This window comes from Anoplophora glabripennis, unplaced genomic scaffold, assembly GCF_000390285.2.
Source record: "Anoplophora glabripennis isolate ALB-LARVAE unplaced genomic scaffold, Agla_2.0 scaffold635, whole genome shotgun sequence".
NCBI classification, from domain to species: Eukaryota; Metazoa; Arthropoda; class Insecta; order Coleoptera; family Cerambycidae; genus Anoplophora; species Anoplophora glabripennis.
Genome location: NW_019416720.1, coordinates 56419 through 117366, shown reverse-complemented (window position 1 = coordinate 117366; position 60948 = coordinate 56419). Strand labels below are relative to the sequence as shown.

Sequence of the window (60948 nt, the reverse complement as noted above, 5' to 3'; positions counted from 1 at the left end):
CAACAAATCGCCAAATAACGGTACTACGGTTACCACCTTATCACTGTGAACTTAACCCAATCGAATTAGTCTGGGCGCAGGTAAAAGGAGATGTAGCGCGAAATAATACGACGTTTAAATTAAGTGACGTGAAAATTTTGTTAAAAAATTCCTTGGAACGAGTAACTGCAGATAACTGGCAAAGATGTATACATCATGTACAAAAAGAAGAGGAGAAAATGTGGGAACTCGATAATTTAATTGACGTTACTGTGGAACCTATCGTTATCAATCTAGGAGACGAAGATAATTCATCAGAATATTCAGAGGATGAATTTTAATATACCTACTTTTTTATTTTCTTTATTGTACATTTATACAACACTACATTTACTCACCATAATTTGAATTTTCAAAATACATATATTTTTGTGTGGAATAAAAGTCTATTCATTAAATTTAAATAAATATTTTGATAATAATATTGAATAATTTTATTTGAATTACTAAAAACTCTCTTAACCCGGTTATGATGCTTAAAGTAGCCTCATGTTTTGAAATGTTGTTTTTATATTGTTTACTTATAAGATAAATGGACCGAGAAAAAAATTTCCCGATGTAAAACGGCGTTTTTCGCACTTTTAATCATAATGTATAATAATAATAGGATATTTTGGAAACGTGACGTGATGTCTCTTACCATGGACACAAGTTTAAACTTTCAAAAATAGTTAAAAACGAAAAATAATTATAAGTACAGAAAACGAAAACATACATTTTCGAAACGTTAACAACTTTTTAAAGTGCGCAATATAAATTGATGTGTTTTTGTATTTTGTATTGTTTTTGTAATTGTGTGCAACTGTCGGTTAGGCAAAACTATTTTCATAAAAATTCTTTTGGTAGGTACCTATATCTAAGGTATAAATAAAGAAAGATTACTGCCACAAACAAATAACTTGGGACAATATAAGTTTTTGTGATATCCTATTTCAAATTTCCGAATATTAACCTTCTGTGAAAAGTCAGCGTGATACTTTTTTATCGACTGGAAAAATAAGGCCAAAATCTGTTGAATAATTGAAGATACAACAGTTATAAAATTAATAACAGGCTGTCCGCTTGTAATTTCATTGGAAAAAGTTTACGATGTACATAGCCAGCAATTACAGAGAGAAATCTATCTATAAATAAATGAAAAGCTATTAATCATAGTGTATAGTACACGAAAGAAAATTAAATTGTTACTTCGAAAACTATCGTGCATATATTTAAGAGTAAAATGGTAATAATTTCTTTTAAGGCAGTATTTCGTTTAAATTATTAATTAATCAGCCAAAAGTAAAACGTATCAACATATGCGGATATTTTTTCCGACTATTATGGACTGGAGCATCTGTGCGTAAAGTAATAGCGTCGAAAGACGTTCGGTAAGGAAGGCGACTGCAGAAAACACTACCATTTATTCTAATGCAAAAGAAATATATATCCTCTAATATTTTTTGTTGTTAATAATATAGTTATATTATAAGTACAATTGGAGGCGTTCTGTAAGTTAATTGCAGATGCTAATTAATAATTAATATTTTTCGGGAGGCTGGAGGAGGACGAGGATGCAGTTAAGCCAGACTAACCGGAAGAGGGAATATATTTGAAAAAAACACGCGCTGTTATCACCCAGGTAACTCTCGGTAACCTATATTGATTTCCATCCACCAAATCACACTATCCTTTCTCTATTGCCAAGAAAAGGGTGTAAAAAGTATTAAAAAATAAGTCTTTTTAGACTATTTTTTGAATATATTAAATAATATTATAAAAATCATACTAGGAGTTATTTATTTTCCTCGCGCTCGTTGAAATTGAAACCTGTTTTGCCTTTATCAATTTTTGGCCCAATGAATTCTTCAAAAAATTACTGAAATTTTTTTAAACAAATTCCGGAGTCCCTCAGGGCTCCACACTGGGACCTCATTTATTTATAATTTGTATTAATGACTTTGTAATTGACCTGGACGTTCACTGTTTGGCGGCATACTTTATTGGCAAATAGAGTCTATAATCTAAAGAATCTCGACACAAAGGTCGTTGAATATTGATGAGTGTCATATTGTTTTCTATTATCGAAGGAATCATGCCCTTGAATTTGACCGTAAATTAAATGAATCAATTAACATTTGCTGAACATGTTAAGAAAGTAGTATCGTCGGCTTCCAAAATCTAGCTTTGTCTTACTAAGCTTTACAGAGCAGCATGTTTTATTTATCCTTGTTAACTCTTTTATAAAGTCGAATATGTTAGTTTAATTTTAAGATCCAGTTACATTGAGAGAACGATGTACTAACTTATTAAAATCGTTTCCAACTCTTATACCAACTACATCACCTTCAGAATGACATTAACATGGTTTTTGCACTGAAAAAGATATTAATTTTTTTTATTTATGCAATTCACATTTCTTTAGTGTTCTATTCAATATTTTTAATTTAATGGATGCTTTCAATGAGTGAATAAATAAATATACTAAACTTTATCAAAATTTAATTAAAAACAAGTTTTGCATTATCACACAAACCAAAATGTTTTCGTCATGTCACATTTCCACACCTACATTTGGGATGTAGGAATTCTCTAACTATTGCCTAAACGACCTTTAATTTATTAAGTCAGTAGCATCCGCTGACCGAATACACGTTGGGCAATCAAGCAGTGTAAATAGTCCAGTTAAAGGGCAGCAATAAAACGAACGCTTTGAGAAGTGTCTTTATCAATTTAGCTATCATTGTGGCTAAATTTATATAATAAAATGCACCTCTGCCGCCATGAGGAGGATTAACTTTAAGAGGTGTTTCCGAGCGTTTATCAGGAAGTTTTCCACAGACAGGTTTACCGAATATATTTTCAACATTACCTATAGGAACCTGTAGGGATTTTATTCCGGACCAGAGTCTATCCAGATTTGAAGGTGAGTTTAATCTTACTACCTAAATCTAAGTCTAATTGCAGATTAAAAAGTTCTGTATAAAAATGTTTGAAACATCGTTTGAAAAACTGTGTAATAACTTTTAACAGATATTTAGGTTTTGATTGTAATGAGTACACTAAGGTGTAAGTCCTAAACCGAAACATTAGTTCCTATTTAATTTTTCTTTTAGTGTTTCTTATTAATATTAAACATTTTTGAAGATAATTCCATTAAATTTCGTGCATTTTAGATAACCAATGGTACCATTACTATTCGAAATAATATATGATATGATAGTTTTTTCGGATTATAGTCCCTTTGAACTTCTTTTTACGACGACATTGACTCTTATTTTGAAAGAAAAATGGTCGATGGAGATTATTTGCAAAATGTATCTTTATTTTCCAAAGTTATATTCGGTATTTCATTGCTACGGCGCCATGTAAAATTTCTAAAAGTAAATACCGCCATTTAGAAACATGGCGGTATAAACATCAGCGAATATATTAAAAATATCAGCTTTTTTACTCGTACGTTGTCAACTCGTACAAGCTTTGCCGCCTAATGTTTATTTCCCTAGAAGAAATTTTAGTAGTAGGTGTCTGACACATATATTCTATTTTTTTCGTGGGCTAATAGATCGAGGTATAGTTTAAATACCATGATGCTTCCTGTCGCTTTTCGATGGCTTAAGATAGTTTTGAAGCAACAACTGTGACCAAAAGTGGATTTGCAGTAGTGAACTAAGCCCGTGATCAATCAGCAGATCTAAATCCCCTAAATTTTGTGTTCTCCTGTCACTTACAAATATTTGTTTCATACCACATTCAAATATTAGAACAACACTTATTTAAACAATTTCATAACAAATGTATTTGGTAATAGAAAACTTTTTTCTTACTTGACCTAAGGTATAATCTTAATTTCCTCAGTCTGTTTATAACTCTCTGAATTAAATGAGATGAAATTTCAACTAGTGAATACTCTACACAGACATATCAGCCAGTTGCCAAGCTGCTAGAAAGTAGTACTATTAAGAACCTCATAATTGTTATATATTGAGTAATTAGCACTAACGAGATCATTACAGAAAAATTTTAAATGACTATAACTTTCTTGTCTTGAAGACATGGAAAAGTAAAAGATGATTTATTTTACTAGTTTTTATGACGCATTCATTCCATTAATATAAAAAAAAACTTTAGGCATCGAATTCCAGAGAAATACAGGGTGTCATTAGCATAGCCTTTGTAAGTTTCATATGGATTTTCTAATTTATGTCAAATTTGACATCCGGAGGTAAAAGAGCATAGTCGATGAGAGTAGCTACATTGTTGTCAAACTGGCACGTTTTCAGGTATATAAACGTTTTTAATACTTTTATTTAATATTTGATTTTGTACGCGGAGTGCAAATGGCTCCATCTATCGTGCTGACTTCCTAACTGCGTCATTCAAATGGCTACTAACAGTAGGAAGCGACCTGCTAAAATTTGCCGGGTACTTTGTTGCACGACTGTCGCCAACAGGGCGAAAACAAAATGTTTTTAAATTGCCAGTGTTGCGAGAAACAACTACTCCGCGGGCAGTAGTAACTCCGCTATGCCCCGACTATTTGCGCTCAGCGTACAATGCACCTCTTTGTCCTGAGTATACGATACTATTATAACAGCTGGATCGTTCGTCGGTTGACTCACCTATGACACAATGATAATAACTAATAAGGACTAATAAGTCCGAAACCGGTCTGTGCCTGGTGGGTTAAACTGACGAACGATCCTAGCTGTTGCATTAGGTGTTGCGGAGTAGTTGTTTCTCGCAACACTGGCAATATAAAAACATTTTGATATAGTCTGTAATAGTAAGGAAAATATATCCAAGACTGTGCCGTAAGCCCAATGTATCATTCAAATTTTCCGGTAAATAGTACGTCCCTTTGGCCATATATCCCTTAGTATTAGAGATCCATTAAATCTTGCCATATGCCCTATGTGTTATACAAAGACTTGATTTCCTGGCAAATAGTAATAGACTGTTTCTGACGTATTAAGATCATAGAACATTCCTTTAGCTACTTGTCCCTTACTATTAAAGATCTATTAAATCTTATATCATTGTAATAGTAAGAAACAGCTCTATTCAAATAATATGGTGTTCCATTAAAAAAATAAAGTTTCGCAGAAATGACAATCAGGCATCAATGCAAATTTAATATCAGTCAGATAATCCGTTTTAAAGTTACAGAGGGTCGTGTCATAAAAAAATACCATGTAAATACTCTTGCTCTTTTTTCGTGGAACACTCATTATATACAGGGTGTCCCGGTACTTGATAACATTTAATATATGCAGTGTTTGTGTGCGTTCCTTGAAAAGAGAGCACAAAAGTGAGCAACGTTTATTAAGCAACTGATGGTCTAAATGCTTCTCAATTCCAGAAAATTAATTAAGAAAATTAACCATAATATAATCCAACCCTATGCATCTTGTGCACGTGCATGGCCAGAATGCTTCGGACTTGCTACATGAGAGAAGCGCTTCTCTAATTGGTGGACGTTTCACGTGACGTCCACAATCCAGCAAATCTGATCGTAGGTCAGTACATCTTGTGTTATTTAGTTGTGTCTTGCAGTATTACTTAGCCGGCGTATAAACTATTTTCTGATAAAGAACTAGCAGATATGGTATTAATTTAAATAAGACTTGTCGTTTGTATGCGGTCCGTTACCGTAACAGACGACAACTTAACAGTAGAACAGTGCAAAAGGCAGATCAAAAGTTACGGGATATTGGGAATGTCCACCTGACATATGAAAGTCGTGAACGGGAAAGGCCGCAACATGTTTTTGACAACGAAGAAAACATAATAAACCTCGTTGAGGAAGATCCGAGGCGCAGTACTCGCAACATTGACCGAGAAGTGGATGACGAGAACAAATATTACACCTCTATCATGTACAAAAGGTTCAGACATTAAATAACAATGATTTTCAGCCCTGTGTGGAATTTTGCCAGAGGTTTCGACATCAAATAGCACAAGATCCGGATTTTACAAGCAAGGTGCTTTTTACGGATGAATATTTCTTTACTTAATAAAAGTTGCTCATTTTCGTGCCCCCTATCACGCTTTTCAAGACATGTACTCAATAACACTCTGTAAGGCACTAAGTACTGTTTAAAGATGTTTGTAAAATTTAAATTATTTGTTTAAACACATTTGACTTTGTAGTTGACATATAGCTTTGTGTGGGCAGAAATCCTACACAGACAAACTTCTTTAGATATGATATAACACACGTTCTTAAAGTAAATATTCGGATTAAAAAAAATAGCTAGACACAGTACATCTTCAGTAATTATGTTCCCACAATAGATCCTAAATAATATAACTAGTACGACCATTCTTCATTGTAATTGCGGAAACAAAATTAGACGTGGAATTACAAAATCCATAAAATTGTAACTTTATATTTTATCTGGTTTTATTCAACAATCATAATTTTAAAAATCGTTACTCACAATATATCCTCGTTCTTTTACATTTTTCTTCTCCATTAAATATACGTAATTCACAGAAATTTAAACATCTATTACTTGTTTAATTTATAATGCATAAGGTAATTGCCCCTATAGGAATTTTACGTACAGAAGAAATATTGGGCCTAAATACCTTATTATTACAGTTTTTCCAAGCTCACGTCATCAAATGTACTTATCCATTATAAATGGAGTTACTGAAACTATTACGATAAATGTTCCATTCGATTCCACATGCCTACATTGGAAAATGTATTTTCTTACAATACAATTTAAACATACATAAAAAATAATTTTATGCGGTCCACTTCGGTGTTTTTGTTAATTTTAATAAATTAGAAGCTAATTTTAATGTTTTGTCAATTATTACATTGAAATTAAACTTAATGACCGATTTTAACATTTCTCATTTATTTATCATAATGGTGCTAATAGACTATAAGAAATTAGGGTGAATAAATCACATATAGTTTACAGAAGTAATTATGATAATGTTTTATAAAAAAAATGAGAAATGTACAAGTTGTACGTTGTGATTAATTTTCCTAGTGTTGCCTCCTTAAGAAAATAATCAATATAAAATGATGTTATCCATAGGCGGACGACAGTAAAAAGAATCAAGTTGATATAAAATTTAGTTATATGTATTTGTTGTTTCAAATCAAATGAATTCCCTACAAAAGAATGTCTTAATAAACGTAATGAAGTTTAGTTCCTCAGATGTAACCTTATGTACAGATTTTTAATGAAGGTATAAAAATACATTTATTACTAAGAAGAAATATCTCTCAAAACGATGGATGATACTGTTTAAAAAAATTTGAAGTACCTATTTGCTGTTAGATTTTCTTTATAAATGGTCATTTTCATTGACAAATGTCAACAGTAAAAGCATTTGTGTAGGTATAGTTCTGTAATATGAACATTCGTATATGCATTTTTTACATCTTTTAATGTACCTTTAATAAGGAAACATTTTCAGTAGGTAGGTACATCTAGAGTCTAGAGCCACAATCAAACGGAAATTGTTTAACCAAATAAGTCTTTTTTCAATCAGTTAACAGCCAAATCAATTAGGTTTTTTTATTCACATTTTAGACGTATTTTACAATTTCCAGTTTTTGAATTAATAAACCGATCAAAAAATTAGCCCAGTTATATTGTTAGGTGCATTTTAAATACATAAAAAGTTTCTGTAATTTTATTTCTAATGATTTGAATGCTGTTATTAAAAATGTTATTAACTTTGTCCTTTAAAAATGCCCACAAAAATGTATTCGAGGGTGTTAAATCATGACTGTTTGGTGACCATGGAATGGGTTCATTTTTACCGATCCTGCTTGCAGCTTTTATATTTTTATTATTTTTTACATAAAGAAAAAATATTTCAAACTTTTCAGATTCTGTGTAACCCATTTTAATTAAATAATAATACGGACTCACCAAATCCCATATGATTATGCTCGACAGGAAACGTTCTATCCAAGTATGTAAAAATATACAGGGTGTTCCATTTAAACTAACAAGGTTAACATCCGCGGCCATTTTGTTTGGACATAATTTGTTTTTCTACTATTATTTTCGAAAACATCATAAAAAATCGTGCAACGTTTGTATGTCACATTTTTTATAACTCAAAAAACAAAAAGAGGTATTGGGGAGGGGTCAAAATATAGTGAATCACCCTGTACATAGGCCACGGCATGCTTATTTATTATTATTATAATTACTATTATTATTATTGTATAGTATGGTAATAAGTTAGATATAAGGTTATTATGGTTTGTGATTTGCTGTTGTCATGTTCGATTTTTATTCTAATAGTTGGTTGAACTAAATTTTGCTAACAAATTTACTTATTCATTTAAAATTTAAAAGGTTGCCTCAAATATAGCAAATCGTGATAATTTCTTGAACAATTCGAAGTAATAAATTGATAAATATAAAACTCGTTTTATAGGGTACAATGGGGGACAATAACATACCAATGATGTCCACGTTGGATGTTGGTGATAAAGTAGTTACTGGAATTGGCGTCGAAGATGTTGGAGCAGCAATGCAACGATTCGGCTGGCCAGACTATATCATGTTTGTGGGAATGTTACTGATTTGTATTAGCATAGGACTATACTATGCTTTTTCTTACAAGTCACATAATGCTCAGGAATACTTGGTGGGTGGTCGGAATATGAAAGTAGTACCAGTTGCCCTTTCCCTTGTAGCTAGGTCAGTAATTTATATACCACGTTTTAGTTTCAAAAAAAGAGGTCAAACTAGGGGTCATTTGGAGGTCAACTCCAGAATTTCAAATATAAACCCCACTTGTTTTATCCAGAAATGGAAAGAGTTCAGATTTCCGACTGAAATGTTTATATTTTATGGCAAAAGTTGATTAATTTTTTTGACAAATTCTATACAAATTACCATGGCCATGATTTATGGTCTAATTGTGATTTTGACTTTGAACCCTGGGGTCAAATTTAGGGGTCATTTAAGCTGATTCGAACTTCAGAAGACCCCTAGGGGTTAATCTGATCCAAAATCACATATACATCTCTGAACGTAGAATTTCTTGCTTTTCACATTTCTTGATAAAACAAATGGGGTTTCCATTTGAAATTCTGAAGTTGACCTCCAAATTTCATATTTATCAATTCCATTTCAATTACGTTTTAAAATATTGGCACCTGTTTCTTTTCTAATATCGATAGTCTTCTTTCCAATTTAGTAGCATTTAATTTGATCAATAATTGTAATGTTTTTTTAAATAATTTGTTATATTATTTATATTTATAATTCCTTCGCAAACTTTTTAAATATAAGGGCACATTATTTAATTTTAAAGTCTGGGTAGTATTTTACATGAGAAGATAAAGTAGTTCAATAATTTTAATTTAAAATTTAAAAGAAATAGTGACGAGAGATATAGTTTCCGAATGTAAAAGGACAATCATAATGTTACTGAACTTACGCGAACTATTTTCATTGTATTTCTATCCAAGACATTATATCTATAAAAACTAGAAATACATACAACCCGTTCGATATTTGTTGAGATATAATTCCAAGAAAACCATTATCTCAATTTCTTGGAATTAATAGCATTCGACAATCGACATCCGTGGTAGAAAGATATTGGTGGCGTGGGGTTCACCGTAGCAGCTTGCAGTGCATACTGTGTTTTGCAGTTACGAAGGCGTGTTTCTTTGTTTATTCCTTTCTTTGCACCAGCTTGTTTATAATTGTAAACACATTTTAATCCAAAAAATCTATTTTATATATATTCACCTTACACATATTTTAATATTCTGAACATAATGCGGAAAATTTCAAGGCACGCCCCTGCTGTAAATTGTTACAGTAGTTCGGATAACAGAACTTTATTGGCGTATTCTTTTCTTGGAATTCTATCTCAGCAAATATTGTACGGACTGTATCTAAACCTACAAGCTTATTTTACAGTCGATGGAATAAAAGAAATGTATTATTTACGCTAGATACAAAAGGAAACATTTTATGTTTATAGTTTAATTGATAAAAACTAAATTTTTCTAAATTTTATTTTTTTTCAGTTTTATAAGCGGAATATCCCTGCTAGGAATTCCAACAGAAATTTACGTTTATGGAATACAATATATGTATATAATGGGGGGATTTTTGCTAATGACTTTTGCCATGGGATCGATCTATCTGCCCGTTTTTCAAGGGCTTAAATTAACATCAACATATGAGGTTAGTAGAAACATATGAGTGATGTACGTATATTTCAATATTTCCCTTTATCTGAAAACTATGCTATTCTTGAAAATAACATTTTAACCTGAGACATTAGTTTGTCTCAAATTTGAGTTACGTATATGACATCCCTTTTATTGTAGGAGTTAGACATATGCAAAAAAGTGTCAATTTTAAATTTGTTCTCAAATCGTCTTTAATCGTATTTATTCTATATATTTCGAAAAAATGAATCTAGTAATGTCGTGTTCCCAATAAAAAATTTCTGATACAGTTTTTAAAAAAATGGCATTTCAAATAATTGTAAAAGGCTTAGGGTTTGCAATTCTCAATAAACCAGTTTCCGAATGCGTGTATACATAGATTTATTAAAAAAAATAAAAATTGAACTTCATTTCTTTTCGAATCTTGTAAGTTAACAGTACGTATAAATCGGGACTCCCTGTATAATTGCATCTCTATATGCTCTATTTGGGATAGAAATCTGAAACAAAAAAGTTCTCGTCATACTAATAAATAAAGCAATTAAATTGATTTTAGTATCACGAAAGAAGATTTGATCGAAAAGTTAGATTGTTTGGATCATTGCTGTTTACATTTGGAATAATCTCTTGGTTGCCACTAGTGATATATGTCCCAGCTTTGGCTTTTAATCAAGGTAAATCTTCGGCATTATGTATTTTCGTAAACATTTGAGGGAATAAGCTAATATAAATTTGTACATAATTTTCAGTCACTGGAGTGAATGTTCACCTTATCACACCAATAGTTTGTGTGATATGTATGTTCTACACTTCAATGGTAAGACAGAGATCCTTTTTAGTAATAATTAAATACAGTAAAAATAATCGTTAATGTGTACAATAGGAGAATAACAGAGGCATACAGAAACAAAAAAATGGTTTATTTCATGGACGCATAAGATGGACTTATTATATATTTTGTATGTAAAGGTATATAAAGAATTAATCAACCTTTCGGTGAACACCTGAAAACCACCTCCTAAAAAATAAAAATCAAGTCACAAACTCAAATCATGAATTTACAGAGAGGAAGATCCACGAACTCCCTCTATCTCTTTTTTAGTTTAAGACTTGAATCAGCCAATTATAAAATTTTAGCCGATTTTTTTAATTTGACAGTTGATTAGAACTTTGAGTACACAAAATGTGCAATGAGTGTCACGAATGTGATACAGGATACGTTTTTAGGGTTTTGCCCAAGCAGACACCTACCAAATGTGGATCAGTTGATTTTTTCATTTTATTTTGTAGTTCTGAGGGGCGGCAAAGGTTGATTTAGTGTGTGCCCAAAAAGAAACCTTTTGTATGCAAAATTTTGGCTGCATTTAAGATTTAGAGGTAGTTTTTCATGAATTAAAAAAAGGTTAGGTTGTTGAGGCAAAAATACATAGAATGGCTAGAATGAAAGAGCCTCATCCGTAGAACAGCCCACTTTTTCGTTATTGTGTGTGTATAATACTGTACTGTGTGTACTGTGTAATAATCACCAAACAAATTTTTAATTTATTGGATATCGTTCACGTTTTAATATTTTCTTTTAAGTTTAAATTTTAATTATTGTCGTTACTGCAGAATAATACTTTTATATCGAAAGTAGAAGTATTCAGGACTAACAACTATGGAAGATAACGATTTCGTTAAAAATATTTTAGGGTGGATTAAAAGGAGTTGTGTGGACAGATGTAATTCAAATAGTGATTATGTTCGGGGCAATGATTTTGGTGGCCGTAAAGGGCACACTTGATATTGGTGGCTTTAAAACTGTATTTCAAAGGAATTGGGAAAGTGGACGTATAGAAGGTCCTAAGTAAGTGACTATAAGGAATCATATATACAGGGCGTAAATAAGTAAGTGTGAAAACATTAAGATGATTTCTTGTTGAACAAGAAAAGTTATCCTTCTTGTAAAAAAGTCTCGCCATTCCCCTTCCTACGGAATTATGGCCCTTCAAACGCAGAGAGAAAAATTTAGTTGTATTTTTTCCGTAAAAATACTTAAGAGAAAGTTACAAAAATGAAATTAAGTTTGCTTTTCTTATTATTGGAAAGGATTTAGTGGATAATTTCTTGATTCCCGTTTTTCCGCCAATTTTTTAGAAAAACCGATAAATATTGCATTAGAAGGACAGGACACATGCGCACTCCTTCCCAAAGAGGTATTTTCCGTACTTCTTGGAGATGTATGCAGTGGCGGCCCGTGGGTTTGAATACAGGGGGGCGCATTTTGAAAACAGGACGTACATCATAAAAGCTGCGGGGGTGCTCAGCGCCGCATGCGAAAAATTTTAAGGAATTTGAAGGTCATTGTGTTTTGCAAGTACCCCAAAATGAATACTGTCAGTGTGTACAGTAGCTACTTACAATTAGATACAATGCGGGAAATAAAATTCCAACGTGTGGGGGCTGAAGTGGATAATCGATCAACCAACCCAGTTAGGATATAATTATGTAGATTACTGTAATAGTTCATTCTGTATAGTTTTTGAAGTTCCTTTAAAAACATGGGCATCGCTAAGATGTTTATCTAAAACGGGATCAATTTTTGCACTATAGTCTATCAGTTCTAAAAATACCCCTTTGTTTACCGAGTCACTTTTTTTATTATGTCCACGAAGAGGAAGGTTACATGTACCACATAGTTTTAAGATATTTATAATTTTTGAAAAAAGCAATCGATTTTTCTTAACTGTTTCGTTACGACTATTTACTATTTAAACTACACTATTTAAACAAGAGGTAATATTTACTCTTCCTAAAAGTAAAAAACTCACCAACTTATTTTTGTGTTTAGGAGAATTTTCATGTTTCTTAATTTTAATTTCTAAATGTTTCAAGTCAGAAACTCCAGTTTTCGTCCAGTTTTCTTCGCCTCCTCCAAACAATAATCATACGAAACAAAAAAATCTATTTGTTTGGGCACAACCACACAACCACAAGGTCTTATCATAAATGTTTTTATCAAATTTGCGAAAGTCGGCCCACTTTTGCACTGTTTCTGCACCTGAACTAAATTCAACACTGGCGTTGGACGTCCGTTATTTTTCAGTTCGACTTTTTCCTCTAAACTTAAATTACTAATAACAAGTGTTTTAATTTCACAAACCCTCATTTTAAACTTAAACTTATAAAATATAATGTCTTAAAAAGCGCCAAAGCAAAAACAAAACACGTATATCCACACTTCGGTGATACGGGTTACTGCCTCATGGAGTCCCAAAACAACGCCCGCGAGCCTATCGTCGCCTATCCCTTTCACGTGCCAATTAGTCCAATCATATGTAAAACTATGCTTGCACGATGGACTCAGATTTCACGGTCCGCGATGGAGTGGGGATTGCGCGCGCGGTCAAACATAACTCTTTGATACGATCATAGATGGCAGATCGCATTAATCTGAGCTACGTTCACGGAGTACATGCACTTTATGCAACCAACCTAACATCCAAGAGATATTGAATGCATGCTATTTAGATTTCTTATTGATTTAAATAAATACATTATTTTAAGTTCATAGTTTGAAAATATCTTGGGGGGAGGGGGGGGGCGGAGTCCCAGAGTCCTCCTTCACGAGCCGCCACCTGGATGTCTACGTGATAAAATTTTACTTTTATTTACGTAAGATGGGTTCCCTGCCTATTTTAGTGTAAGAGCATGATAATATCTAATATTTAAATCTGGTGAGCCTAATGAAGAAGACACCTACGTTAAGACATGAAATGATTCATGTGCGGTAATTCAGAATTCTCCAGAAATCCGGTTGATGAAGGCTTTATTCAATTTATTTTCATTCAGGTCTTCCACGGAGCAAAATTCTCTGCTTATTTTATTATTTTGCTGAGAAACTATTGTATTTACGAAATCAACTTTGAAATCAAGCTATCTAAAACAGATTTTTAAATGGTCATAATGGCGATAGGAAATTTTCTAGTAGATGCTGTTTCGACAGTAAGAAAGGTATAACTAATTTCGTTTTTTCTCCATGTTTAAGGAAAAAAATATTAAAAAATTAAATTTTTCTGTCTCTGAAGGGCCATACATCCACGGGGAGATATTTTTTTAGCACATAAAAGTCCCCTATCTTAATTTTCAAAGAAGAATCATCTTGATATTTTCAAGCCTCTTTATTTGCACTCCATATAATTAAAACGCCTTTTTAATTAAATTTTTAAAAATGTTTAGCATTAGAACAAGAGAAAGTTAAAAACATTCTCAGTGCACAATAAATTATATTGCGTGTTTCTTTACCCTTATAAGAGATATCTAATTTATTGTTCGCTGAGCTGAAGTTACTCGACAAACTATTTTTGTTTCTCTTTTATCTAAAGCCAGAATATGCTTTTTGAATAATTATATAAACTGAGGTAAATGATGATTAAAAATAAAAGCTTTTAGTTTTGATTTAGATCCGCTTTCAAGGCATACGATTTGGTCTTTGGTTCTTGGGGGTAGCGTGTATTGTTTGCAAACAGCATCTGTAAATCAAAATATGATTCAGCGGTATTTAGCTCTACCTTCGCTACAATCAGCAAAAAGGTATGGTACGATATTTTAATTTAGCGAAATGATCTATTTCTTTAGAAATCTATATTAAAAGGAATTAAATAGTTCACATTTTAAAATAATTTAGATTTTTACGGACAGCATGCGGTAGTCTTAAAATATCTAAAGTATGGAAAATATAATTATAGTGTTACTCACAGTAACTGTAAATACATTCAAAGATAGAACGTGAAAAATGTTGCAAATATGAAAACATTATTATGAAGATTTCATTCAAACGGAATCCGTAGATTGACGTACTTTTAAGCAGAAGATTCCAAAATATTTCTAAAATTGGTTAACTATTTTAACAATGGAACTGGAATTCTATATATATTCTATATTTTTTCCCTGGGCTCCTGTAACTTATAAACTGATAATAATAATTGGACGCGCGTTTATAAGGCAAATTTGTAACATTTGAGATCTTTCTCTAATCTTTTTGGGCCTTCTGTGAATCACCCTGTTTTCTAGAGGTATAGATTTCTCATTCATTTTACGTAAAATTAATAGAATGCCAGCACATTTATAGATTTCAGTTTTGATTATTTAATTTTTATGCAGTTATCGAATTACTCCTTGACACGAATACATTTTTTATCTTTTGCAGCCTTGGCGACTTAGTAAATTGCATTTTAAAGTAATTTTCTAGTATCTTATTAGCGAAACAATAAAAAACGTCTGTTTAACTTCCCTTGAAGCTGTTCAATAATTGCTACCAGAAAAGTTATTTAAATTTACAGCTATTTTGACGTGTTACAGGGCTCTTTGGGTGTTTTTCATCGGCGTGTTGTTGATACTTTGCCTGTGTTCTTATTGTGGAATGCTCATTTACGCTACTTTCTACAAATGTGATCCACTTACAACAATGGTAAGGCAACATAAAAATCAAAAAATATTTTTTATGAAGAATTTTAGCTTGCTAGGGAAAAGCACCAGCTTCTACCGCTACTAGTTATGGATATCCTTGGAGATGTGCCTGGACTTCCGGGGGTAATCGTAGCCGGAATATTCAGTGCCGCTTTGAGGTGATTATTTCTATTTTATTGGTATCGATACAACTTTATAAAGCGTTAGTGTACAAAAATAATTAGCTAATAAAAATCTATTTGCGTGCAAGAATTTCAAAAAATTTAACCCGTGATCTCAAATAAGCTAAAATGAAGTATCTATTAAAGTTGCTTAATTTAACTGCTAATGGTGTCATATTAAAATTTTTCTTGTTTTTTTTTTAATAACAGATTTGGTACAACTTTTTGACATAGTGATCTAAGGAAATAATATGTTAATATTTTTTACGAGTGACCTTATACCTACAATTTTTATTTAATTATAGAGGTATAGACTTTTTTCGAGTGTTGTACATTTGTTTGTATTTCTAACAGTTTTCGCGTAATAATTTATTTTATTAGTGATCACCTACGCATTTTCGACAAAAAGTGTGATTTATTTGGTAATAAGAAGAAAATAAGTTCGGAATTTTACAATCGAATGATTTGTCGTATTCCAAGTCTCGTCTGAATTTTGAATTTCATCCAACTTTCGAATTTGACCTATAGGCCAATAAATAGAGCAAAAAATGTCATGTCTTGACAAAAATACTTACAGTATACCACCTGTGACATCTTTTAAAAGACAGTCCATAGATATACTCTGATGTGTTTTCTACTCGCAACTCTCATTGATTAACTTGTTATTAACATTTTAGTACGAAAAACGCGTTTTTTTTTTAGTTTTTTCTTATAAAACCAAAACAATTAGGGCAATCTCAATTTCGTAAATGGAAAAGTTGTAGGAAATTAAATTTCGAAGAGAATGAGAGGTCGAGTGATTCAATCGGTTGATAAGAACCGGAGAAAATCCAGAGGAACCGAAAAATTCATTACCTTGTCATTTATGAAGATTAAGAGCTGTTTGGCTCAGAGTAGATATCAACTTTAAGTGTGTAAAAGGCAGGAGCTGTCGGACCGTTAGTTTTTGCGTAATTACAATTTCAAAAATTTTTATGCATTTTCTTGCCGGGAGTCTGCTTGCGTTAAAAATGGTCCGATTGTAATTCTAATACAGGTTTTCAAAGTAAAATACTATAAAACGTATATTTCAAGTTTTCGTTAAAATGCAGCGAAAAGGATGAACCATGTACTTGAACATCGGTGTAAATAGCAGTTATGAATTTTTGAAAAAAATGCCGAATTTTCCGGTTTTTCCGGATTTTCTCCGGTTCTAATCAACCGATCGAATCGTTCGACCTCTTATTTTCTTTGAAATTTAATTTTCTACAACTTATCCAATTACGGAATTGAGATTGCTCTAGCAGTTTTGGTTTTATAAGCAAAAAATTAAAAAAACGCGTTTTTTTGCACTAAAATGTTAATAACATATTAATTAATGAGAGTTGCGAGTCGAAAATACATCAGAGTATATCTACGGACTGTCTTTTAAATGATGACACAGGTGGTATGCTGTTAGTATTTTAGTCACACAAAAAACCTATAGTGACTGGCCTACTACAAAACCCTTACGTAGTTGTCGATACTTGAGGGTACCTAATCAACCATCCTAAATTGAAATTTACATCCACGTTTCGAATTAAATCGTTGCCGTCGGAACGGTTTACAGAGTAGCCAATACCCCCAGTAAACGACATCAGGAGAACTGTTAGCAAAGCGAGCGCTGACAACATTCGAGGAACGCCTAAAATTTCACTGTAGTTTTGAATTTTTCGGTGAAAAAGCTAATCATGCTACGAAATTTGAGTTGAGACACGACACCGAGTTGCCTTGCATAAATTTAGACTGACAACTATATTCCACGATGGGAAAGTCAACAGCCATGAATCGCCCGAATCGGGAGAGGACAGATGTCAGAATCCAAATCGAACAGCAATTCCCGAGAATCGGCGAACCGTCCGGAAATGTGGTCGAACGTCCACTCAGGAACTTTGTAGTTCAATAACCAAAGCAGAAGTTTCTGCCCAGTGTTGCCTTTCGATACCGTGAAACCGTTTCCGCTTATTTAGAAGGAAGTAAGTCCAAAGGCTGTACAGTTTTTCCGAAGTCAGTTGAACATGTATAAAAACGCCAAGCAATAAAATTTAATGAGTGCGTCCCTAAAAAAGTTTTCCGCTAAAGGTAAAAAATTATAATAATTTGTATATTATAATGTGTAGAAAATTTCTATTATATGTTCATTTGGTATAATCTTATTAGGTATATGGATGGTAAATTTCGTTTAGTCCGTTTCAAAACGTTCTTAAAATACCATGTTGTAATAGTATTAGTAAACAAAATATCCCTCTTATTTCTCCCCTTCGCAATTGTAATATTAATCATTAATGGAAGGTTCCTATAATAAATTAAAATTACTTGAATCATACCAAATTCCGCATTGATGCACTGCACTGCTAGGCCATTTGTTCACAACTGAATCTATGACCAGGTCGCCCAGTGCGGCTGTGTTTGTGCCGCGTTTGCCCGCGTACTCATTCTTCAACTGTGCGACCAGATTTGTATGGCTAAATGAATATGGTAAAACTTCTTCAAATATTTTAATACCAAGTTGTTGCGTCAGCGACCGAATCTGGTACATCTTGCCAACCTCTTGGTTCTTCAATTGACATCGGAAAGACGATACTGAGGATTCCACCCCATAGGTCCAAAAACCTGAAAATACAAAAATAGGTTTTTCTGATTCGTTGATCAAATTTCAACTTTAACTACATAGTTCCACTATATATAGTGAGAGCGATATGTCTCCCGAAATGTCAACCTAAACCGACGATGTGGCAAGCAACCCGGAAATTGTTCTTCCCAGCTATGTTTATATAATATTAAATTTAAAATAATGGTTTATTTATTTCTTAACAATTCCTGTTTGCTTTAAGTGTGGTAGTTAAAAATTGTGTTTTCTTATTTGCAAAATGTGATTATTTTTCCTTTTTGACTAAACCCCGTATTTAAGCATTTGTTGAGTTCAGAACAATTTTGTTAAATACAGTTTTTAACGAAAACAAAAATTAAAGGCACTTTGCTTAGGGAACTCATTTTGAACTTTTTTGGATGCCTTCTATGTTTTATTACATATCATGGCTTCCCAAGATAAACAAAACTTATTCAAGAATAACATTTTCTCGAAAAATCAACAATAAAAAAGTTTACAAAAGAGCAGTACCCCATCCGGGGACACACTGTATAATGCGTTACTTTAATATAAAAATATATTTCAAACATTTACAATAATGAATAAACTTTATCAATTCAGAACTTTGTTAAAACTTTGTTGCTCGCGAGACCTAGATCAGCGATCTAGCGTACAATCGACTCAGGTATGTGGCAAAGATCCTAAGGGATAAAGCTGAGCTTAAAAATCAGTGCCAAAAGGGCTTAAAGGCAGTGATATCGACAAAAACTAGCCAAAGTGCAAAGGGTGCTCATAAATTCTAAGTATATAGTACACACTTTATAGAACGAGAAATATTTGAGATGAGTGCAATATTTTTCACTGAATTATGTCGTTAAAAAAAATCATTTATGTTTCTGAATTCCGGAATTATTTTATTATTATTATCAAATAAATCAACTTCAAATTTTCTGTGACAACTTTATTTTAAAAATAATACAAATCTTTATCAAGAATTACTTTTTTCCATAAAATGAGAAATAAATATTTCGACTCTGATATACTTATACAAGGAAATTTAGCCACGGTAAATCATATTTGTGACTTAATTCTACGTTTTAATAGTTGCTTTTTCATTAGTACTATTATTTGAATAGGATTTAATCTGAAAGTAGATTTAAATAAACTTGTTTAATCATAATTTAGAGAAAAAGTTAGAAACAATTTTCATTATCTTAACACTTTTATCGTAAAGTAAGAGAAAATTATCATCATAACAGTGATAAGAATCTCTAGTAATATATTCTGTTACTTATAATACAAAAAAAAAAAATATTAAAATATTTTTTCGGGTTAATAATTCAGGTGCTTAATAAATAGCCCGGAAAACCATGTTATTAACGATAAGGGCCGTAAAAACTATAAAACCACTATGTTCTATTATTTGTTAGTTTGTTAAGCTCTGATCCTAAAGCAATATGGTTAGTAAAATGACTCAGCACAATAATAGATTTGAAGTTGATGTGTAATATTTTCATATAAAATAGTTATAGGTTCAAAATTGGAATCTACTAACCGATCTAATTAAATTATTTAAATTGCTACAATAAATAAATAATTTTTAACATTAAATATTATTCTAAGTGCCGATTAATAAGAATTCATTAGATTATAGGCCTTTGTAAGTGAAGATTATACAAAGGTCCTTCTATGCCAATGTTTTATTAACATTCTTGTTTCAACGTTAACTTAATAACTTAATATCGAACGTTGCCATTTATAGGAATCGAAGAAAACAGGTATGGCTATATTAAAGTTTAATATTTTACATATTAAATCGACACCATCTTTAAAGAGATATTTAATAATTTAAATGAGAAAAACATGGCGTGTTTCATTTAGTCCCCAATTCTGTTTTGACCTCCCGAAAGAACGGGAACGTCATTAATAAATTAGTATTAGAGAATGCGACTTAATAATATAAATCCGTGAATATAATACATCACACCGATAGTTCTTAATTATTCATGTGCTAAGACAACGAGTAGCTGTTCTTACTTTATTTATTATTTAGGCATGAGTTTCGTTTAATTGATATTTTGTTCTCAGCTCGTTATCAACAGGCCTTAATGCAATGTCTGCGGTAGTCCTGGAGGATTTCTACAAACCTTTCTTTCACAAACAATTAACTGAAAAACAGACTTATATAATGATGAAGTTAACTGTTATTATCATGGGAATCTTCGGCGTAGGAATGGTGTTTGTAGTCGAAAAATTAGGAGTTGTTTTACAGGTAGTACAGGATATTAGTGACTATTAATCATGTTATATGACAAAATATTTTATTTAGGTAAACATGACATACTTTTCTTTCTAAGTTACACATGCGATATCAGAATTTTCATTAATATGGTACCAACCAATAGCTCTATGTCTCAAAAATTGGAACGGGAGTACATTTTTTGGTCAATAATTTAAAATACTACCAAAGGTGTAGATTTTAATCTTGGCGTAGTGTAAATCCCAGACAGTTACCTACTTGTCGAAATTAACTGGAGCTTATAAATGTTAAAAATGTTTTGACTTTAAAGGGAAACTAAAGTTCAGTCAATTCCAATCAAAACTTTTGTAACCAGCGGGGTTTTCTCTTTATCCATCGTTACAGTATCGTAACGACATCAACTGCGAAAGGAAGCTCATCCATCGATTATCATTTACACTTTCAGACACGTTCAGGCAATGAATTTCAGGCACTGACCGTTCTTTTGCTCACATAGCGTTTAATCCATGGGTTGGTCGTACAGGGTGTTATACTCTCACTCAACGGGTCGCTTAATACAAGACACACCAGCACTACTTTAAGAAGGTGTTTAATAAAAATGTATAAAATTGAACAAACAACACAACTATAGCACAACGAATTCAAATAAACAATATCAATTACTATTTTGCAACCGGCAACGTGATGCAATTCAATCAAGATATTAACTATTAATGAATTAACCCCGAGACTCTAAAGTTAATAGACGGGACTGTGTGGAAACCCAAGGAGAACTGCCTTTACGGGGATCTCACTGTATTTCGACACTTTTACTTCAACTCCGCTCATTTTGGGTTTGGGAGTCTTGTTATCTTATTTGCCAATTCAAACCTTTAAGGGCAAAAATGCCGCCTCCTTCCTTATGCCTAGGTACTTGCTATCTTGTCGGTTCGACTCCTCTCATATTAAGAATTATGCAACGAAAGTGAATTTACATATAACTCTATTTTTACCTCGCCGTACGCCTCTGAAGGAGGGAAGCCTTCGTTGACCTAAATCTCTTTTTTTTTGAGATAGAAATGACTTCGGAAAAGTTCTCATAATTTCGGCGTTAATTGCCTTAAATCATTATGAAAAAGTATGGCGATGTTTTGGACTTTCTTCGTAAATTCCGTTCTACTTTCACGGGTCTGCCTGAGAGGCCCGTGATGAACAAATATCGATTTTTGCCTTCTTTTTGTCCCGAAAAGATGCTTACCAGAACGCGATAACGTTTTTTGAGTTAACTTGTTCAAAATCCTTTCGAATTTTATGGTTTACTTGTTCTGATTACCAAGTTTTATAAAATTATTACTTTTGATGACAAAAGTTTTGCAGGAACAACCTTCTTAATGATTTTATCTAGCGACTCTAAAATCCACTTGAAACACCTTATCTGTCAGTACTTGTTACTTAGATGAGGCTAATATTTGTTAAATTATTATTGGGTTCCAAATCGTTCCGAAAACTGACCAATAAATTATAACGTGTTTTGGCTTTTGTTACACTGTTATGAATGAGTTTTTTTTTGTAGAATACACCGATATGGTTAAAAGTACAAAAGTCATGACAATGTTAAGTACATGTTTAATAAATTAGTATAACTTGATTTCGTATTTAAGATGGACAAAAGGAAGACTCAACTATATCATTGAGAAATTAGATTAAAATAATTGGTTTCTACGTATGGTCCACTGCTACTGATGGACTTCCATTGTCTCAGTTTTTGGACATTTACTTGTGAACAATCTTCGAAAAAAGTTTTAAATATCTAAAAGTTTAGAGTGGAAATAGTCTATGGATATAGAAAAATATTCTCTTTGTTGTCAAATATCTTTTCTTCTGAAAGTCATTGAACCGTTTCTAATTTAGACGCCAATATAAATTTTTTATACAAATTTTATATGAAAGTAGTTACTACGTGCCAAATTTGAAGTTCGTATCTTTTACGTTTCTTAAATTATTATTATTGGCCAAAAACTGTGCTTTACGTCCAATAATCGTAGAGACCTTAGGAAATAAAAAAAAATGTGCAAACAGACATATATTCATTAAGGAGTCTCTAGAAGCAAATAATAATAGGAAAGAGGTCAATTTTGAAATGCCACTATAATTACTGCAAAACCGGCATTCCTGTTTACATGTTAAAAGAACAAATAGTATAGTTGGAAATATTAATTTTCAAATGTAGTTACCAGTTCGAACAGTTCATATTTAGGGATTTTGCAATCTAATTAAACTTTTTTTTAATATTTTTTTAGGATAGGATTTTTTAGGATTTATTCTTATTAAAAAGCCAACACCTCCTAAAATATAGCTTTATGAATTTAGTTTTGTGGTACTACTTTCACAGGGCTACTTTTTAATAGTGGCAAGTTGATATATATTAGAAAACATATTCAATTTGGTTATAAATTTGGCAAAAAGAAATTTATTTACTTGAAATCCATTTATCTCAGTAACCATGCATTTTAAAGACATGTGACAAGTATATTTTTTTACAATAAATGAAGTGGTATTTTAGAAAACAACTGCATTTTCTTAAATTCTCTACCAATAAAAAAAAATATGAAAATATAGACCTATTTTTTGAATTAATTACTTTGTTTTGGTTTAAGAAGCTTTGCATAAAATTTTTACACCAAATTATGAATGCAGAACATTATACAAATATTCAATTATCTAGCAACTCTTTTTACCATATCTTAGTCATTTATAGAGATAGAATCAAACATTATATCATTGTAATTCTAAGGAAGCGCACTGTATCTGAATATATAGCGCATTTAATGTAAGAGAAAGCCATGTCTTATTACTGCAGATACTTAGATAACGCTCTATTCAAATACATAAAAATTTATAGTGTATTAAAAAATTTAAACAGTAGAGGAAAAGCCCAAACGCTTTTGTATACATTTTTTCTAATTTTTATAATAAACCCTCTATTTAACTATCACAGTATAAATATAATCTGTATAATTATAACACGAATCATTCATTTTTACAGATTTAATGAAGTTCAATTAAATCGAAGTAGAATGGTACAGCTTGACTAAACTTATCTTACCGTAAAACCGGCCGTAAAATAATTATTGCTAAAAAATGTATCAAAAGCAAATAACATTTCTAATTACAGAAAACAATAGTCCAAAGGGTTCGTTTCTATACAAAGCTTTTGTTGAATATACTATAAATAACTTTTGTTGATCCAATAGATTTTATATGTTCTACCAATTCGTGCAGAAAATAACAGTTATTACTTCTTTTAAATATTGTTTCCTAGTTTTCTCATTTCTATCTGAAATTATTGTTATTAAACAATTATCTATGAGGTATATTGATTATGAATATTATGTTAATTTTTTAATTTCTATGTTATTATTGTTTTGCTTTATATTTCAGCTTTCTATGAGTATTGATGCCATTGCTAGTGGGCCCGCTTTGGGAATGTTTACAATGGGGATTCTTCTTCCTTGGGTCAATTCAAAGGTCAGTAGATACATATTTGTTCCTTTGTTTTTGTAAACATGGAGATAATTGTTATGTGAACAGTCTATTAAAGATACAGAGTTAAATTTGAACATTCTTTATTATGCTTTCATAGTATTATTATATAGGGTGTAACATATTAAAATGAAAAAAAGTTTTCCTGGTCAAAATTAATTTTATATAAACACTTATGGTTGAAGCCTTTGCTTTTGAGGTACAAAATATTGGAGTTTAAAAGAAGCTAAATACCTTCTGAATATATGAAGATAAAGAAACGAAATTTTGGGTTCACAATGCATGAATAAAATTACATACAATATAAAGAAATTAAGTCTCACAATCAGCTCAAATCAGCGGTGTAGATTTATTAATTTGTACTAAAATAGCAAAAACGCCAAGAGATCATTTTCGATCATAATAATTTGCATTTTAAAAGTGGTAAAAAGAAAATATTGTGTTTTTAAGTGGCGTACCATAATTTGTAAAAAAAATGTAAACATCGTACCTAATGTTGGCGCTACTTGTTTGATTACAAATTTAGTTTTCTTCAGGTTGGAAATTGTTCCACGGATGTATTATAATTGTGTCCATAAAATTTCGTTTCAGTATCTTAATTTATTAGGAGGACGCCTTCTGAAAACCAATATCCTGCATCTAAGAAAAAGAGCATCGAAGCAGATATTGATATAAGAAAATATTTTTAAATTGGTACAGGGGTCTCCTTCATTTTTGACATGTTGTAGTGTTACATTGTGTACAGTAAAACATTCGGTCAAAGCTGAAGAAAAGTATTACACGATTTCAACTTTTTCAGTAAAGGAGAACACCAAGTTAATAATTTAAACTGTAATTTGGGGTTTCCCTTAAAACGTACAAATGAGAAATACGGAAATATGGTTTGAAACCTTCATCATGAATAATAACTAGACATGTTCTAGAATTGTTTTACCCTGTGTAAGAGTTCCACGAACTTTCTAACAGAAAACTTCAATTTAACAATAACGAAATGGTCTACAAGTGAAAATTTATTATATTCCGCTTTCCTCATTTTGTATAAAGAAAATAATGAAAGTGTTGAAGTCTTTCTTAATTTTATACATGAGATACAGTTTGTTCGAATTGAAAATTTGTCGAATATTGTTAAATTTCGAATACTAATATTAATCTCATGTATTCAATACTTACGCATACCTACTAACATGAACAACACAAAATTTTTTACAAACTTTTATTTAACTTCACATGTACCTATGTTTAGATCAAATGTTGCAAGCTAAATTTGAACCACTTTTCGTTAACTTACCCCTTAAAATAAAAAATCCAATTAGGAATAAACCTCGCGAAAAGCTTTCAAATCGTATAGGAACATGAACATATTGATTATTATAGATGGTACGTTTCTACAGGGTGTTAGTAAATAAGTGCGACAAATTTCAGGGGGTGATTCTACATGAGAAAATAATGGCAGTTTGCTTATAAACGTATGTCCGCAAATGATTCGTTTTCCGAGATACAGGGTGTCAAAGTTTTTCTTAAAAACTCTTATTTTTTGCTTTGAAACCGGTCGAGATGTGCAAATGAAATTTGGTGGGTTTTAAGAGGTAGTTATTGCGCATTTTTTGACACGCAATTAAGAATTTTATGTTCACCATTGGCGCGCGTACGGGTAATAATATCAATTTTTTTAAAGAAAAAAATGGTACGCCACTGAGATATTACAAATTAAATCATCATCATCATCATCATTTTTGAATTCCTCGTTCAATTTGTGACAAAAAATCTCTCTTGCCTTTTCTTCGTATGGGGCGCCGTTTTGATGCAAAAAAATAAAACCTCTTAACGCGTATTTTTTATTCCTTTAATACATTATCAAGAACTATCTAATACAATAACATTAAACCAGAACAATGACAGAAAATAACACTAATAAAATTTTGAAAAGGCGCAAAGCTACAACAAATGTTCAAAATGACCTCCCTCAGCCGACTATAATTCGATTCCTCATGTCATCAACATTTTCAACGGAAGTGGAATAAACTAATGACTTAAGAAAACCCCAAATGAAAAAATCAAGAGGATTTAAATCTGGCGATCGAGCAGGCCAATGTTCCGCACCTCCCCTACCTATCCAACGATTTGGATATACTGTGTCTAAGTGATTACGTACATTAATGCTAAAATGGGTTGGTGCACCATCATGCATGTACCATAGGTGTTGTCTCAGCTGTAGAGGAATTTCTTCAAGAAGAACAGGTAACTCTTCCTGTAGGAATTAATATAAGATTCGCCTGTTAGTCGTTGCGGGAGGAAATATGGACCTGATCATCAATTACCCCAAGCCATACATTTACGAAAAACTGATGCTGAAAATGAGCTTCAAAAATTCCATGGGGGTTTTCCTCAGCCCATAAGTGATTGTTATGGAAATTTCGTATACACTGTCGTCCAAAAGTAGCCTCGTTAGTAAACAAAACTCCATTTAAAAAATTAGGAATTTGAGCGATTTGATGATTAATCCATTGGCAAAAAAATAGGCGCGGAAAAAAGTCTCTAGGTAGTAAAGCTTGCACACGTTCAATATGAAATGGATACAATTGCTGTTCTTTAAGAATTTTAAATACAGTGAAGTTGCTTACATTCAATTCAATCAAAATTTTTCGAGTACTTGTTTCAGGTGACTCCGCAATTAACTCGAGAACTGCTTCTTCTAGTTGCACAGTTCGTAATTCTCGAGGGCGCCCACAGTCAACCGTTTGTTTCTTAAATGAACAATTTTCGCACAAACGTTGATGAAGACGAGCAAATATTGCGTGATGAGGTACCCTAAGTCCTGGATACAACTCAGCATACAATCGTCGAGCTTGCCGACCATTTCCATTACTTCGACTATAGACAAAATGCATGTCTGACAATTCCGCATTTGTAAAATTTTCCATTCTTTTCGATAAAAGAAAAATTAATTACTTATTAACACTAATGTTATAGCATACTAAAAGCTTAATAAATTAATAATGACGAAACGCTAATTTGACATTTCTTAAAAATATTCGTATTTAACAGACAAATGTTGACAGTAGCCTACTAGGTAATGTATTAAAGAAATAAAAAATTCGCGTTAAGATGTTTTATTTTTTTGCATCAAAACGGCGCCCTATACGAAGAAAAGGCAAGAGAGATTTTTGGTCACAAATTGAACGAGGAATTCAAAAATGATTTTTAATTTGTAATATCTCATTGGCGAACCATTTTTTTCGTTAAAAAAATTGAGATTATTACCCGTACGTGTGCCAATGTTGAACATAAAATTCTTAATTGCGTGTCAAAAAATGCGCAATAACTACCTCTTAAACCCACCAAATTTCATTTGCACATCTCGACCGGTTTCAGAGCAATAAATTAGATCGTCAATTTTTAAGAAAAACTTTGACACCCCGTATCTCGGAAAACGAATAATTTGCGGACATACGTTTATTAGCAAACTGCCATTATTTTCTCATGTAGAATCAACCCCTGAAATTTGTCGCACTTATTTACTAACACCCTGTATTTATCATACTTTTGCTGATGACACTTTTATAAAGCAGCCATATTCAACTCTTTTGTGGATCTGAGGTTTACACAACATTATGGGTTTTATGAACCCCTTATTTATTTTTTTCTTTTTAGTACGTTTTAAAAAAAGCTTGTTTTCAAAATATTTTTTACTTTTCATTTCTTTCTACAAAACACATTAAAAGTAAAAATGTAAATTTCGATGATAAAACCTTATATAAAACGATAAAATTTCAGTATACAATAAACAGTGTTTTGTTGGTATTAATAGTGACGTGATTAGTCAAAAGTTAATCGAAACAACATTAGATTAGTTACAAGGCAATGAATTAAATAATCGATACAAAATGTTCATTCAGGGAAAGTACACGGTGAAATATCATTGAAACATAACAGTAATTTAAAATTTTCACTCAAATGATGATACTCATTTTATGTTTGCCTATTTTCCCACTAATCATGTATATATTTTCGGAGTATATCGTTCGATATTCAATTCAAAGTAATATCTAGATAGTTCAATGTAGATATTAATTTTGTTTTACAAAATAATTTCATATAGACACTATTGATTTAATAGAAACAGTTTTTCTAAATAAAAGAGGTTTCTAGCTTCAATACAATATAAAATATATTTGAAAATTAAATTATAAAGGATTTAAGATATGCAAATATTACTCAAAATTATGAAAAGTGTTTTTTGTTTAGTATATTTCTCATAACAATGCAATTTATTGATTTATAGGTCATATTTTGTCTCTTCCAGAAGTTTTAAAAAATAATAATTCCAAGGATTTCTCATGACCTATTTTTACACAAGGTTGCTTTAATTAGATTAACAACTGGGTCAAGATTAATTGAAAAGTATCAACTCTGACTCCTTTCGAAGATATAAGCACATTTTAAAAGTCCTGATGGTGTGTTTTTAAATTAATATCTTCTAATCTACGTTGTTGAGTACCTACTTGTGTTTTGGTACTTTGGTGTTTTTGGCTAAATATGACCCATATTTACATGATCAGAAAAAACAGGACAAATCAAGAAAAGTGAGGAAAAATTTACGTATTAAATTCCTAAAAGTTTGACCTTTTTTTTTGTCACTCGGAATAGTTTTGATCATGGTGATCATGGAAGGGAGAAAGTAATTAAAAAAAATTTCTTTATTATTATTTACTTATTCCTCATATTATTCATATTGATAAATTTTCAAGGTTTGTTGTGAGCCTATATAACAATGTAATCAAATGCCAGATACATGTACCAAACTTGGCACTGATACCTCAAATGATTTGCAGTATTAACAAAAAAATTATCAAAAGAACATCTTCAATTTGGTAAGGGATCAAAACTGTTATGATTCTAACTCTCATCTAATTTACCTGATACACATCCTAACATGAACATTAAATCGCTTCCAAATATTTTTTTAAATTAAATTTTTCATTTTCAAGATTTGTATAAACATGTCAGCAAATGCCAGAAACATGTACCAAACTTGGCACTGTTACCTCAAATGGTTTGGAGTATTAAAAAAATATGTTATCAAAAGAACATCTTCAATTTGGTACGATGATTCGTAAGGGATCAGAATTGTTATGATTCTGACCCTCATCAAATTTACCTGATACACATCCTAACATGAACATTAAATCGCTTCCAAATATTTTTTTAAATTAATTTTTTCACATTATAGGGAGCCTTAACTGGTGGCATAACATCTTTAATATTCATGTCCTGGCTTTGTCTTCGAGCACAAACTCTTATTGCTTCAGGAGACCTGACTTTTCCCGAGAAGCCAGTTTCCACTGAAGGGTGTCATTACCATTTTACGCCAAAGCAATCCCCCAGCAGTAACATTCATTTCGACCCATCTGTAAACATCACGAATGTGACTCATACGGAGTAAGTATTTTTATTTCTCTGAAGCAAAACAGTAATATTTATTTATTTGTGTATTGCGAAAAAAATGATGATGGGATGTTTCATGTCAAGCGGATCACCGACCTGGACAAAAATTGCGTGGAACGATCGAGACGTGTAAAGGCTTAAAATGTTCGTCTAGTAAAAAGCTTTCACACGCAGAGCGGTACTTTTCAAAAATCCAAAATGGGGGACCCAATATGGCGGCCGGAAGCTGGAGAAAGCCTGAGTGTACGGCAAAAAAGGGTTGTGAAAAAAGAAATTCGCAACCATTCGGGTCCTTTTTTAGTTCAAATTGTAGCTGAGATACACCTATTTAAAGTTGGTATGGTTAGATGAAAAAATCCAAAATGGCGGATCCAACAGGGCGGTCAAAAAACCCATTTGGTAACTGAATTTTAAAAAATTTATCGATTTACACCAAACTTGGTATACGGGGGTCTTTGAGGTCGCTGATTACGAATTCGAGTTCAGATTTCCAAAACTCAAGATGGCGGATTCATGATGGCGGACGAAATTTCGGAAAATCAACCGATTTCCACCAAATCTGGTATATGGGGGTTTTCGGAGGTCTTTAAAAAATGACAAATCCAGTATGGCGGATAAAATCTTTCGCCATATTGAATCCGTCATCTTAAATTTTACAAATCCAACCTAAGATACATGATGAGCGACCCCAAAAATCCGCATATACCAAATTTGGTGGTAATCGTTCGATTTTCTGAAATTTTTTCCGCAATCATGGATCCGCCATCTTGAATTTTGCAAATCTGACCTCAGATTCGTAATCAGAGACCTCAAAAACTCCTGTATACCAAGTTTGGTGTAAATCGGTTGATTTTTAAAAATTCAGTTACCAAATCGGTTTTTTGACCGCCATGTTGGATCCGCCATTTTGAATTTTTTCATGCAACCACAACATCTTTTAAGAGGTGTCCCTCCGCTACAATTTGAGCTAAAAAATGACCTGATTAGTTGCGAATTTTTTTCACAACCCTTTTTTGCGTACACTCGGGTTTTCTCCAGTTTCCGGCCGCCATATTGGGTCCGCCATTTTGGATTTTTGAAAAGTACCACTCTGCGTTTGAAAGTCTCCTACTAGACGAACATTTTGAGCCCATACGCGTCTCGTTCTTTCCACGCAATTTTTGTCCAGGTCGGTGATCCGCTTGACGTGAAACATCCCTGATATAAACTTTGAAAGAGAAGGATCAATAGTTATTTTTATGGAAATAGTTTAGCCTAACCAAAAAATTTCACACTGAAAACGACAGACAAATAAAAAATACACAAGCTGACGTTTCGAAAGTCGAAACCTATTTTAATTTTCAGAGCCGATAATGAGGTTTCATTTTAAAATTAGTTTTAGTTAATAAAATTGATGCTTTTGGCGCAAGGTGGCTTCAAACAATACCTTAATAGTTTCGTAAGAAAATAAAAATTAATACGAACCTGGCACATATTTTTGCACTCCATGGACAAAAAATACTTTTTTAGTCCATAATTTCGTTTAAGTGAAGCTAATCCACAACTTTTCATTCACAGGTGCCGACGTAGAGGCAGTTTAATAAGCATAGATATTTCGTACACTCCACTATCGCCTTGACGCTGTTATTTTCCATCCACAACTCGTACGTGGACTTCATGTGTTGTATATGTAATTTAATTTATTTTTTACAACCCATTAGAAATATAAAATTTTAACAGAATGTTAGCCCAACTAAGTAAAACACCCCCATATTGTAGTCATCCAATGCCTGCCCTCGGAACACCCTTAAAAATTAATATTATTGCGGAAATAGAAAAATTTAAAAAATTTACCACTGCGACCCCAATTAGTGTGTTGATAAAATTTTGACAGCATATCAGTAAAACCATGTAAATCATCCCCATATAGTAGTCATCCATTGCCTATCCTCGGAACATCCTTCAAAACTGACATAATTGCAGAAACATAGAACAAAATTTAAAAAAATTACCACTGCGAACTTGGTTAGAGTGTGTTGATAAAATTTTAACAGAACATTAGTGAAACCATGTAAATCATTCAAATATAGCAGTCATCCATTGCCTGCCCTCGGAACACCCTTAAAAATTGATATAATTGCAGACACATAGAGAAAACTTTGCGACCCTAGTTAGAGTTGTTGAAAAATTTTTTACAGACTATTAGTAAAGCCAAGGTGATAGTGGAGTGTACTAAATATCTATTCTTATTAAACTGCCTCTACGTCGGCACCTGTGGATGAAAAGTTGTGGATAACTTCACTTAAACCCCATATTTTTATAGGAGATAATTTCTTGGCCCACATAATCAATTCTCATGATGAAAAACTTTTGAACATAATTTGCGAAGTAAATTAGTGGTAGTCTCAGATCTCGAAAAGCGTTGAACGGGTAGATATGTACAAACTATTCTTTTTTTTTCTCATAACCAACTGATAAACACAAATAGGTATTCTGTTATATCTCAAAAAATGTTTATATATTTCGCAAATTTCGTTCGAATTTGTTTTGTTAAAAAATTGTTAAAACATAGTATGGATTTCATGTTTCTTTATTAAAAGATGGCAATTTTAATTTTCACTAGCACTGTACTAATACAATTAGATTAAACGTAGTTTTAACCCCATTATTAAATAACAAAAATAATGGTACATGTACTAGGGAAATTCAAATAATTACCATGGTAATCTAATAGCTTTTTAACCAGTGATACGAGGTTTGGTCAAATAGTAACGAAAATTGCGCGTGTTGTATCTTGTCTATCGAGTCGATTCTTTTTTCGTGTATTGGTAGCACTGTCAGTGACGTACCTGTCATTTTTAGGTAGATACCACGTTAAGTTTGTGTTTAGTGACCGAATGAGTAAGACTTACCTTAGTGCCTTTGGCGATTTTTTGTGTGTCAAATCAGAGAGTTTAACTGATATTTTGTGTTTATTTTGGGTCTTAGGGAGAATATGCACTTTAATATCTTGGTATTAACGACTCCTTGACTAGTCCTTTTGGAACAAGGGTTTATTTAATTACTTTTAAATTTTTTGTTAATGTAAAATTTGCAAATAATTACATTTTACAATAGATTATAAAAATAAATAAATAAACCTCAAAATTATTACAAAATTGAATTGAATTGCTATTTAATAAAACAACAAATAACATTAATAAATTTCCAGTCATTACCGGATAAATAAATTTTTAACTTTTCTTACATTTAAATTTACCGAATTTTTATGTAGTTCACTTATTATTTCTTAGAATTACACATGACAAATACCCAATTACTAAACTGTGAGAAATGAAAAAAGTACTGTATTGTTCAACAAACCATAACAAAAGAATTTGCTGTGCGTGATTCATAATATGTATTTACTACTCTGATTCACGCGGTTTATAGTATATAGGGGAGAGTTGGGTTATACATATAGGCCACATTTGAGAAAGTGTGAATAATTAAGAAAATAAACTTTTTACTTTTTTTCGTATTTATAATAAATAATATGCTTTATGGAATTTAAAACAATGAGAACTTTCCTATATCTTTACCGTCAAAAAGTACATTTATTTTCTCATCTTCTATAAAATGTAGGATGATACCGGACATACATTGGTTCATCTGGTAACTACCGCATTCGTAATAAAGATCTATTTCCGTTCCCGGGCAACCTTCACGTGCTCAGTTGTGACAATATTGACAGCACTACATTCAAATCTTATCTACAAATTATGGCTTTCAAAGTTTTTTCCTATTTTCCATGTTTCTTCCATTTTCTGTCTACACTCCTTAGAAAAAATTAAATTCATCCTATCCAAACATAATATTTTTGTCCCTCATAAATCTTTTAACCAATAAAGAAAAATTTGATTCCTGTTTTAAAAAATTCACATGTGTATACATACTCTATTCCGTGTAATAATTGCAATATTCAATATATAAAACATATTGCTCTACAGCTCTTAATAACGTATGAAAGATAAAAGAACATTCTTTCAATTTTGATCAAATTGATATTCTAGTTAAAAAAACAAATTACAACAAAAGACTAATTGAAAAAATAAGAAATGATTCATATTACAAAAAACAAAAATAGTGTCAAGGACAAAACTGATATTAAAAATGTAGGTGAAATACAGGTATATCATAATTTAATCAAATAAATGCATATATGTCTAGAATTTTTAATAAATTAATCCGTATACAGTTTTCTTGTTTGACACATCATTTTTAAATTTGTAATTTGTTTATCCCCGATTGTTTTCCGAGAAATATCCGAGATGGCTCTTGTATTTTAATTCTGCAAAATTCTTACAATCTAATTTAATATCGTTTTATTCTCACCCCGACATCAGTATGCCTACACCTGCTAGTGAGTTTATCAAAATTTAAATAAAAACAAAATTTAAAATGAAAAAAAAATTTCCAACTATGATTTTTAGATAATCAGTTATTTTGTGTTTATTTACTTATTATGCTATATAGTTATTATTTTGGGTGTATACACAAAAATATTTGCTGAAAATTGTTTTTTGTTTTATAATATTAATGTAATGTATGATAATATTTAAAATATTAAGTAGTGTTTAATGTTTCAGATTTTTTTTTTAATTTAACAAACTGCCTCTACAAAAAAAATAATTCTTGTTTCTATTATGTAAAAAATTTATATAACTTTTTTATTTGCAATTCTTTATGTTAATTAAAAAGTTATTATAAAAAATGAATTTAAGAAAATAAGTTAAAAATTATGTGATTTCGTTAATCTTGAATTATCGAAAAGGTGCCATAGATGCTTGGGCCAAAATTGTAATAAGTAGAATTTTTCTGACATTATTTGTATATCAATATCCTGTTTACCTTACAAAAAAAAAACTTCTTTTCATGTATTATTAATAAAATTATTATTTTATTCTCAAAAATTATATGAGGCATGTTTTGGCCAATACTAAAGAAACTATGCAAAAAATACATACTGTTGAAAAAACCAGTGATGGAGTATTACTGAAAAATATGTGAAAATCACTTCCCACATGCATGTCCCTGGTTACTGGATGCACTTTGTGCAGACAATGATACATTTAAGATAGAAAAATAATCTCGTTCATGAAATATAATGGGTTGGGGAATAAGTGACGCCCGTTTTTTTCCAAATTTAAAAATTCACATGAAAATTAACCGCATTGTCACACATGTCATTTGAAAGAGGAATTATTGTTTTATCAGACTGTGCTATTTGGTTGCTTGGTTAGATTTAATTTTTGTGAATTTTCGTTCATATGGAATGAAATATCAAGTTGATAAAATTGATCATTTTCGGCACCTGCTTCTTTTTGTTTCTAGTAGAGACGATGAAAACGCTAAAGCCGCTCAAGCTGCTCGAAAGATGGAATGTGATCACAAAACAGTACTAAATCACCTTTACTCGATGGGAAAAGTTAAAAATTCTGCGCTTGGGTTCCACACGTTTTGAACGAAAAGAATAAGCATCAACTCTCCACAATTGCCACTGGTTTCCTCTGTCGTCATCTATCAACACGTGGTCATAAGGAACGTTTTCTTCATTGTATTGTCACTGGTGATGAAAATTATGTCTGTACGTGAACTTGAAATAGCGGAAAACCCAAAAAAACAAGCAACTCCGCGAATAAGACCAGAACTTCATCCTCGAAAGACAATGTTATGTCCTGTTGGGATTAGAAAGGAATTCTTGATTACAAACTCTTACCAAACAATCACACTGTCAATGCAGAACTCTATGTTCAACATCTACGGCATCTCCACGCGACTATTTAACGAAAAAATCTGATCGGCGATACGACATTCTTTTGTGACATGACAATGCACGACCACATATCGCCAATATTACTAAAACATCCATTCGGGAGTTGAATTGGGAAGTTCTGCCCCACCCGCTTCCTTTTCCCGATCTCCTGATTTTCACCTCTACCGCTTTTTGTCATTATTTGTTATTTTAGAATTACCTAATTAATCTCTTCCTTTAATATTTTAGATTATTTTTGAAATTCTTTCTAAAAAATATATAATTTTACTGATGAATTTTAAAATTTATTAATAATTTAATTTAATCTTTTTTATTTCAGTGAGAGGTATATGATATACAGGCTGTCCTATTTATGGTATACACTGATAGGAACTTTCGTTACTATGTTTGTTGGACTACTGGTTACCTTCATTACTAGGCCACTAGATCCCCGTGATGTCGACCCCCAACTGTTGGCACCCTTTATTAGAAAGTTGATAAAACCACGACTACCAAAGGACGACTTTTACACATATGGACAGCTGCAAACTAACGTAAGACATTTTATGCAATGCACACATACCTAAATGCAATATTTTCTCTTATTTATTTTCATATATTCTTATGTGATAAACTGAAAAACTTGAGATTTAAGTCAAAAGTTTCCAGTAAAATATAGTTTTAAAATATTTTTGAATTATTATTTTTATTTTTTTTACTTAATTTTTCATATTTTTAGGGAATATCAGCAAAAGACTCTGAGACGGAAATATCAATGGAGAAATATAATGGGTCAGAGATTGATACGGATCCACTTGATAAGGCGATTAGTAATTAATTAAGATACTACTGATATTACCTACTATTAATTATACAAATATGTAATGTAAATGTTTACAATTAATACAAATATAGTTTTAACTTTAATGATAATTTTATTAGTCTTCACCAATGAATTATTACTCGAAAAGTACATATTTTTTAAAATTACATCTCGTAATCCGATCAAAATGTAGTAGATGATAAAATGATAACTGCAAAAGTATAAAACCAGAAACTTTATTATTAAAATATTTAAACTTTAATATAAATTAATACTGCTTATGCGGTTCATTTTTGTTGTTTAACTGAAATTTTTAATAAACATGCTCTTTTCTTCTTCATTTATTTGAGTATTTTGCCACCTGTGGAAAAGAAATATTAATAATAATGCAGAAATAAATAATTGCAGACAATATATTTGTCATACATTCTACATTAAGAATATCCATCTTAAATGTTATTTTTCTTTGTTTAGACTATAAAGAAATTTAAATTATTATACTTTTGAGAATTGCAATTAAGTTAGAAACTCATAAAAATTACAAGTAGTTGACAAATACATTAACAACGTAATAAGGAAATATCCAGTACTATATTTAGAACTTTGTTTGAAAATAACTTTGATTCGGCACGCTATGTATGATAAAGAAATCCCCGTTCTTTATCTCGCGGTTTATGCTTTGTATAGAACCCAACGACTCTTACAATCTTATCCAGTCTTTTGATTATAAACGTAAAATGTAAAATACCAAACAGGGACACAGTAAAGTACTGTGTTTAATAGTATAAAAGACATTACTTGTAAGGGAATAATCAGTCTCAATTTGACGCTTAGAAGTGTAACTCACTAATACATTACTAGTGTTAGAAAGGTACGTGAAAAATATATTTATTCTCATATGTACGCACTTATAAATAGATAGGATATTTTGTACAATACATTTTTCTTTTTTTTCAGATGATTACTAAGATATCATTAATATTATTTGCCGCTCTTTTGGTGTCTGGACTAGAAGGAGAGGAGAGATGGAGAAGATCCCTCCAACCTGGTGCACCCAATGTTAACAATAAGGATCAACCCTGGCAACTCGACCCTCATATCTCTCGTGACAAGCAAGGAAATACAAAAACTGACGTCAACATCCAACATCACGGTGACAATCACGATTTTGAGGGAGGTTGGTCTAAAGTTGTTAGAGGCCCCAATAAAGCGAAACCTACCTGGCACGTAGGAGGTACGTACAGATGGAGAAGATCCTTACAACCTGGCGCACCCAATGTCAACAATAAGGATCAACCTTGGCAACTCGATCCTCATATCTCCCGTGACAAGCAAGGAAATACCAGAACTGACATCAACATCCAACGTCACGGTGACAATCATGACTTTGAGGGAGGTTGGTCTAAAGTTGTTAGAGGTCCCAATAAAGCGAAACCTACCTGGCACGTAGGAGGTACGTACAGGTGGAGAAGATCCCTTCAACCTGGTGCACCCAATGTCAACAATAATAATCAACCTTGGCAACTCGACCCTCACATCTCTCGTGATAAGCAAGGAAATACAAAAACTGACGTCAACATCCAACATCACGGAGATAATCACGATTTTGAGGGAGGTTGGTCTAAAGTTGTTAGAGGCCCCAATAAAGCGAAACCCACATGGCACGTAGGAGGTACGTACAGGTGGAGAAGATCCCTTCAACCTGGTGCACCCAATGTCAACAATAAGGATCAACCTTGGCAACTCGATCCTCATATCTCCCGTGACAAGCAAGGAAATACCAGAACTGACATCAACATCCAACGTCACGGTGACAATCATGACTTTGAGGGAGGTTGGTCTAAAGTTGTTAGAGGTCCCAATAAAGCGAAACCTACCTGGCACGTAGGAGGTACATACAGATGGAGAAGATCGGTTGAAGATGATACTCCAAATGCAAATAGAGACGACGTTGATGAGACCTTTTGGGAATTGGATCCTTATACTGAATATGACGACAGTAAAACCGCCTTAAGAATCAGAAGATCTGCCGAGGAAGACGAATCTAGTGAAGAAGAAGATAAACCATGGCAGTTGGAGCCTAATTTGGGACGTGGCGATGATGGTAATACTCGAGCTGATATAAATCTTAAACGTCACGGAGAGGACCATGATTTTGAAGCAAATTGGTCGAAAGTTGTTGAAGGACCTAATAGAGCTAAGCCTACTTGGCATGTAGGAGGAACTTTCAGATGGTAATGAAAGAGACTGGAAATTAAAATTATTTAATTTATTTATTTATTGTTATGCTGATGCTGAATATATTAATCATTAATACAATTTTATGATCGGCAATATGTTTTTTTTAAATTTGTTTAATAGACATGATTTAAACATCGAAGTTGAATGGAAATATAAACACTGTTTAAGGGTAAAATATATCTAACTGAAAGTTATAGAAAATTCTAGTCATTTAATTTTGTGCTATTATTCTAAATTAACTAAATGAATGAAACTATAACTATAGAACTATAAAAAATTGTTGTTGCACACCATACTAAACACTGAACACTACCATAATTAATACTTGATTTGCCGAAATGCAGATTTTAAAAATAATTTGACTTATACAGGGTGAATCGTTTTCAGAGGGCTGACCAGTTTTATTTTTTTAAATAGAACACCCTGTATTTGAGTGGATATTTATATTTTACATGGAATTATGCAACTTTTTCGAAATTGGTACTATGTCTTAAAAATCAGCCGTTTCCGAGATATTAATATTTTAATATAAAAACTGACATTTTCGGCGATACACTTGACCGTTGCTGATATACTGTTTTTTTTTTTGAGATACATTCTAAGAAATCGTCACACATATTGTACTAGGTTCACCGTAAATTCTGAAATGCTCACTGTTTATAAATGTCATATAGGGTGTTCATAGAATCGTAAAAAATGTTATCTTTTTCAAAGGCAAAAATTTTGTTTTTTTTTCAAATGGAAGACCCTGTATTTTGTAACGGGATGTGAAAGACCTTCCCAAAATCTACAACTTTCATAATAGATCTTATATATCAGTTTCGCATATTTTACGATATTTTTCGCAATCTTTTGCAAGCTATAGCGTTGCATTTAAAATTTTTGAGAAACATCCATAAAACAGCATTCTTTTGAAATAACGCCATCTATATACACTTCCATATTAAGTTAGATGACATTAAGCATTCATCACGAGATAAATCATGATGAACGAATCATTAAAAAACGCATTTTTCTGATCAGACATTAGGGGCTTCCCCCACCCTTTCTGTCGAGAAAACAAAAGTTATGCGCAATGAATCCGGCTATCCATATTTGTACTATTTAATTATACTTGAATAGGAAACATTCCTGAGAAAAATTCAACTCTATGTTTTGGTATGTAGATTGCGCCCCCTAGCAGTCTAGCTACGAAATTGAAAACTATTTCCAGCGATTTCTCTCGATTGATTTATTAATCAAATTTTTTTTCCCCGAAGTTCTAGGGCCTATGCTTTCCCTAATATTGTACCTCGCTGACCTTAGTGGGACACCCTCTATATAAAAATTCGTATTTAACAAAATTGTACCTCATTAATAGTTTTATTTTTTAGACATAAAGTAACTGAAGTTTATCCGTTTATTAATTAAATATTAATTAAATCTATTTCTGTGCCAAAGGGATTCGTCAAGAATTGTTTTTAAGAAATGATTTTTACCGAAACTAAAATGTTTCACTGAAAAAGCAAAGTTATTTCGATTTTTTTTTAAGTAAATATGAAAATTTGTATTTATTTTACGGAATCATTCGATAGTCATATTTTTAATATAATATAATTCATATCTTTATTTTTTAAAAGAATTACGGTTTCTTTTAATTTTCTTATGAATGAATATTATAATTATTGATTTTTCAAAACTTTTTATCGAAACATCGAATTTTAATATGGATCTTCCAAACTTTTCCTCAAATTTATAATTCTTCAAATTCCCGCTTTTTTGTGTAATTTGTGGGCGCATGTAGATGATGTGACCCTTTTGACACAAGGGTTTACTTTATTACTTTTGATATATTTATACAGGTAGAAAAATATTCTAATATACAGTGTTTCTAGAATATTTGAGGAAAATAAAACAGTGAGTATAACTTTGACATTGGATCGAGACTGACGTGCTTTCTTGGGGCGTGAATAGCCTTTGCCAGTCCATTGAGATAATGGAACTTTTGTCTCAATGTCGTAGCCATAAATCCAGCTTTCATCTCGCGTTATAATCTTTTGAATTAATGTTTAATCGTCATTGGATTGTTCAAGGAGTTGCCGACAAATGTACACACGATTTTCTTTATGTTGTTCGATCATCAAACGAGGATCAAATTTTGTTGCAAATCGATGCATGTTCAATTTTTCAAACAAAATTTCATGGTATGACCCAATTGAGATGTTAACCTCTTCTGCAACTTCTCTGACAGCCAATCGGCGATTTGCGTGCACCAGATCTTTGATTTTCTGATCGTGGGCATCATTAGTTGAAGTCGAAAGCTTTCCAAGTCGAGGATCATCTTCAATAGACTGGCAAACACTTTTAAATCGTGAAAACCATTCGTAACATTGCGTACGACCCAGAGCATCATCTCCGTAAGCTTGTTTCAAAAGTTGACATGTTTCCGTTGCCTAGTTTCACGCAAAATTTTACGTTATATCGTTGTTCCAGAAAGTAACACATTTCAAAAATCGTCACAATATGGCAAAAACTAAATGAGATTTCAACTATGCAAGAGCATGTGGTTACAAAGGAGGTTATGCGCAATGCAATGCTACCAACCGTATATCAATCTCCATTAGCGCATAATTTAAAAAGGTCGATTATTTTCTGAACACACCTCGTATGCATCTCTTTACTATATACTTATAATGTGTACCTAAAAATATTATATAAGTTGCAACTTCACTATTTTGAATAATAACTTGGATAACTTGATTTTATTTTAAATGAATTTTATCTGTTGACTGTCAGGTGCAATATCCTTTACATTTTGTGAAGAGCCACCATAGTCGGTTTTGGGTTTTTAGGGCGTATGACTTCATTTAATCAATTCGCTTAATATATAAGAAGGGCGTATATATTCATAAACATCAACACTCTATTCTAACGCATTTTACTCAGGCGTATGAACCAATTTTCCAAAGCGTATCCTCATACGCCCTTCTAATACTTCTCTTTTTCTTTTACGCCTGCTAGACAGTATTGGCTTATACGCCCTCAGCTGATTTGCTAAATTTCACATAACATAACCTTAAATTTGGTTAAACTTGTGAATGTTCATAGATAAATTTTGTATTGTTTTTGGTGTTTTGTAAGTGCCCTAAAAACCCGATCAATGTTACAACATCGCTAACTTCCTACAAATAAATTAAAGTATAACAATTTATTATCTATGTGTTAAGGCAAAGATGCAGTCATTCCTCCAGAATATAAATATTTTTATGTTTCCTAGCCAGTAATAAATAGTTCCTAAAATTTTGATGATGAAGAAATCGATGACGAGACGTGTCTACAAGTACGAGAACGACTTATAAAGAGGAAAAGGCACCGAAATTAATTGTAACAAATTTTACAATTGCTGTATTAATAAAGCATATTTTTGTATACTATACGACTATTATTTAAATAAATTTAATACACATTCCTCGAATATCCTAATATCAGAAGGGCGCATGAGCCGGAAATCAGTATTGGCATTTTGCTAGATGTAAAATCTCCCCCATGAACTATGGTCATATTATATTGGCAAAATCAACAAATTCATTCTAAATCTTGATTTTCAAAACGTTTTTTTCATTTCCTTTCAATTTCAGATTTGGTTCGTACGCTACGCGATTCTGATATGACGCCCTCGATATGTTAGTGTTTAACGCCAACAACGGTTTAATAGTAGTAATTCGCAATTTTCTATACTTATTATTTCCATATTAAGAAATGGGTGCTGCATGAAATTGATGTATAATAAATAATGCTCGAACATTATTTAACAAAAAAACTATCATATTAAAACCATTACTAAACTTGCAGATAAATTTCTTATCGAGTCAATTAAATATTATATTTACTTATAATTACGATACGGCCGTAGTATATAGACCTTGACAATTATTTATTTCATTGTTGTTTGAAACAAACTGGCAGTTTGTATACCTATTATTAAGTAACGTCGTAATAATGAACTAGTTAGTTTACTTTTTGTTTAATTTATTTTTTGTTATAAAAGAGAAAACTCTGTTATTTATTTCTTTATTTTAAACGGTGAAGGGTGATCATTTATGAACAAAATAACGTTGCCTATTGCTTATTGCCAGTTGCTAGTTGTTGCTGGTTGCTTATTGTCTCAGTGTGAGAGTTAGTTTAGTTGTGTACGCTGTTGCATCACTCATTAGCAAACGTTATTGCTAAAATGCTTGGATGTGATAATAGTTTTGAAGTCTGTCGTATCAACTGACAATTTTATCAGATTACATGCGTCAGGTTGGCGTGTTTATTAAAGAGACTGGCTTAGTTACGAAAAGTTGCAAACGGGATTTCTTTTAATCCAGACAGAAATCAATATATTTTAAGCATGCAAATAATCATTGTCATGATCTTAATATGCAACTCATATAATATCATTCCGAAAATTATTTTTTCTGAAATCGTTCGGAAATGTGAACATTTGCGCCCCAATTTAAGTCTCCAAAATACCTTATTTTAGTATTTTAGTTCGTTGCTAAGCAACCTTCATCAAACAGTATTGGAAAGTTACTTTTTCGGCCTACCCCGTACTGTTTTTTTATTTATATTTTATATAGTAAATGCATTATTTAGTAAATATTCATAATTCATTGGACGTATTCCACATATTAAACTTTTATTATAACTATTTATTTATATTTATAGTTATGTTGCTCTTCGTACAACTATTAAACATTAGCTGAACTATACTTGAAAAGTCGACGACATTATTGCTGTTATTATTTCCTCCTGCATTTGGCGAATTTAATAATTTTGCGACAATTTGGGGCATTTTATCAAACTGATGTATTTTTACTACTTGTCTGCAACCTTTCCCATTTGAATATTTAAAGAAAAAGCAGCAACTTTCAAAATTTTGTGGACGGTACATAACATATTTTTTTACAATGGCATATAAGTTTAGTTTATCATAAATGATCTCGTTTTTTTTCGTTTTATTATCCTCTATTTTAATCTAAACCTTCAGTTCATCACGGTGACATGCACCGGCAACACTAAATATTAAAGCAACCTAAAAAGAAAAAAAACATATAGACATTTTAAAATTGTCACATCTAAACGTACAGTGCCGGCCCTTTGAGAATGGACTACTCTTATCAGCAAATTGTCTATAATTGGTCTTTGTGAATCTGACTTGAAAACGTCAGGTTGTAGCGGGCAAATTTTTGTAACGTCCTTTCTAATTTATTTTGGTTTTGATTTTGGTGGTGACGGTTCGGTTCAGACGTTACTTGTGGCCGCCCCCGGTATACTACCAACTCTAAACGGAATCTTAATTCGTAATTTCAAATTCTAATTTACCATATTTATTGACGTCACTGACGTCCCTGTTTGGTCGCCTAATTTTGTGACGACCCTCGACTACTAGTTTATCGGCAGCGGTGGTTGGCAGCCGGCGGTGGTGAGTGACATCACAGGAACGTACTCCGGATTAAAATCTTTTTGTTCGGTTTGTCTCGTGCGCCAGTTTCCCTATCTTTTACGTGGGGGAATCTCCACGTAAACCCTACCCTCGGTTTAGAGTAAGTACTCGGGATAGCTGCAGTGAAGAAATGGATGGCTTGTGTCGGTGTCATACTGGATGGATGTCTTCCCCCATGGACAATGCAGGCCCTCGAAGTTTATGCAGCATAGCTGTTCCTTCCAGGGGTCCCCCCACTCGGTATGACGGTGTTCTCATATCAGTCGGTTAATCGGTTGTCGGTACAGGTTTCAAATCCTTGATATGAATCCTTCTCAGTTTCTTCCCCGTCTCCGACTTCAGGTTATAGGTCACGGGTGAAATTACTTTAATAACGGTAAACGGTCCGGAGTATTTCGGAGCTAGTTTTGCCGCAAAACCTCTAACAGCGGACGACAACGGATTCTCTCGCTTCATTACCCGGTCTCCTACGCGACATCGCCAGTCACGCCGGCGGAGATTATAGTAATGACTTTGCGCGTTAAAGACATGGGACAAATTGACTTTTACTAGATCGAAAACTTCTTGCAGTTTCGATATACGGTTTACATGGTTCTCACGGTCGATTTCGGACGGCCATTCTTCTGGGATAGATTCCTTGTTGCGGTACAATGCCTTCCAACTCTAGGCCAAAGTTCAGGGAGGAGGGTGTGAATCCAGTGGATTCGTGACGGGCACTGTTGATTGCAAATTTGAAATCGGCTAGATGTTGGTCCCAGTGACAGTGATCCTGTTCACAGAATTGCGCTATCATTGTCTTGATAGTACGGTTTGTCCTCTCAACAGAATTTGCTTGCGGAGTATAGGGCGGAGTACGGCTATCATATTGTGATACATTATCACTAATGATCTCTTTCGGGCATCCATAACGGCAAATGATATCCTCGTAGAGGGCTTGCGTAACGTTACGGGCGGTGGCACTTCGGAGTGGTCGGAATTCAACCCACTTGGTAAAACGGTCCTGGAATACAATTAAAAATCGGTTACCCTTACGGTCCAATTAAGTCGGTGCTGACGGTTTCCCAGGGTTGTCGGACTACGGACGGTTGCATCTTCCCTGGTGTCTGTTGCTGCGATGTCTTATAGCGCTGGCATTGAAGACAACTTCTCACATAACTAGTGACTTCCCGGAACATGCCAGGCCAATAATATCGCAGGGAAATTCGGGCAATAGTCTTAGAAATTCCCATGTGTCCGGCGGTGGGAACATCATGGTTTTCCTTTCATGACATTCGGTCTCATTGGCTTCGGTACACATAGCTTCCACGGGTCGCTGAGCTCGGGTTCGGTCAGATCTCTAGAATCCCAAATGTGTCGGTATAGCCGGTCATTACGAATACAGTAATCCGGAAATGCCTCGGGACTCTTTTCTACTTCTTCCTTTTTCTGCCGGTACCAAGAACACTCTGGTGCCCCCTCTAGAGCACATAGTTCGGCGGCATCCTCGGTGGAAGAATCGGGTAGGGGTTGCCGAGATAGTGCATCAGCAACACGGTTTAAAGCTCCTCGGCGGTACTGGATGTCGAAGTCATATTGTTGTAAAAATATGCTCCATCTTGCTAGACGTCCAGTCGGATTTTAACGGAGTGAAGCCAACGGAGTGACTGGTGGTCGGTAATAACGGTAAAACGGTATCCTTCCAGATATGGCCTCATTTTCTCAATTCCCCACACGATGGCTAAACATTCCTTTTCGGTGGTGGAATAATTTTTCTCGGCAGAGTTGAGGGTGCGGCTAGCATATGCCACGACATGTTCGGTTCCCTCAACATTTTGGGTCAGGGCCACCCCTAGGCCAATATCGGAAGCATCGGTCTGTAAAATAAACGGTTTCTCAAAATCGGGGCAAGTCAAAATCGGGGCTTCGGTAAGACATTTCTTTAAAGCTGTGAAAGCTTTTTCCTGTTCGGCAGTCCATTTCCAACGATAACTTTTCTTGAGCAGTCTGGTTAACGGTGCAACTACTTTTGAAAATGACGGGACAAATCTACGGTACCAGGAAGCTGTACCTAGAAAGCCTCGGACATCTCGGACATTTTTCGGAGTTGGAAACTTCTGGATTGCTTCCACTTTTTCTGGATCGGTGCCGATTCCCTCAGCGGTTACCATATGGCCTAAATATTTTAAAATATTATATTATATATTTAAAATATTTCCTGCAAAACTGGCATTTGTCAGGATTTAATTTCAGGTTGGCCATACGAAGTCGGCGGAAAACTTCCTTAAGATTTTCCAGATGATCCTCAAATGTTTTCCCTAAGACAATTATATCATCTAAATACGCGAATGCATGCGGTTCTAATTCAGGACTAATGATACAGTCTAACAGGCATTGAAAAGTGGCAGGTGCGGAATGTAGTCCAAACGGCATTACTCTAAACTGAAAAAGTCCTCTTCCGGGGATGGTAAAAGCGGTGACAGGTTTACTTTCGGATAACAGGGGAATTTGCCAGTACCCCTATTTCAGGTCGATGCTAGAGATATACCGGGCTCGGCGTAGTTTGTCCAGGATGGCATTTATGTACGGTAGGGGGTAGGCATCTTTCTCTGTGCCTTCGTTCACTTTCCTGAAGTCGATGCAAAATCTTTTACTTCCATCCTTCTTCCGGACTATCACTACTGGTGAACTACTTGACGGTTCTATTATCCCTTGTTCTAGCATGTCGTCCACTTCCTGGTTAATAATTGCCTGCATGCAGGGGTTCTGAGGTCGGTATCTTTGTTTAATCGGTTCCGCTTGGGAAAGGCGGATCTGATGCTGGATTAGCTTAGTAGCACCTTTTATATCTGAAAAATTTGGTAATTCCTGATCCAGGAATAGTTCTAGTCGGGTTTTTTCGTCTTCGGTTAAGTGCAGGGAGAGTTCTCCCACAGGAGTATATGGCGTTGTCGGCGGTGACCTATGGACTTTCTTATCGGTTAAGTAAATGGTGTTGCTTAATAAGTCCATCCTAAAATTATTTCGGCTTAGTATGTCCATCCCAATTATCATGTCGGATGTTAAATCGGGTAGATGGTATATTAATTGGGAAAACTTGGTTTTATTTATTAAAAACTCTAGGTTATATCCACCACGAACGGTTACTTGTTGCCCATTGGCCAATACGGTAGTCGGTGTTTCTACCTCTTGGAATGGCATGTTCAGTTATTTGCAGTAGTCGGCTTCCTTGTTGCTTATGTAAGAGAGCAATGCTCCGGTATTTACAAGTGCGGAAAAATATTTGTTCTTTATTTTCACTTGTATATGTGGACGGTTATCTCCTCCGGTGATGTCGAAGGGCGGTTACATCTGCAGTCGCGGGTCATTACTCCATTTTGCCCGCATCTGGAGCAAAATAATCTTGGCGGAGCTCGGCATTCATATCGGTTGTGGCCAGGTTGACCACATCTCCAGCAAATGGTTCTCCGGTTGTAACTGCCAGGTGACGGTGTCGATTGTGTAGGTCGGGTCTCAGGTGACGGTGGGGCTGGTCCAGCAGGCCTTTCTGGGGTAGGTTCTGGCCTGGTCCTATTTTCTGCGAAAGTTCGGGGCCTAAACGGTGGTCGCGAGTTTACTGGTTCCCGGTTTCTTGGAGGTGGCAACTCTTTTCGATCTGAGCTATAGCCCGGTAATGTGTTTCGGTATTTGAGCTCTTTACTCAACGTCTCAAATTCCTCTATACGGGCTAGCAGATCACTAGTACTCGTGATGTCGCTTTGACGTATATACTGACGGTATTCTGGCAGTAAATTCGCATATAAGCGACGCAATATCCTTTCTGGTGAAAATCCTCCATGGCGGCGGATTAATGTTTGTAACGCCACAACATAATCTCTCCCGGTTTCGCGAGTATTCTGCTTTCGGTTTTGAATTTGCTCTTCCAGAAAGTCCTGGTAGTTTACCGGTAAATAAAATAATTTAAAGTCGGCCAAAAATTCTCCCCATGTAGTCCAGGAATCTCGGCTATTGCGGTACCATCCCAGGGCATTGCCTTGAAAAACTTCAAACAGGGCTGGTAATAATTCGGTAGTGGAGATTTCACTTTTCTCCTGCAGTTCATACAATTTTTCCAGGAATTCAGTAGCGTCGGTTTTTCCATTGAACTGCAATTTCCAAGTTCGGACTTTATCACATATATCCCCAATGCTGGTGGTTCTTTTTGACGGCTCTCCGCGTTGATTCCATGTTTGGCTGGAAACGAGGCGGTTCGGTATCAGGTCCAGAGGATGAAGACGGTTGTCGTTGATGTTTCCTGGATTTGGGATAACTCTCTCGGAAAAATGTTACTAATCTCTTTCTTAGTATCGGTAATGTTCCCTTGGTGGTCAAAGAGAATTTTTCTAGCTCTCTGACAAGCTCATCTTTCTTGAGCGTATAAATCCAGCTCACTTTTGCTGGCGGTTGTTCATCCTCACTAGAATCTCCGGATTGTTCAGGTTTCTCTGGATGTGGTATGTTATTGCGGCCGGTTTCGGACAGCATTCTGATAGTTTATTACGATTTAGCCAAACGTCCCAAACAGAAAAAGTTGGTATCAGCAGATAGGGACAACCTATCTCGGAAACGGTAGCTCGGATTGCAATAAAAGTAGTATAGCAGTAGGGCTACCAACGCACTTCAAGGTCAGTCCAGGCTACCACCAGGCTGCCGCCATCCGGAGCTGGCACCAGGTCTCCAGCAGCAGCTCCAAGGTCACGCTGAAGAAGTGTCAGTGAGGTGCGGGGGTGGGGGATCTGGATTGCAGAAGAAGAAGCCAGGGTCCGTCATCAGCAATGACCAGGAGGTCGGCATCGAGAAGCGTGACGTCAGAGGCGGCACCAGGTGCGTGCATGAGCAGCGGCGGGGGGCAGCGGGGTGCAGGTGTGGAATGCAGAAGAAGAAGCCGGAGTCCGTCATCGGCAATGACCACCAGGAGGTCGGCATCGAGGAGCGTGACGTCAGAGACGGTACCAGGTGCATGCATGAGCATGCGGTAGCGGGGTGCAGGCGCGTGGGGCGGCAGCGGGGTGCCGGCGTGTGGGGGTAGCAGCGCGATGCCGGCGTATGGGGAGGCAGCGGGATGCCTGCGTCATGGGGGGGAGCAGGCGGCCGGATACGGCCTACGATGCTGGAAGCCGGCAGCTGGCTGCGGGGGGCGACGGCGGCAGCGGTGACGGCCTCTTGGTATCAATCTTTTTGTTATAAGGTAGAAAATATAAGAAACGAGCGCGCGCGCGTGGGTTTAAGATAACAACAACATGATGATGTAACTTTCCTGGAATGTGGCCACAGCTGTGTATGACTAATATCAGATAAGATGTTAATATAAACAAAAGCGGAGGCTTCAGATAAAAATCGACTAAAAGCACTCATGGAAAAAAAAATTATATTAAAAAAAAATAAATCCCGTGTCGAATCAACACATGAGTTGTTCTGTTTTAGCGTTTGCTTTAATACTCTCTTGGATGCATAAAAGTTTTATTTTTTTAATACACTAAACATATTTCTCCGGCTTCATACGGGAACGTGTAGTTATTATCACATAAAATAATATTACGCCGACAATCGAATATTTACGTATAAATATCAGTTGGGAAAGGTTAGTTTATTAGAGTATGCATATACAGGGTGTTCACCGAAAGGCAGTTTAAATGGATTTTACATTTGAATTATTTGAAAAAATAAAAGCAGCTATCTTTTATTGTAGAGGTTGGCATGACTCACGTTCTTGGAAAACAATGATGACGTCATCACCATTTCCGGCACAGGTGTTGTTTTTATTACAGTTATGTAAACAAATGTATGATTTATTACCTTTTTCTTGGAATTTTGTCGGGCTTTTAAGCAGTTATGTAAACAAACTTCAAAGGCGGTATGCGCCATAATTTTTTCTCGGAAATTGATATATAGATGTATTTCTTGGAAAATACGTGACCAAAGCGTTGTTTATATTACCGTTATGTAAACAAATACATGATTTATTACCCTTTTCTTGGAATTTTGTCTGGCTTTTAAACAAGTTTCAACATGTAGCTGTGGTCCTAGCGTGGGAACTTGTAGATTAGCGGGTGATGAAATATTTCATAATGTTGCATAATGTTGTGCAATGGCTTTATCTGTCCAGCGTTTCAGAGGCTTTTGATGTAAAACTGGATATAACCGGAAATAACCGGTTATAACCGGAAATAGCCGAACGCGTCGACTATAAAAGCCTGTGGACTCGTGAAAAGGTCTCATTTGCTTTCGAAATTTGTTCGAGTGCACGTGATTGTTTTCTTTGCTTTTCAAAGTCGTGTTAAACTTTTTTTATTGAAATACAAAATGTCAGTTGCCGAGACCGTGTGTGATGTCAGCTGTAAAATTATTAAACTGACCAAAAAATCGTTGACTCTGTTGAAGACCGATGACGAGATTAACAGACATATCAAAATTATAAATAAAAATATCGGCGTAATAAACGAGGCCATCAAAATTAAAATTCACAAGATTGATAAGAATGAGAATATATTCCGTTTGGAAAACAATTTGGCGGTGCTGAAATATTATCGTGAACAGCTAAAACAACTGAAAATTAAAAATAAAGTGTCCGGAGGTTCGGTAGTGCGTCCCAACAAGAAGAATTTGGTGTGGCAAGATGTGAAATCGTGCTTCAAGAGTCGTGTGCGGTCGGGAATCATCGTGAACGTTAGTCTCAAGGAACCTAAACAGTTTCTAAAAAAATCATTTCGTAGTTTTTCTATAAAAGCGAAGAATGCTTTAAAAGACTCGTTAATTAAAGTAAATTTAGTTTTTGAAGGAAATTTCGTAAAATTAAATGACGGGGAAGTAGATTTAAAATCATTCGGGACAAAAAACGAAATTATTGACCACAGTACAAATATAAAACAGTGGTGGGAAGACAATGTTGTTCAGCCTATACTACACAAACTAGAAAACTTTGAACATCGTAATAGCGGCTGGACTTTGTTGGAAATTATCGGGTTACGTGTAAATATAAATAATTATTCACCGATTACCGTGGGCTCGTCAACGTACGTTGAGATGCCCGAGTTTATTAAAAACAAAACGTGTGTTGTTAACGTAAAGAATGATGATGAATATTGTGTTTTATGGAGCATAGTCTCTGCTCTACATCCAGCTAAAAGAGATACAGCTAGAATTTCATCATATCCCGATTTTCGTGACATATTAAAATTTGACGGCATAGAATTTCCTATAACTTTGAAACAAATTCCAAAATTAGAGCGTCTAAATAACTTGGCAATTAATGTGTACGGCATTGATAAGAAGGAAGTCCTACCGGTATGCTTGAGTAAAAACGATAGCAAACGAGTTATAAATTTACTAATGGTCTCGGCAAATTCGGTTCAAGATAACGACGGCGACGAGACACCTGTTTATCACTTTGCGTGGATAAAAAACATGTCGCGCTTATTATTCAAACAATTATCGAAACATAAGACTAAAAAATACATTTGCAATCGTTGTCTTAATCATTTCACAGAGCAGCGTCTTTTAGATGATCACTTAATATATTGCAATTATAGAACAAATACTTGCAAAGTAGAACTACCGGGTGAGCAAGAAAAATTTTTACAATTTAAAAATTATCGTTTTAAAGAGAGGGTACCGTTCGCCGTTTATGCCGATTTTGATTGCATTTTGGCACCGTGTGACGAGAACACTGATCTAAATTTAAATACTCAAAATGTACAAAAACATACTGCTTTTAGTGTCGCCTATTATCTTAAATGTTCATATGATGATAGTCTCTCGCGTTTTAAATTGTATCGGGGTAGTGATTGCCAGGAGTGGTTCGTCCGGGAACTTGAACATATTGCCGACGAGGTGAATAACATCTTATCTCACCCGAAGCCCATGGAGCCTTTGACTGCCGCGCAAAAATTCGAACATGATAACGCGAAATTTTGTCACATTTGCGAAAAACCGTTTACCAGTTTCGATATCAAAATTATGGATCATTCACATCTAAATTCGGTCTACCGGGGACCTTGTCATAAGACTCAAAATTAAGTTCAACAAGCCGATTTATGTTGGATTTAGTATTTTGGACCTTTCCAAAATTATACTTTACGATTTCCATTACGATTATATTAAACAAAATTTCGGCAATCAGGCTAAATTATTGTACACGGACACTGACAGTTTGATATACGAATTCACGGACATGGACATTTACGAGAGCATGAAGAGAGACATCCAGCTGTTTGATACATCAGACTACCCCGAAGATAATGCGTACGGTATGCCTCGTGTCAATAAAAAAGTGCTTGGACTTTCAATTAATTGACAAAATTCTGGAAAAAATCGTGATTCCCGACCGTGCAATATATTGGCTCGCTTTGCGCGATAAATGTAAGATCGGGTTGATGAAAAAAAAATCTTTGCCAAAAAACTTCAATACGATATATTTATCGAACAACTGCAAAGTATTTTCCAAAAGGAATATGTCTCATATTAGCCTCGATATTTTACGTCAAATTATAAAGAGTCATTATCCAATATTAAATTCATTTAATCGGTATTATTTGGAAAAATTATTGGTCAACGGTGATCCGTCATTGGTTGATCGACATAGTCAATGTTTCTCGGCAAAAAATATTTTTCTAAATTACAAAGAAATCGATTGGTCAATAGATAAGGCCGTTTGTGAGGCCGCCTACTTTACTCAATATAATTTTTTGGAAACTTTACACCGGGTAATTAAAGAAAATAATTTAATTTTTAAATTAAATGTAAAAACTAATGAAACACATAGGCAGCTGATGGTATGGCTCCAGGAGAACGTCTCCAAGGGTACCAATGGTCAAGGTGTTGGATGGTCATCTGGCCCAGACAGCAGCAAATGGCCATCAAAATTAGTTGGAGATTATTCTCAGACATTATATATGTTAAATAAATATTATTTGTAAATTTTTTTTTTGTTATTGTATTGTATATAGATATTGTTTTTTGTAAATATATTATATATTAAGGAAAAAATGTATTATTTAATTAATAAATTTATATATTTTTATATTTGTGTTAATTCTCTTTAATTTTAAGTAATAATAATAATAAACATTAATATTGTTTAAATATGAGTGTGACAAGGAAAAAATAAAAAGAGAAAAATATTCAATAAGAAACATTAATATTCTTTAAATATGAGTGTAACAAGGAAAAAATAAAAAAGAGAAATATTCAAAAAAAAAAACATTAATATTCTTTAAATATGTGTATGTGACAAGGAAAAAAAAAAAAAAAAGAGAAAAATATTCAATAAAAACATTTCATTGTGGGATAAGTGGGGGTGAGGATAGACGTTGAGCATGTCTTAATATTAACGTTATATATCAGCTGATTGCAGTAAGTTATCATAAGAATTACTAAATATATATCAAGTGAATATCTATTGTAATGTCATTATTTTTCCCCGTCTCTTACCCAAAATAGATACCTTCAATCATATCATTTTATGCTTATTTTAATGTCTTTATTTCATCTTACCTTTACTGTTTCAAAATATTAGGTGAATAATATTCTGATATCAAATTTTGAATGTCAAAATATATAAAAAAAATAGTAGTCATGTGGTCAAAGACAATATCTGAAATGAGTCGGTCACTCATTTTACTGTCCTTTTAGATTATTGCAGCTAGTATTTGTTTAGAGTGTCATTCATCAGTCACGTGACCCTCTTCACTAGCAAATTACATCTCACCGACACTAGTCAGCCGAAGTACAAAATGGAAAAATGAATTTAAAAACTCTACATCTCATTATAATGCTGTTATCAATAAAAAAAAAATGAGTGGTGGAGGGGGAAATACAAGCTCTCCTCTAGGATTTTTTTAGGTTCCTAACTTTCCTATCGAACAATTATATATAACGTTTAAAAAATCCATCTTTACGATGATATATGATATTTGATATGAGAAACCTTTTATTCTAATTTAAATCTGATCTTATCAAATTCCAGGACAAATGTTGGAACTGATAAAGACATATAGGTATGTCAAGACAGATATAATTAAAATGGTATTATATTGATATCTTGGTGACATAATACCTGTACATAGTTCATTGGACTAAAGATATACCATATGCATATTAATATATATAAAAAAAAAAAAAACGAATATTTATTTAGACAGTTTAATTTTATATGGTTTTTCTTTGAATCAAGTTATGAATATTTGAGATAAAATATAACTATGTTCACTGTATGTTACCTGAAGTAGCTGATTCAAATATGTTCAATTAATACAATTATCTGATTGAGTCAACGTAATATGTACGAGGCTTTGTTCTAAAGTAACATCATGTACATCACACTAAGTTCGAATATCACTTAGATACATCACCGACCTATAGTAAAAGTATAGTAACTGTTTTTTAAATGCATGGTAAGCATATTCTGGTTTGACTAAACATATTTTTTTTAAGACTTATGACTCATTCAAATATTATCTGACTTCTCCTACCAACATAATAATTGTATTTATTTTAATATTTTAGTCTCGTAAGCCCCCATCTGTTTATTCTGTTTTGACTTTCCAATCAATGGGTCTCTGTTCTTTTTCTCTATTAGTAACGAACAGACTATTGCTTTCTCTCTTTTTGCATCACTTAAGGCATCGAAAATTATTGACATCATTTATAAGTCATTTAAGGTTATCAGTTAAAAGCAGTCATCATGGTTATTCATCCTCTGGCTATTCTCATCAAGTCTTCATATTTCCGAGTATTAAGTAAAAATCTTACGTTGTAAAGGTGAACTAAGCACAAATGGCATTCCTGATATAAAATTTTAATCTCGAATCCATTTTAGCTGATCATGAATATCCTCACTTGGTCTCATTGTTGTCCTCACTTGGTCTCATTGTTGTCCTCACTTCTCCTCAATGTTGTCATCACTTGTCCACACTAGTTGTCCTCACTTGTCCTCACTTGTCCTCATTGTTGTCCTCACTTGTCCTCAATGTTGTCCTCACTTGTCCTCATTGTTGTTCTCACTTGGCCTCATTTGTTCTCATTGCTCTTATTTTTTCTTTCTAATTATGAGTTATCATCTATGTATATATGTAGCTACTCTTCATTGTGAACATCATTTGCTATCATACAACCAACATGAATACATGTAAAGTTTGTGGTAAAACCTTCACCCTGTTAAGCAACCTAAGTCGACACATGAATGGTCACAAATCCAAAAAATTTGTTTGTAACGTATGTGATAAACAGTTTGCAAGAGCAGATAACTTAAAGCGTCACATGCGTGACCATAGTCAACAGACAGAAGAACAAATAGATACAACAAGCATAGGAAATGAACATAACTGTGTAAACCCTACTCAGTCGCTGCTGTCAACTTTGTCTGTCATAAAACATGGAATAGAGAAGTCTGAACCAAAGAGTGAGATAGATGAGCTCACAAGTAACACTGATAGTGATATTTATACGAACACGGACCTCCCCGAGGAGGACACTGACAATGATGAGAAATATCTTGAAAAATTTCACGATCTGCCCAAATTCTACATTTCCAGACTAGTGCATGATACTAGAGATAGCTTTGACGTAAAGTATGGCGTCAGATACAATCCCGACGAAGATGACTTCTACATAGGAAATTCTAAAGTCCAATTCGTTGACGATAATGTGCTAATAAAGGACAGCGAATATGAAGGAACGAGGGACCTCTTCGAATTGTTGTTTAAGAAGCGTCCACTTAAAATTTACACGAGCGACGATGGAAAGAAATATGCTGACATCATTAGAAATACCAGTGCCAACAGATTGTCTTATGATTCATCGAGGCCGATATCGGGCGGAAATAGCTGGAAATATAAATATATCATAAAGCCGATTCTTCAAAGACACCTACATCGTGGTGGTGATAACCTAATGATGTCACCGATAACGCTATCGACTTCGTGTACAGGAATGATCCCAACGAACTGGTGGATCGACTTAGGCTTTTAATGGCCTCCCAAGAAGCGGGAAATTCCAATCACGTAAATGAAATGAACAGCATCATCGAGGAGCTTCTGGAAGCCAAATTAATTGCACCACGTGATTAATCGTTGATTAGTTTTGTGTAGGACAGGTGTCCAATAACCATTATTAAATTGTATTATCTATAATTTTTTATTAATATGTATATATCACTGTATTTATTGATTTAATAAAAGAGTTTAAAATATATCAGATTTTTTATTTATTTTGTAATTTTAAGTGGTGAATAATGGGAAAATAAAAAGATAATAATTTTAATTATTTTATTAAATATTTATATCATACATATTACAGAGGTTAAATTTGATTTATTTTGTTTACAAGTACAGACTCGATAATATAAGAATTTTATTATCCTTTCTTGAAATCAGACTCGATATATTGCATCAACACCTATAGCTGTCCTTTGGGTGTAAGTCTAGTGGAATATGTACTGGGTGTTGGTATGATTGTTGAACTGGACCCTCTTTTTGATCGGTGATGTCGACATTACGTATCTTCCTCACAATCTCAATGCAGACGTCAAGTCTTCTTTTAAACACTGCATATTTACCAGGAATTCATTTAACCTCTTCATATATTTTTTTCCGTTACTCAGCAAAGTTCGAAAATTATTATTTTATAGCTTGCAGAACTGCCTTTACCCGCTGTCAGTATTATTACTATTACTCGAGATCCAAACTTTCCCGAGACAATGCTGATGTCGGATATTTCATATTTTGTATCCACTTCTATTTGGTTAGTTCTAATGAATGCTTCTCTGCTACAAAGAAACATGTTTTTTATTTAGCAATTATTTCGATACTTCCAGAGTCTCAAACTAGAATGAGCTGGAGACGTTCCAGTCTACTGTTTTATCCAGTTTTGTAAATTTTCGTTTAGCAAAAAAAAAATCTGAGCTGTTAAATCCATTACACACAATATTGTGCAACATGAAATATTTTATCTACAAGTTCCCACGCTAGGACCACAGCTACAGGTTGAAACTTGTTTAAAAGCCAGACAAAATTCCAAGAAAAGGGTAATAAATCATGTATTTGTTTACATAACGGTAATATAAACAACGCTTTGGTCACGTATTTTCCAAGAAATACATCTATATATCAGTTTCCGAGAAAAAATTATGGCGCACACCGCCTTTGAAGTTTGTTTACATAACTGCTTAAAAGCCCGACAAAATTCCAAGAAAAAGGTAATAAATCATACATTTGTTTACATAACTGTAATAACAACAACACCTGGGTCGGAAATGGTGATGACGTCATCATTGTTTTTCAAGGACGTGAGTCATGCCAACCTCTACAATAAAATATAGCTGCTTTTATTTTTTCAAATAATTCAAATGTAAAATCCATTTAAAACATACCTTTCGGTGGACACACTGTATATGGATACTCTAATAATAGCATAAACTAACCTTTCCCAACTCATATTTATACGTAAATATTCGATTGTCGGCGTAATATTATTTTATGCGATAATAATTATATGATCAAAATTTGTTTACTTTATAGTCACGTTCTCATATGAAGCCGGAGAAATATGTATGTTAACATAAAAAAATAAAACTTATGCATCCAGGAGAGTATTAAAGCAAACGCTAAAACTAATAGTGTTGATATTTCATTCGCCACGGGATTTATTTTTTAAATAATATTTTTGTCATAAGTACTTTTAGTCGATTTTTATCTCAAGCCTCCGCTTTGTTTATATTAAAACAATCTGGTATTAGTCATACACAGCTGTGGCCATATTCCAGGAAAGTTACATCATCATGTTGTTATCTTAAACCCACGCGCGCGCGCTCGTTTCTTATATTTTCTACCTTATAACAAAAAGATTGATACCAAGACGCCGTCACCGCCGCCGCCCCCCGCAGCCCGCTGCCGGCTTCCAGCATCGTAGGCCGTATCCGGCCGCCTGCTCCCCCCTATGACGCAGGCATCCCGCTGCCTCCCCGTACGCCGGCATCGCGCTGCTACCCCCACACGCCGGCACCCCGCTGCCGCCCCGCTACCCCCCGCCGCTGCTCGTGCATGCACCTGGTGCCGCCTCTGACGTCACGTTCCTCTATGCCGACCTCCTGGTCATTGGCGATGACGGACCCCGGCTTCTTTTTCTGAATTCCGCACCTGCACCCCGCTGCCCCCCGCCGCTGCTCATGCACGCACCTGGTGCCGCCTCTGACGTCACGCTCCTCGATGCCGCCTCTGACGTCACGCTCCTCGATGCCGACCTCCTGGTCATTGCCGATGACGGACCCCGGCTTCTTCTTCTGCAATCCAGATCCCCAACCCCCGCACCTCACTGACACTTCTTCAGCGTGACCTTGGAGCTGCTGCTGGAGACCTGGTGCCAGTTCCGGATGGCGGCAGCCTGGTGGTAGCCTGGGGTGACCTTGAAGTGCGTTGGTAGCCCCACTGCTATACTACTAATAAAACTATCAAAAATCGAATGTACACCCTCGATTTACTTAAAAATGAGGGGTCGCTCGCTACGTTCCACTCAAATCCTTACTCCGGGAAACTCTGGGTGAAAATCCGGGTAAAATGTTAAAATCGGTGTCGGTGCTCTATTTGCACGCCTGGTACTAATTATTAGTCAAACTTTTCTTAAATCGTGTTTTCCAACGATTTATCGGTTACATCTTGGAGGTGACCTGTCGGATTGATTCGGAACTGGTTGTAATCGGTTCTTCACCCTTGAAAATTATGAAAATGACACTTTCCACGCCTCTCCTATGGCTAGGAAGGCTTCGCGTGAACTCGGCAAAAATCGGTAATTTTCGGTTATCGGTAGCAAATCCTCCTCTAAGACTTTGTCTTGAATATTAGAGGTCTAGCTTGATTAATTTCGGAAAAATTAGCTGTTAACTTTTCCGGGAAAAGCCGGATTGGTTCGGATTTAATTAAATTCGGATTTTTGCCTTTAACTCTACACGGACAAATCAATTTTAGAACTTTAGTGCCTTCAGAACAGGCTTAGACAAAATCTGGTAACACTGACTGTGTTCGGTATTTGACTCTACTTGTTATTAAAAGTATCAAATTTAAATCGGTCTTGTTCTAATTTTAATATTGACAGAGAAAATTGCTCTAACCGGTTCAACGTAGTTGAGAAATATTTACTTTTGATTTTCAATTATAAAAAAAATTACAGGCCTTTCAACAATTAAACAAATTCTCTAAATTAAATTTAGACGGAAAATAATAGTCTTTGACTATTTAATAAAAGCAAATGACAGCTTTTATTTATATTTACATAGAAATAAACAACGGTCCCTAAACAGCGTTTAAATAAAAGAAAAATAACAGTTCCTAAACGGTATTTAAATAAAAGAAAATAACGGTCTAAAAGAAAATAACGGTCCCTGCTTGGGCGCCAAATTTTTGTAACGTACTTTACTGGGTTTTGATTTTGGTGGTGACGGTTCTGACGTTACTTTTGGCCGCCCCCGGTAGACTACCAACTCTAAACGGAATCTTAATTCACAATTTCGCATTCAAATTTACCATTTTTATTGACGTCACTGACGTCCCTATTTGGACGCCTAATTTTGTGACGACCCTAGACTACTATTTTATCGGCAGCGGTGGTTGGCAGCCGGCGGTGGTGAGGAACGTACTCCGGATTAAATCTTTTTGTTCGGTTTGTCTCGGGCGCCAGTTTCCCTATCTTTTACGTGAACCCTACCCTCGGTTTAGAGTAAGTTCTCGGGATAGCTGCAGTGAAGAAAGTTTAAATCCAGGGGTCTGTTATATTCCTCTTACTTTTATCAAAGTAGTTCTCTGAGTGTAGTGTTATTTTCCTTTTAAAATAAACGGACTTATCAGTGTAGGTCACAAAAAGATAGTAAGGCTTTTTACTGATCGGAATTTTATCAAGCTTGTCGGCGTTAAAAATGAATACAACTGGAAATATCTTTACTAGATTTATTTTACATTACTAAGGCCTACGGAAATTGAAACAATCAAAAGTAAAACAGATTCTAATTACAATTATTATAAACAACTAAAATCAGAAATTTAAAAATAATTTACAAACGGTGTGAATAAAATAAAATTGGTTACAGCAATTATTTCTTACGGGATTAAAAATGCCTATTCGGTTTTCCGGCGCTGTAAATAAATACCAAATTAAAACATAGTCAAATATCGGTGGTCAGGACACAAAAATCGGTACGGTAGGCAAATGCAGTATTAGGCGTTTAGTTTATTTTTACAATAAACAATCTAATACTTTAAGAAACGGTACGCCACAATAGTTATTCGGTTTTAGTTGCGGTCGGTGCTAGAAAGGAAAAGAAAGTTAGCAAATCAGAGTAGTAAATAATCAACAAATGTTCCGATTCCAAATGGCTCTGAAACAAAGAAAAATAAATTACGGGCTACTCTAATTCTACAAATAAATATCGTCGGCGGTTTCTAGCAAAGCAACGGAAATTATGCGGAGTTAATACCAGCCAAGGAGAAAGCGAAGCAAGCAATACACAAATGACATAAATAAGCAAACGGCAATCCGGATCAGGAATAGTTTGGTTAACAGGAGGCAAAGTCTATTCGAGTGCACGTTCGGACGCACGGCCGGTGACAGATTTCTCCTGGAAGCGGTGTTATTCACAGCCAACTTCCTGGGTCTATCCGTCACGGTACTGCCAGCACCTAACGTCTTCCACTGGCGATGTTATTCGGCGGTTTCAGTTAATGTGCCCTAGCTACGTTCGTCAAAACGAGGACGATGTTATTCACAGTCAACCCGCCGCCTGACAACGCCGCCGCCGTACCGTCCAGCACTTAGTTCAAATAGAGTTCAAAACTCGGCAGGACTTATGCCAATACAGGACAAGTGAAAATAGGAAAATACAATTTGCTTACTTATTCCGGGTCGCTGCTCCTGGTGGCTAACTCCTTCGGTTCGGATGGCGGTCTTTTGGTCGGTGTCAGGTCCTCGGGGTGGTTCTCAGGCTGGAGCTGGAGCTCTTCGAGTT

At 34.0% G+C, this 60948-nt stretch overlaps 2 protein-coding genes across 2 annotated transcripts; both read left to right on the top strand.

Moving 5' to 3' along the window:
* The first annotated feature begins 2662 nt into the window (after nucleotides 1-2662).
* On the top strand, nucleotides 2663-36342 carry LOC108910906 (sodium-coupled monocarboxylate transporter 1-like). The gene is made up of 14 exons (XM_018715655.1): nucleotides 2663-2944; nucleotides 8440-8705; nucleotides 10052-10211; nucleotides 10755-10872; nucleotides 10948-11015; nucleotides 11890-12044; nucleotides 14630-14770; nucleotides 15539-15647; nucleotides 15695-15804; nucleotides 20504-20687; nucleotides 24096-24182; nucleotides 29428-29636; nucleotides 35756-35969; nucleotides 36155-36342. Exons 2-14 carry the CDS (start codon nucleotides 8446-8448, stop codon nucleotides 36251-36253), a joined length of 1914 nt encoding a protein of 637 aa, XP_018571171.1. The 5' UTR covers nucleotides 2663-2944; nucleotides 8440-8445; the 3' UTR covers nucleotides 36254-36342.
* Nucleotides 36343-37002: 660 nt separating this feature from the next.
* On the top strand, nucleotides 37003-38574 carry LOC108910907 (acaloleptin A). The gene is made up of 2 exons (XM_023455294.1): nucleotides 37003-37109; nucleotides 37196-38574. The coding sequence occupies exon 2, from the start codon at nucleotides 37196-37198 to the stop codon at nucleotides 38474-38476; it is 1281 nt and encodes a 426-aa protein (XP_023311062.1). The 5' UTR covers nucleotides 37003-37109; the 3' UTR covers nucleotides 38477-38574.
* Nucleotides 38575-60948: the final 22374 nt, after the last annotated feature.

Bases quoted from the DNA above. Each gene is read 5' to 3' on its own strand.
- LOC108910907 (XM_023455294.1), top strand. From the start codon at position 37,196: ATGATTACTAAGATATCATTAATATTATTTGCCGCTCTTTTGGTGTCT.
- LOC108910906 (XM_018715655.1), top strand. From the start codon at position 8,446: ATGGGGGACAATAACATACCAATGATGTCCACGTTGGATGTTGGTGAT. The intron at 10,212-10,754 runs GTTAGTAGAAAC...AATTGATTTTAG, and splicing joins AATTAACATCAACATATGAG to TATCACGAAAGAAGATTTGA. The intron at 14,771-15,538 runs GTATGGTACGAT...GACGTGTTACAG, and splicing joins TCGCTACAATCAGCAAAAAG to GGCTCTTTGGGTGTTTTTCA.